Raw genomic sequence first — 71,283 nt, forward strand, 5'->3', positions numbered from 1 at the left:
GACCAGATGTCATGACATGCGTTAGTAGAACTTTAATTATGTTGATAATATATCTGTATTAAAAAATAATGTAAACTAAAAATAACGTCAAGTTTACGTAAAGAAATAATTCGCACCCTTAGTGCAAGTTTGCTTTACGTTTATAGTAATCCAAATAAGAGTGTAATCGGCACTCTGATTGCCGGCTCGAATAAACCAACCAATCAGAGCACTAAACGAATGTTAAGCAAAGGGCACCGATATGATTTTCAAAAAAGTGTAATGTACAAAATACTCCCAAATCAAAACAAGCATCTTTCTAGGAACAATTTATCTTACTTCTTAATATGACAAAATAACGTGACATTGACTGTTCCAGCGGAAGACGGAGGTAACACTCTAGGTGGAATTAACCTCATGGCGGTATGGGTGTGGAGGAACCATAACTTTATAGCTACGCAGCTTGCCAAGGTGAACCCATGCTGGGACGATGAGAGGCTGTTCAACACCGCACGGGACATCAACATCGCTCTCTACCTTCAATTCATTTACTATGAACTGATGCCCGTCTTCTTAGGTAAGCAATGAGTTTTAAAAGGAACTATTTAATACTGTTTCTAAACTAATTAGAAGGTTGGCTTTATGCCTCGGCGATTCCTTTTTTGAATTAATTTGTGTAAATCACAAAAACATTTCGTTCTGGTCAAGTTATGTATACTGTATGAAATTATGTGCTTTTAAACGCACTAGAGAGAATTGTAGTGTCAGGTTATATTTATTTCGTATAGGTATATTGTATCATGTCTAGTGCCATCAAATTGCACCATAATGATATTTACCTTAAGTATACGAACTAGTCTTGAACAATAAATTACAATATTCATTCATTCTCCATTTGAAGCTACACTTGCGAACGAGCATCTAGCTTCACTGACTGACTATTATTTATTTCTTTATTTGTTGACAATTCAAAAGTCATGGTTTAATTTGGAATAAATTATGTGACTTTGACTTTGAACGGAGATAATTGGTTATTTATAAGCATCCACAATTTGTTAATTTGCATATTTTGTTTTCCACACTTATTTGTAGTCATGTCTATACAATTGTCGAATATCAATCGACTTTAAATTGATAAGGAAAAAGCAATATGCACCTCTACCTACCAAAAAGGAGGTTATAAAAGTATTTACGTACATGATGTGATGCCCTGATAAGACTGTATTTTATTAGGTTTTACCATTTACAAATTCTCAGACCAATATCCCTACAAAAATACTTTACCTCAATAACAATCTGTCGAAGGAAAATGGGATAGGTTTTGCAAGGACAAAATAAAAAAGTAAACTTAAAATCAACAAACATGCTCATTAAGAACCATTTGCTTAGCAACCGATTTAATACGCTTGTTATTGAAAATTTTATGTTATGTTATTTTCAATTTAATGGAGAAAGATAACATCATTACTATTCAAAAATGTAAAACATTCGACGTCAACGGGTCAAAAAACTTTGAATAGTCGAAATCACCTGATATTTTATTATGACTTCATATTGATACTGGGCAAATAATTCCATTGCCGAATAAATTATGTCTAATACCTATATAAAGAAAAACGTTTGGGTCATTACATAATCCGAAAGAGTAATCAGTGACTATAATGCATGCACTTAACTTCCAAATTTGACTTAATCCTTGTTATATGTACCTTTAACCCGCCATTGGTGACCTATATGTCTATGAGACCGGGTAATTTAAAAACTAAGAATAATTTTTAAACTGTTTATCGAATTAGGTTGCGATTTCGAGTAGCTGCTTTACTACACGCCCTCTACCATTAGTCCACCCCGCAACAGCAATACGGGCGTTTTATTTTTATGTCCTTTCTATGAAATTTTATCTCTTTTATTTTCTATTTGTATATTTATGTCATTTTGTGTCCTTCCAATGTCAATGTCCTATTTTATATCGTTTCTAATTCAAAATATCTATCTAAAAAAATTCATAATAATAAAAAATAATACATAAACCACAAAATCACGGTGCAGGAGACCAGGGTCACTGACTATGTAAGACAAATACACGTCACCAGTGGCGGGTTAAAGATTATTTAGATACTACTGACTGACGGTGAAGGAAAACATGGTTAGGAAACCTGGGCTTATAATTTCTGATTATAAGTTTTAAATTGCCAACCCGCATTGAGCAAGCGTGGTGATTAATGCTCAAACCTTCTCCGTGTTAGAAGAGGTGTTTGGCCAGCAGTAACCACTCATAGGTTCAAGATGAACTTCTAATTTATTAGGGGATAGCATTACTGCCACATATTTAAAATGATACGCCCATGATTCCAGATAATATTTCAAAAATGAAAAATAAACTACATTGGTGACTCGGAAATCAACTACGTAACTACTTGTAATCAATGGATCGGCAACAAAAGTTAGATAGTAAATATGATTGTTTTTGTTCCAGGCTATGAAAACTTAATTAACGATGGAGTGCTCTCCCCTACTGGTGGCTTCAGAGATGTGTATGATGAGAAGGTTCTGCCCCAAGTATCCTTGGAGTTTCCTTTCGCTTTGAGATGGATGCATACCGTACAAGATGGTTCTTTGAAGTAAGTTGGGACCTTCTAAAGGGACATATTTAAAGTTGACATAATATAATAATATGTTGCGTAACTTATTGCCTTATTAAATAAATATTGTTTATTTATTTCATCAAATCCCTGACCTAATTCTGTTCTATGTTCTACCAAATTTTGTGACCGAGAATTGTATTGTGAACCTGATTGACAAAAAGTAGCCTATGGAATTTTATTTTTATTCTTCTACATAGGAATCTACACTTTGACACGAGCAAATAGTTTCTCTAGAGGACTGACCGATAGACAGACATTTTTGCTTTGACGTTCAAAAGTGCTTTCCCGGTCTATTTAACATAAATAATTAACTTTCACTTTGCCTTGACTTGACTTTTTTGCCTTAATTTTTCTATGGATATGGAGGATTCTAGGGTACTTAATATTTTAAACTGTCTGTAAATAAAACCTATTTGCTATTTTCAGAATGTACGATCTCGAGGGGCATTACTTGAAACAGTTCCCCATTGTAAACCTCACTTTGAGAACTGGGTTCTTTGCCGTTGATGACAACATTGATTACGTCACTCAAGGAAGCTTCAGACAGGGAAGCGCCAAGATTGACTACATTGCTGATCCTGATGTAAGTAGTACCTTTACACTACACTGCATGAGATGGATTCACAGTTTTGTACCGATAGTCATTTTTAGATTTTAGATGCGTCACGCCAGATAGGTAATTATTTAGACTAAACCTTCAATTTCAAACAGATTGACAGACATTTCAATTTTAATATTAAAAAAAATATTCGTACCTTAAGGTTTCAAATAATAAGTGTATTAATTTAGTGTATGTATTAATTTATAGTAAGTAATATTCAATGTACCATTATTATCAAATATCTCGAGACGATAGTACTGTACCTACACCTCTAGGGCCTATAATTTAAATCAATATAAAAATACAATAATAATTAATGTTTTATATTTCAGATAACAGAGCAAGGCTTGGGTCCTCACCAAGGTGTATCAGATTTGATGACTAATGATATGGCCAAGAACAGATACTTTGGATTCCAACCTTACGTCAAGTATAGAGAAGCATGCTTCGGAAAACCAATACGCTCGTTCTACGACCTTGAAGGAATTGTTGACCCTGAGGTATAGAATTCCTAGATTTTTGTTTTATTTATGTTAGAGAGTTAGCCTCTATTTCTTGAAACCAACCAGAGGTTTTGATAATCTTTCAATAAGAGAAATAATTCCTATTAAGTATTGCTATACCTGATATTTACAAGCGTCATTTAATTTTCATCACAGTAGTTACCTAGTATAACTATAATCTTTTTTTTTGCAATCTTACGCCTTTTATCCCCGAAGGGGTAAGTAGCTGTGCACATTGCGGCATGTAATGCCGCATTTGTTTTATAAGTCTCATGTAATAAGGGGTTGGGCCTTTGCCCATATTATACTGAGCACAATTCCAGACTCCGTGCCACTACTGACGATTTTTAAATTTTCGAATAACTGAAAGCAGCCCAACAACGCTTTGCCCGACCGAACCCGAGCCCCTTGTTTGGTAGTCGTACTTGCGAGCACTCGACCAACGAGGTAGTCTAATAATTTGTTTCTTCTATTTCCAGAGAATTGAGATTCTCAGAGATCTTTATGAAAAGGTAGAAGATGTAGATCTTATGGCTGGTATTTGGGTAGAAAGGCCAATTTATGGTGGATATGTTCCTGCGACATTCTACTGCCTGACTATAGACCAGCTGAGGAGGAACATGATAGCTGATAGACATTGGTACGAGAGGCCGAACCGTCCTAAAGCCTTTAATGCATGTAAGTACTTTTACACAAGGTATCCTAAAATCCATTAATGAATTAAACATATTATATTTGGAAAATCTTAAAAAATATATTATTGGATTTAGTCTTCTCTGCATCACCCTTGTACAAGTTTTGAAAATAACATTTAAATAAAAATAAATTAATATTCATGACTCTTGATAGATACCTACTGAATTAATTTTAATTTAGCATTTTATGATTTTTTGTTTTATAGTTTCTTAATGACGAATTCTGAATTCTGGCCCAGAATTCGATTATTATTTTAACGTATATGGCTGGCAAATCTATCAAATTATTGAACCTAATCAAACTGTTTTATTTTTAGTACAACTGGGTGAAATAAGGAAGTATACCATTGCAAGATTCCTGTGTGATGTCGGAGACAAGGTGACAAAGATCCAACCACATGCTTTCTTGAAGGCTGGATTCAAGTAAGTTATTGTTAATTATTTGATTATTTTTTTATGGTTTAAACCAGTAAACGAGCGTACAGATGGTAAGCAATCGCAAACACCAAAGGCGTTACAAGTGCGTTGCCGCCCTTTTGGGAATTATGAATTTAAGGATTGTTGGCCTCTTCGTATTTTGGTGGCTGAAAGGCTATATCTTAGCACGTATTTTACATGTAGTTTGAACAGTCCCCTCCTCACTTTCAAACTACTACAGATTAGTATTACCAAATTAATATTTTTTGTGGTTTTTTTTACAGCAACCAAATGGTCAGTTGTGATAACATACCAGCGATGAACTATGAAGCTTGGAGGGACTTGAATTGTGGAGTGCCAACATATTTCAATCACTATGGCAAAGATATCGCCGAGTGATAGCAACAAGCCTATTATATAAGATTTAGAGGTGATTGACCTATTGAAACAGGCCTCTGGTAGCAATAAAATCAAGATGTTGACTTCAAGTTGATAGTCGATCTGATGAATACATTAAATTAATAAAAAATATTTTGTAATAAGATTATTTTTGTTTTATTTGACATTTATTATACCTTCCTTCTATAAATATCAAAACTGAAAAAAAAAAATACATTTTTGTTCTTAATAAACTCCTACGCATGATAATTTTAAGCAAATTCCATATATAAAAAATCAAGGTTCCACCGAGATTTGAACTCGGATCGCTGGATTCAAAGTCCAGAGTGCTAACCATTACACCATGGAACCGGTTGCTAGGTGATGCGAAATAGCGCTTCCCTTTCACTACAACTTAAGTCAAGTTTGTATCGTGACGTCACTTATCGTTATTGCTCTCACGATTTGACTTACATACATTCAGTAATGTAAACCATCTACATAGTCATGTATTCGGTGCAACAGTTACGTATAGATTAAGAGATATATTCAGTATGAAGATCACCCATATGATTTAAATGAAACTACAAGTAGTACTTCTCCACATAAGCATAATACAACTAAATATTTCAACGCAAACAGAAAGTTACATAAATTAAATTTTCAAACAAAATAAATACTTAAATCAAGTATTCAATTCTATTTAAACTCCATGTACCTTTACCACAGATGAGCTGTAGTGTTTTAAGTTGTCTAGCAATGTTACGGACACGCGGCGCTACTGTTTTAATGCCGTATTTGTAGAGTGTTCAAATTAGCTCATAGAGAATAATGCACTTTTGGGCTTACCTGCGGGGCCTATTCCGCTCATTTTTCGTATATTGTCTGCCTATACGGTATAAGGAAGAAATTGAGGTAAAGAGATTGCCTCGTAACTATCGGTGTAATGATCTCAAGTACGACTATCGAGCTAAAGGACTCGAGTTCGAGCAAATTGTTGTGGAGACAAACTGTTGTGGAGAATTTATAGTAACTTAATAATTGAGTCCAGTTAGTAAAAATAAACTGACCTTTTTAATATGGCAACTTAAAAGTGAACTGTAAGCATACATGTGCGTAGACTCTTCAATAGAAGAACAAACGAAAAGGTTCAAATGTAGACGAAATAAAATTCATAATTATGCATGCAAACTTTAATCACAAATCTAAGATACATAATAGATTAGATAACAACACAAGAAACGTAATATTTACATTATTACAGATAATGTAAAATTGCAGTCCTATGAAAAATAAGGGATATACATAGTTCATCTACCTTACATGATACTAAGATCGTATAAACAAAATCATTAACAGTGAAATATTTAACATAAAGTATAGAATACATTAATAGTTGTGTATATTCAAAGATATCCCCTGTTTTTGCCTGTGTTGCTATTCTCATTTCTAAAGTCATAACAGTTATTACAATGCAACTTAGTCCGTATTACCGCGAAGTTTACCAATAAGTATAGACTTTTCTGTGGTCGTATTAGTCGTCGATGTTTGCAAGGTCGTTATGTCATCTTCCTCACAGAATGAGTCAATTGTTTCAGCATCGGCCGTTTCATCACATGGTGCATTGGTTATTTCTTCAAGTGAGGCCGTTTCAGTACTTTCAGAATCAAGAGCTTCAGACGTAACATCTTCAACTTTTGGTGTTTCACTTGTTGCCTCAAGAGTAGCAGTGTCAAAAGTATTTTCTTCGATAGAAATTGAACTCTCAGTACTAACTGTGGATTCCGTTACATCTTCATTACAATAAGCTTCCAAGCCACTATCGGCTGTTTCATCACAAGGTGCGTGAGCTATTTCATCATGTGAGGCCGACTCAGATGTTTCCAATTGAGGTTCTAACGTAACCACTTCATCCGAAACGGTTTTAACAGTCGTTGCATCAACAGTATTGACTGTAGAATCAGTAATATCTTCATTGCATGTAGTGTCTAAACCAACATTGATAGTTTCATCACACGGTGCACTTGTGATTTCGTCAAGTGTAACTGTCTCAATATCTTCTTCCTCGGAACCTGGACTAGAATTGGTAGGTGAGGAATCTGTTACATCTTCACTACAGAAAGCTTCTACACTGCCATCCACAGTTACATCACAAGGTGCATTAGTAATGTGCTCAAGTGAAACAGACTCAGACGTTGTTGTATCGCCATCTTCAAAAGATACCTCTTCATCAGAAATAGGTGTTGAAGTACTAAGTGAGGAATCTGTAACATCTTCACTACAGAAAGTATCTACACTGCTGTCTACAGTCTCATCACAAGGCGCGTTCGAGATTTCTTCAAGAGAAACAGCCTTAGATGTTGTTGTCTCATTATCTTCGAATGATCCTTCTTCTTCAGAAACGGGAGTTGAAGTACTAAGTGATGATTCCGTGGCATCTTCATTGCAACCGGCGTCTGTACCATCTATAACATCTTCACTACAAAGAGCATCTTCACCGCTGTCGACAGTATCATCACAAGGCGCGTCTGCGATTTCTTCATTAGAAACAGTTTCTTTACAAGATACATCTTCAACCGTAAGAGGAGTTGAAGTACTAGGCGAGGAATCTGTAACATCTTCACTACAGAAAGTATCTACACTGCTGTCCACAGTCTCATCACAAGGTGCGTTTGCGATTTCATCAGAAGAATCGGTAACATCTTCATTACAGAAAGTATCTACACTACTGTCCACAGTCTCATCACAAGGGGCGTTTGAGATTTCATCAGTAGAATCGGTTACATCTTCATTACAGAAAGTATCTACACTGCTGTCCACAGTCTCATCACAAGGTGCGTTTGCGATTTCATCAGAAGAATCGGTAACATCTTCATTACAGAAAGTATCAACATTACTGTCCACAGTCTCATCACAAGGTGCGTTTGCAATTTCTTCAGTAGAATCGGTAACATCCTCATTACAGAAAGTATCTACACTGCCGTCCACAGTCTCATCACAAGGTGCGTTTGCGATTTCATCAGTAGAATCTGTAACATCTTCATTACAGAAAGTATCTACACTGCTGTCCATAGTCTCTTCACAAGGCGCGTTTGCGATTCCTTCAGTAGAATCGGTAACATCTTCGCTACAGAAAGTATCTACACTGCTGTCTATAGTTTCATCACAAGGTGCGTTTGCGATTTCTTCAGTAGAATCTGTACCATCTTCGCTACAACCATGATCCACAATGGAGTCAATTGATTCATCACAAGGTGCGTCAGAAATTTCTTCAAGGACATCTTCGCTGCATCCAGCATCAACAACAACACCGGTAGATTCATCGCAATTAGCATCTATAATACCTTCATGCGTACCTGGATAAGGACTGGACGTTTGAGGCGTTGGTGTTTTCGGTGTTGTAGTTTTCGGAGTTGTTGTTTTCGGAGTAGTTGTTTTCGGGGTTGTAGTTTTCGGAGTGGTTGTTTTCGGTGTTGTAGTTTTCGGAGTAGTTGTTTTCGTGGTTGTTGTTTTGGGAGTTGTAGTTTTCGGAGTTGTAGTTTTCGGAGTTGTTGTTTTCGCAGTAGTTGTTGCTTTCGCAGTTGTTGTTTTAACAGTTGTTGTTTTCGGAGTTGTTGTAACCGGAGTTGTTGTTTTCGAAGTTGTGGTTTTCGTGGTTGTTGTTTTGGGAGTAGTAGTTTTCGGAGTTGTAGTTTTCGTAGTTGTTGTTTTCGGAGTAGTTGTTGTTTTCGCAGTTGTTGTTTTCACAGTTGTTGTTTTCGCAGTTGTTGTTTTCGCAGTTGTTGTTTTCGCGGTTGTTGTTTTCGCAGTTGACGTTTGAATTGTGGACGTTTCATATGTTGTTGTACTAGCCGAAGGGCCTGTAGTAACACTAGGCTTAACAGTGGTTAGGGCAACTAGGCTTTCAGCCTCAGTGGTGGGTAAATCAAAAGCAGGTTCGGTGGTCACTTCGACGACAGACTCAGGCTCAGTAGTAGCAGTAGCCTCAGTGATTTCTGATTCCGTTGCAGCATCAGTGGTGACGTCAGAGACCGACTCAGTGGTAACGACAACAACGCTTTCCGGCTCAGTGGTGGGTGAATCAGAAGCAGGTTCGGTGGTCACTTCGACGACAGACTCAGGCTCAGTAGTAGCAGTAGCCTCAGTGATTTCTGATTCCGTTGCAGCATCAGTGGTGACGTCAGAGACCGACTCAGTGGTAACGACAACAACGCTTTCCGGCTCAGTGGTGGGTGAATCAGAAGCAGGTTCGGTGGTCACTTCGACGACAGACTCAGGCTCAGTAGTAGCAGTAGCCTCAGTGATTTCTGATTCCGTTGCAGCATCAGTGGTGACGTCAGAGACCGACTCAGTGGTAACGACAACAACGCTTTCCGGCTCAGTGGTGGGTGAATCAGAAGCAGGTTCGGTGGTCACTTCGACGACAGACTCAGACTCAGTAGTAGCAGTAGCCTCAGTGATTTCTGATTCCGTTGCAGCATCAGTGGTGACGTCAGAGACCGACTCAGTGGTAACGACAACAACGCTTTCCGGCTCAGTGGTGGGTGAATCAGAAGCAGGTTCGGTGGTCACTTCGACGACAGACTCAGGCTCAGTAGTAGCAGTAGCCTCAGTGATTTCTGATTCCGTTGCAGCATCAGTGGTGACGTCAGAGACCGACTCAGTGGTAACGACAACAACGCTTTCCGGCTCAGTGGTGGGTGAATCAGAAGCAGGTTCGGTGGTCACTTCGACGACAGACTCAGGCTCAGTAGTAGCAGTAGCCTCAGTGATTTCTGATTCCGTTGCAGCATCAGTGGTGACGTCAGAGACCGACTCAGTGGTAACGACAACAACGCTTTCCGGCTCAGTGGTGGGTGAATCAGAAGCAGGTTCGGTGGTCACTTCGACGACAGACTCAGGCTCAGTAGTAGCAGTAGCCTCAGTGATTTCTGATTCCGTTGCAGCATCAGTGGTGACGTCAGAGACCGACTCAGTGGTAACGACAACAACGCTTTCCGGCTCAGTGGTGGGTGAATCAGAAGCAGGTTCGGTGGTCACTTCGACGACAGACTCAGGCTCAGTAGTAGCAGTAGCCTCAGTGATTTCTGATTCCGTTGCAGCATCAGTGGTGACGTCAGAGACCGACTCAGTGGTAACGACAACAACGCTTTCCGGCTCAGTGGTGGGTGAATCAGAAGCAGGTTCGGTGGTCACTTCGACGACAGACTCAGGCTCAGTAGTAGCAGTAGCCTCAGTGATTTCTGATTCCGTTGCAGCATCAGTGGTGACGTCAGAGACCGACTCAGTGGTAACGACAACAACGCTTTCCGGCTCAGTGGTGGGTGAATCAGAAGCAGGTTCGGTGGTCACTTCGACGACAGACTCAGACTCAGTAGTAGCAGTAGCCTCAGTGATTTCTGATTCCGTTGCAGCATCAGTGGTGACGTCAGAGACCGACTCAGTGGTAACGACAACAACGCTTTCCGGCTCAGTGGTGGGTGAATCAGAAGCAGGTTCGGTGGTCACTTCGACGACAGACTCAGACTCAGTAGTAGCAGTAGCCTCAGTGATTTCTGATTCCGTTGCAGCATCAGTGGTGACGTCAGAGACCGACTCAGTGGTAACGACAACAACGCTTTCCGGCTCAGTGGTGGGTGAATCAGAAGCAGGTTCGGTGGTCACTTCGACGACAGACTCAGACTCAGTAGTAGCAGTAGCCTCAGTGATTTCTGATTCCGTTGCAGCATCAGTGGTGACGTCAGAGACCGACTCAGTGGTAACGACAACAACGCTTTCCGGCTCAGTGGTGGGTGAATCAGAAGCAGGTTCGGTGGTCACTTCGACGACAGACTCAGGCTCAGTAGTAGCAGTAGCCTCAGTGATTTCTGATTCCGTTGCAGCATCAGTGGTGACGTCAGAGACCGACTCAGTGGTAACGACAACAACGCTTTCCGGCTCAGTGGTGGGTGAATCAGAAGCAGGTTCGGTGGTCACTTCGACGACAGACTCAGACTCAGTAGTAGCAGTAGCCTCAGTGATTTCTGATTCCGTTGCAGCATCAGTGGTGACGTCAGAGACCGACTCAGTGGTAACGACAACAACGCTTTCCGGCTCAGTGGTGGGTGAATCAGAAGCAGGTTCGGTGGTCACTTCGACGACAGACTCAGGCTCAGTAGTAGCAGTAGCCTCAGTGATTTCTGATTCCGTTGCAGCATCAGTGGTGACGTCAGAGACCGACTCAGTGGTAACGACAACAACGCTTTCCGGCTCAGTGGTGGGTGAATCAGAAGCAGGTTCGGTGGTCACTTCGACGACAGACTCAGGCTCAGTAGTAGCAGTAGCCTCAGTGATTTCTGATTCCGTTGCAGCATCAGTGGTGACGTCAGAGACCGACTCAGTGGTAACGACAACAACGCTTTCCGGCTCAGTGGTGGGTGAATCAGAAGCAGGTTCGGTGGTCACTTCGACGACAGACTCAGGCTCAGTAGTAGCAGTAGCCTCAGTGATTTCTGATTCCGTTGCAGCATCAGTGGTGACGTCAGAGACCGACTCAGTGGTAACGACAACAACGCTTTCCGGCTCAGTGGTGGGTGAATCAGAAGCAGGTTCGGTGGTCACTTCGACGACAGACTCAGGCTCAGTAGTAGCAGTAGCCTCAGTGATTTCTGATTCCGTTGCAGCATCAGTGGTGACGTCAGAGACCGACTCAGTGGTAACGACAACAACGCTTTCCGGCTCAGTGGTGGGTGAATCAGAAGCAGGTTCGGTGGTCACTTCGACGACAGACTCAGGCTCAGTAGTAGCAGTAGCCTCAGTGATTTCTGATTCCGTTGCAGCATCAGTGGTGACGTCAGAGACCGACTCAGTGGTAACGACAACAACGCTTTCCGGCTCAGTGGTGGGTGAATCAGAAGCAGGTTCGGTGGTCACTTCGACGACAGACTCAGGCTCAGTAGTAGCAGTAGCCTCAGTGATTTCTGATTCCGTTGCAGCATCAGTGGTGACGTCAGAGACCGACTCAGTGGTAACGACAACAACGCTTTCCGGCTCAGTGGTGGGTGAATCAGAAGCAGGTTCGGTGGTCACTTCGACGACAGACTCAGGCTCAGTAGTAGCAGTAGCCTCAGTGATTTCTGATTCCGTTGCAGCATCAGTGGTGACGTCAGAGACCGACTCAGTGGTAACGACAACAACGCTTTCCGGCTCAGTGGTGGGTGAATCAGAAGCAGGTTCGGTGGTCACTTCGACGACAGACTCAGGCTCAGTAGTAGCAGTAGCCTCAGTGATTTCTGATTCCGTTGCAGCATCAGTGGTGACGTCAGAGACCGACTCAGTGGTAACGACAACAACGCTTTCCGGCTCAGTGGTGGGTGAATCAGAAGCAGGTTCGGTGGTCACTTCGACGACAGACTCAGGCTCAGTAGTAGCAGTAGCCTCAGTGATTTCTGATTCCGTTGCAGCATCAGTGGTGACGTCAGAGACCGACTCAGTGGTAACGACAACAACGCTTTCCGGCTCAGTGGTGGGTGAATCAGAAGCAGGTTCGGTGGTCACTTCGACGACAGACTCAGGCTCAGTAGTAGCAGTAGCCTCAGTGATTTCTGATTCCGTTGCAGCATCAGTGGTGACGTCAGAGACCGACTCAGTGGTAACGACAACAACGCTTTCCGGCTCAGTGGTGGGTGAATCAGAAGCAGGTTCGGTGGTCACTTCGACGACAGACTCAGGCTCAGTAGTAGCAGTAGCCTCAGTGATTTCTGATTCCGTTGCAGCATCAGTGGTGACGTCAGAGACCGACTCAGTGGTAACGACAACAACGCTTTCCGGCTCAGTGGTGGGTGAATCAGAAGCAGGTTCGGTGGTCACTTCGACGACAGACTCAGGCTCAGTAGTAGCAGTAGCCTCAGTGATTTCTGATTCCGTTGCAGCATCAGTGGTGACGTCAGAGACCGACTCAGTGGTAACGACAACAACGCTTTCCGGCTCAGTGGTGGGTGAATCAGAAGCAGGTTCGGTGGTCACTTCGACGACAGACTCAGGCTCAGTAGTAGCAGTAGCCTCAGTGATTTCTGATTCCGTTGCAGCATCAGTGGTGACGTCAGAGACCGACTCAGTGGTAACGACAACAACGCTTTCCGGCTCAGTGGTGGGTGAATCAGAAGCAGGTTCGGTGGTCACTTCGACGACAGACTCAGGCTCAGTAGTAGCAGTAGCCTCAGTGATTTCTGATTCCGTTGCAGCATCAGTGGTGACGTCAGAGACCGACTCAGTGGTAACGACAACAACGCTTTCCGGCTCAGTGGTGGGTGAATCAGAAGCAGGTTCGGTGGTCACTTCGACGACAGACTCAGGCTCAGTAGTAGCAGTAGCCTCAGTGATTTCTGATTCCGTTGCAGCATCAGTGGTGACGTCAGAGACCGACTCAGTGGTAACGACAACAACGCTTTCCGGCTCAGTGGTGGGTGAATCAGAAGCAGGTTCGGTGGTCACTTCGACGACAGACTCAGACTCAGTAGTAGCAGTAGCCTCAGTGATTTCTGATTCCGTTGCAGCATCAGTGGTGACGTCAGAGACCGACTCAGTGGTAACGACAACAACGCTTTCCGGCTCAGTGGTGGGTGAATCAGAAGCAGGTTCGGTGGTCACTTCGACGACAGACTCAGACTCAGTAGTAGCAGTAGCCTCAGTGATTTCTGATTCCGTTGCAGCATCAGTGGTGACGTCAGAGACCGACTCAGTGGTAACGACAACAACGCTTTCCGGCTCAGTGGTGGGTGAATCAGAAGCAGGTTCGGTGGTCACTTCGACGACAGACTCAGGCTCAGTAGTAGCAGTAGCCTCAGTGATTTCTGATTCCGTTGCAGCATCAGTGGTGACGTCAGAGACCGACTCAGTGGTAACGACAACAACGCTTTCCGGCTCAGTGGTGGGTGAATCAGAAGCAGGTTCGGTGGTCACTTCGACGACAGACTCAGGCTCAGTAGTAGCAGTAGCCTCAGTGATTTCTGATTCCGTTGCAGCATCAGTGGTGACGTCAGAGACCGACTCAGTGGTAACGACAACAACGCTTTCCGGCTCAGTGGTGGGTGAATCAGAAGCAGGTTCGGTGGTCACTTCGACGACAGACTCAGGCTCAGTAGTAGCAGTAGCCTCAGTGATTTCTGATTCCGTTGCAGCATCAGTGGTGACGTCAGAGACCGACTCAGTGGTAACGACAACAACGCTTTCCGGCTCAGTGGTGGGTGAATCAGAAGCAGGTTCGGTGGTCACTTCGACGACAGACTCAGGCTCAGTAGTAGCAGTAGCCTCAGTGATTTCTGATTCCGTTGCAGCATCAGTGGTGACGTCAGAGACCGACTCAGTGGTAACGACAACAACGCTTTCCGGCTCAGTGGTGGGTGAATCAGAAGCAGGTTCGGTGGTCACTTCGACGACAGACTCAGGCTCAGTAGTAGCAGTAGCCTCAGTGATTTCTGATTCCGTTGCAGCATCAGTGGTGACGTCAGAGACCGACTCAGTGGTAACGACAACAACGCTTTCCGGCTCAGTGGTGGGTGAATCAGAAGCAGGTTCGGTGGTCACTTCGACGACAGACTCAGACTCAGTAGTAGCAGTAGCCTCAGTGATTTCTGATTCCGTTGCAGCATCAGTGGTGACGTCAGAGACCGACTCAGTGGTAACGACAACAACGCTTTCCGGCTCAGTGGTGGGTGAATCAGAAGCAGGTTCGGTGGTCACTTCGACGACAGACTCAGGCTCAGTAGTAGCAGTAGCCTCAGTGATTTCTGATTCCGTTGCAGCATCAGTGGTGACGTCAGAGACCGACTCAGTGGTAACGACAACAACGCTTTCCGGCTCAGTGGTGGGTGAATCAGAAGCAGGTTCGGTGGTCACTTCGACGACAGACTCAGACTCAGTAGTAGCAGTAGCCTCAGTGATTTCTGATTCCGTTGCAGCATCAGTGGTGACGTCAGAGACCGACTCAGTGGTAACGACAACAACGCTTTCCGGCTCAGTGGTGGGTGAATCAGAAGCAGGTTCGGTGGTCACTTCGACGACAGACTCAGGCTCAGTAGTAGCAGTAGCCTCAGTGATTTCTGATTCCGTTGCAGCATCAGTGGTGACGTCAGAGACCGACTCAGTGGTAACGACAACAACGCTTTCCGGCTCAGTGGTGGGTGAATCAGAAGCAGGTTCGGTGGTCACTTCGACGACAGACTCAGGCTCAGTAGTAGCAGTAGCCTCAGTGATTTCTGATTCCGTTGCAGCATCAGTGGTGACGTCAGAGACCGACTCAGTGGTAACGACAACAACGCTTTCCGGCTCAGTGGTGGGTGAATCAGAAGCAGGTTCGGTGGTCACTTCGACGACAGACTCAGGCTCAGTAGTAGCAGTAGCCTCAGTGATTTCTGATTCCGTTGCAGCATCAGTGGTGACGTCAGAGACCGACTCAGTGGTAACGACAACAACGCTTTCCGGCTCAGTGGTGGGTGAATCAGAAGCAGGTTCGGTGGTCACTTCGACGACAGACTCAGACTCAGTAGTAGCAGTAGCCTCAGTGATTTCTGATTCCGTTGCAGCATCAGTGGTGACGTCAGAGACCGACTCAGTGGTAACGACAACAACGCTTTCCGGCTCAGTGGTGGGTGAATCAGAAGCAGGTTCGGTGGTCACTTCGACGACAGACTCAGGCTCAGTAGTAGCAGTAGCCTCAGTGATTTCTGATTCCGTTGCAGCATCAGTGGTGACGTCAGAGACCGACTCAGTGGTAACGACAACAACGCTTTCCGGCTCAGTGGTGGGTGAATCAGAAGCAGGTTCGGTGGTCACTTCGACGACAGACTCAGGCTCAGTAGTAGCAGTAGCCTCAGTGATTTCTGATTCCGTTGCAGCATCAGTGGTGACGTCAGAGACCGACTCAGTGGTAACGACAACAACGCTTTCCGGCTCAGTGGTGGGTGAATCAGAAGCAGGTTCGGTGGTCACTTCGACGACAGACTCAGGCTCAGTAGTAGCAGTAGCCTCAGTGATTTCTGATTCCGTTGCAGCATCAGTGGTGACGTCAGAGACCGACTCAGTGGTAACGACAACAACGCTTTCCGGCTCAGTGGTGGGTGAATCAGAAGCAGGTTCGGTGGTCACTTCGACGACAGACTCAGGCTCAGTAGTAGCAGTAGCCTCAGTGATTTCTGATTCCGTTGCAGCATCAGTGGTGACGTCAGAGACCGACTCAGTGGTAACGACAACAACGCTTTCCGGCTCAGTGGTGGGTGAATCAGAAGCAGGTTCGGTGGTCACTTCGACGACAGACTCAGGCTCAGTAGTAGCAGTAGCCTCAGTGATTTCTGATTCCGTTGCAGCATCAGTGGTGACGTCAGAGACCGACTCAGTGGTAACGACAACAACGCTTTCCGGCTCAGTGGTGGGTGAATCAGAAGCAGGTTCGGTGGTCACTTCGACGACAGACTCAGGCTCAGTAGTAGCAGTAGCCTCAGTGATTTCTGATTCCGTTGCAGCATCAGTGGTGACGTCAGAGACCGACTCAGTGGTAACGACAACAACGCTTTCCGGCTCAGTGGTGGGTGAATCAGAAGCAGGTTCGGTGGTCACTTCGACGACAGACTCAGGCTCAGTAGTAGCAGTAGCCTCAGTGATTTCTGATTCCGTTGCAGCATCAGTGGTGACGTCAGAGACCGACTCAGTGGTAACGACAACAACGCTTTCCGGCTCAGTGGTGGGTGAATCAGAAGCAGGTTCGGTGGTCACTTCGACGACAGACTCAGGCTCAGTAGTAGCAGTAGCCTCAGTGATTTCTGATTCCGTTGCAGCATCAGTGGTGACGTCAGAGACCGACTCAGTGGTAACGACAACAACGCTTTCCGGCTCAGTGGTGGGTGAATCAGAAGCAGGTTCGGTGGTCACTTCGACGACAGACTCAGGCTCAGTAGTAGCAGTAGCCTCAGTGATTTCTGATTCCGTTGCAGCATCAGTGGTGACGTCAGAGACCGACTCAGTGGTAACGACAACAACGCTTTCCGGCTCAGTGGTGGGTGAATCAGAAGCAGGTTCGGTGGTCACTTCGACGACAGACTCAGGCTCAGTAGTAGCAGTAGCCTCAGTGATTTCTGATTCCGTTGCAGCATCAGTGGTGACGTCAGAGACCGACTCAGTGGTAACGACAACAACGCTTTCCGGCTCAGTGGTGGGTGAATCAGAAGCAGGTTCGGTGGTCACTTCGACGACAGACTCAGGCTCAGTAGTAGCAGTAGCCTCAGTGATTTCTGATTCCGTTGCAGCATCAGTGGTGACGTCAGAGACCGACTCAGTGGTAACGACAACAACGCTTTCCGGCTCAGTGGTGGGTGAATCAGAAGCAGGTTCGGTGGTCACTTCGACGACAGACTCAGGCTCAGTAGTAGCAGTAGCCTCAGTGATTTCTGATTCCGTTGCAGCATCAGTGGTGACGTCAGAGACCGACTCAGTGGTAACGACAACAACGCTTTCCGGCTCAGTGGTGGGTGAATCAGAAGCAGGTTCGGTGGTCACTTCGACGACAGACTCAGGCTCAGTAGTAGCAGTAGCCTCAGTGATTTCTGATTCCGTTGCAGCATCAGTGGTGACGTCAGAGACCGACTCAGTGGTAACGACAACAACGCTTTCCGGCTCAGTGGTGGGTGAATCAGAAGCAGGTTCGGTGGTCACTTCGACGACAGACTCAGGCTCAGTAGTAGCAGTAGCCTCAGTGATTTCTGATTCCGTTGCAGCATCAGTGGTGACGTCAGAGACCGACTCAGTGGTAACGACAACAACGCTTTCCGGCTCAGTGGTGGGTGAATCAGAAGCAGGTTCGGTGGTCACTTCGACGACAGACTCAGGCTCAGTAGTAGCAGTAGCCTCAGTGATTTCTGATTCCGTTGCAGCATCAGTGGTGACGTCAGAGACCGACTCAGTGGTAACGACAACAACGCTTTCCGGCTCAGTGGTGGGTGAATCAGAAGCAGGTTCGGTGGTCACTTCGACGACAGACTCAGGCTCAGTAGTAGCAGTAGCCTCAGTGATTTCTGATTCCGTTGCAGCATCAGTGGTGACGTCAGAGACCGACTCAGTGGTAACGACAACAACGCTTTCCGGCTCAGTGGTGGGTGAATCAGAAGCAGGTTCGGTGGTCACTTCGACGACAGACTCAGGCTCAGTAGTAGCAGTAGCCTCAGTGATTTCTGATTCCGTTGCAGCATCAGTGGTGACGTCAGAGACCGACTCAGTGGTAACGACAACAACGCTTTCCGGCTCAGTGGTGGGTGAATCAGAAGCAGGTTCGGTGGTCACTTCGACGACAGACTCAGGCTCAGTAGTAGCAGTAGCCTCAGTGATTTCTGATTCCGTTGCAGCATCAGTGGTGACGTCAGAGACCGACTCAGTGGTAACGACAACAACGCTTTCCGGCTCAGTGGTGGGTGAATCAGAAGCAGGTTCGGTGGTCACTTCGACGACAGACTCAGGCTCAGTAGTAGCAGTAGCCTCAGTGATTTCTGATTCCGTTGCAGCATCAGTGGTGACGTCAGAGACCGACTCAGTGGTAACGACAACAACGCTTTCCGGCTCAGTGGTGGGTGAATCAGAAGCAGGTTCGGTGGTCACTTCGACGACAGACTCAGGCTCAGTAGTAGCAGTAGCCTCAGTGATTTCTGATTCCGTTGCAGCATCAGTGGTGACGTCAGAGACCGACTCAGTGGTAACGACAACAACGCTTTCCGGCTCAGTGGTGGGTGAATCAGAAGCAGGTTCGGTGGTCACTTCGACGACAGACTCAGGCTCAGTAGTAGCAGTAGCCTCAGTGATTTCTGATTCCGTTGCAGCATCAGTGGTGACGTCAGAGACCGACTCAGTGGTAACGACAACAACGCTTTCCGGCTCAGTGGTGGGTGAATCAGAAGCAGGTTCGGTGGTCACTTCGACGACAGACTCAGACTCAGACTCAGTAGTAGCAGTAGCCTCAGTGATTTCTGATTCCGTTGCAGCATCAGTGGTGACGTCAGAGACCGACTCAGTGGTAACGACAACAACGCTTTCCGGCTCAGTGGTGGGTGAATCAGAAGCAGGTTCGGTGGTCACTTCGACGACAGACTCAGGCTCAGTAGTAGCAGTAGCCTCAGTGATTTCTGATTCCGTTGCAGCATCAGTGGTGACGTCAGAGACCGACTCAGTGGTAACGACAACAACGCTTTCCGGCTCAGTGGTGGGTGAATCAGAAGCAGGTTCGGTGGTCACTTCGACGACAGACTCAGGCTCAGTAGTAGCAGTAGCCTCAGTGATTTCTGATTCCGTTGCAGCATCAGTGGTGACGTCAGAGACCGACTCAGTGGTAACGACAACAACGCTTTCCGGCTCAGTGGTGGGTGAATCAGAAGCAGGTTCGGTGGTCACTTCGACGACAGACTCAGGCTCAGTAGTAGCAGTAGCCTCAGTGATTTCTGATTCCGTTGCAGCATCAGTGGTGACGTCAGAGACCGACTCAGTGGTAACGACAACAACGCTTTCCGGCTCAGTGGTGGGTGAATCAGAAGCAGGTTCGGTGGTCACTTCGACGACAGACTCAGGCTCAGTAGTAGCAGTAGCCTCAGTGATTTCTGATTCCGTTGCAGCATCAGTGGTGACGTCAGAGACCGACTCAGTGGTAACGACAACAACGCTTTCCGGCTCAGTGGTGGGTGAATCAGAAGCAGGTTCGGTGGTCACTTCGACGACAGACTCAGGCTCAGTAGTAGCAGTAGCCTCAGTGATTTCTGATTCCGTTGCAGCATCAGTGGTGACGTCAGAGACCGACTCAGTGGTAACGACAACAACGCTTTCCGGCTCAGTGGTGGGTGAATCAGAAGCAGGTTCGGTGGTCACTTCGACGACAGACTCAGGCTCAGTAGTAGCAGTAGCCTCAGTGATTTCTGATTCCGTTGCAGCATCAGTGGTGACGTCAGAGACCGACTCAGTGGTAACGACAACAACGCTTTCCGGCTCAGTGGTGGGTGAATCAGAAGCAGGTTCGGTGGTCACTTCGACGACAGACTCAGGCTCAGTAGTAGCAGTAGCCTCAGTGATTTCTGATTCCGTTGCAGCATCAGTGGTGACGTCAGAGACCGACTCAGTGGTAACGACAACAACGCTTTCCGGCTCAGTGGTGGGTGAATCAGAAGCAGGTTCGGTGGTCACTTCGACGACAGACTCAGGCTCAGTAGTAGCAGTAGCCTCAGTGATTTCTGATTCCGTTGCAGCATCAGTGGTGACGTCAGAGACCGACTCAGTGGTAACGACAACAACGCTTTCCGGCTCAGTGGTGGGTGAATCAGAAGCAGGTTCGGTGGTCACTTCGACGACAGACTCAGACTCAGTAGTAGCAGTAGCCTCAGTGATTTCTGATTCCGTTGCAGCATCAGTGGTGACGTCAGAGACCGACTCAGTGGTAACGACAACAACGCTTTCCGGCTCAGTGGTGGGTGAATCAGAAGCAGGTTCGGTGGTCACTTCGACGACAGACTCAGGCTCAGTAGTAGCAGTAGCCTCAGTGATTTCTGATTCCGTTGCAGCATCAGTGGTGACGTCAGAGACCGACTCAGTGGTAACGACAACAACGCTTTCCGGCTCAGTGGTGGGTGAATCAGAAGCAGGTTCGGTGGTCACTTCGACGACAGACTCAGGCTCAGTAGTAGCAGTAGCCTCAGTGATTTCTGATTCCGTTGCAGCATCAGTGGTGACGTCAGAGACCGACTCAGTGGTAACGACAACAACGCTTTCCGGCTCAGTGGTGGGTGAATCAGAAGCAGGTTCGGTGGTCACTTCGACGACAGACTCAGGCTCAGTAGTAGCAGTAGCCTCAGTGATTTCTGATTCCGTTGCAGCATCAGTGGTGACGTCAGAGACCGACTCAGTGGTAACGACAACAACGCTTTCCGGCTCAGTGGTGGGTGAATCAGAAGCAGGTTCGGTGGTCACTTCGACGACAGACTCAGACTCAGTAGTAGCAGTAGCCTCAGTGATTTCTGATTCCGTTGCAGCATCAGTGGTGACGTCAGAGACCGACTCAGTGGTAACGACAACAACGCTTTCCGGCTCAGTGGTGGGTGAATCAGAAGCAGGTTCGGTGGTCACTTCGACGACAGACTCAGGCTCAGTAGTAGCAGTAGCCTCAGTGATTTCTGATTCCGTTGCAGCATCAGTGGTGACGTCAGAGACCGACTCAGTGGTAACGACAACAACGCTTTCCGGCTCAGTGGTGGGTGAATCAGAAGCAGGTTCGGTGGTCACTTCGACGACAGACTCAGGCTCAGTAGTAGCAGTAGCCTCAGTGATTTCTGATTCCGTTGCAGCATCAGTGGTGACGTCAGAGACCGACTCAGTGGTAACGACAACAACGCTTTCCGGCTCAGTGGTGGGTGAATCAGAAGCAGGTTCGGTGGTCACTTCGACGACAGACTCAGGCTCAGTAGTAGCAGTAGCCTCAGTGATTTCTGATTCCGTTGCAGCATCAGTGGTGACGTCAGAGACCGACTCAGTGGTAACGACAACAACGCTTTCCGGCTCAGTGGTGGGTGAATCAGAAGCAGGTTCGGTGGTCACTTCGACGACAGACTCAGGCTCAGTAGTAGCAGTAGCCTCAGTGATTTCTGATTCCGTTGCAGCATCAGTGGTGACGTCAGAGACCGACTCAGTGGTAACGACAACAACGCTTTCCGGCTCAGTGGTGGGTGAATCAGAAGCAGGTTCGGTGGTCACTTCGACGACAGACTCAGACTCAGTAGTAGCAGTAGCCTCAGTGATTTCTGATTCCGTTGCAGCATCAGTGGTGACGTCAGAGACCGACTCAGTGGTAACGACAACAACGCTTTCCGGCTCAGTGGTGGGTGAATCAGAAGCAGGTTCGGTGGTCACTTCGACGACAGACTCAGGCTCAGTAGTAGCAGTAGCCTCAGTGATTTCTGATTCCGTTGCAGCATCAGTGGTGACGTCAGAGACCGACTCAGTGGTAACGACAACAACGCTTTCCGGCTCAGTGGTGGGTGAATCAGAAGCAGGTTCGGTGGTCACTTCGACGACAGACTCAGGCTCAGTAGTAGCAGTAGCCTCAGTGATTTCTGATTCCGTTGCAGCATCAGTGGTGACGTCAGAGACCGACTCAGTGGTAACGACAACAACGCTTTCCGGCTCAGTGGTGGGTGAATCAGAAGCAGGTTCGGTGGTCACTTCGACGACAGACTCAGGCTCAGTAGTAGCAGTAGCCTCAGTGATTTCTGATTCCGTTGCAGCATCAGTGGTGACGTCAGAGACCGACTCAGTGGTAACGACAACAACGCTTTCCGGCTCAGTGGTGGGTGAATCAGAAGCAGGTTCGGTGGTCACTTCGACGACAGACTCAGACTCAGTAGTAGCAGTAGCCTCAGTGATTTCTGATTCCGTTGCAGCATCAGTGGTGACGTCAGAGACCGACTCAGTGGTAACGACAACAACGCTTTCCGGCTCAGTGGTGGGTGAATCAGAAGCAGGTTCGGTGGTCACTTCGACGACAGACTCAGGCTCAGTAGTAGCAGTAGCCTCAGTGATTTCTGATTCCGTTGCAGCATCAGTGGTGACGTCAGAGACCGACTCAGTGGTAACGACAACAACGCTTTCCGGCTCAGTGGTGGGTGAATCAGAAGCAGGTTCGGTGGTCACTTCGACGACAGACTCAGGCTCAGTAGTAGCAGTAGCCTCAGTGATTTCTGATTCCGTTGCAGCATCAGTGGTGACGTCAGAGACCGACTCAGTGGTAACGACAACAACGCTTTCCGGCTCAGTGGTGGGTGAATCAGAAGCAGGTTCGGTGGTCACTTCGACGACAGACTCAGGCTCAGTAGTAGCAGTAGCCTCAGTGATTTCTGATTCCGTTGCAGCATCAGTGGTGACGTCAGAGACCGACTCAGTGGTAACGACAACAACGCTTTCCGGCTCAGTGGTGGGTGAATCAGAAGCAGGTTCGGTGGTCACTTCGACGACAGACTCAGGCTCAGTAGTAGCAGTAGCCTCAGTGATTTCTGATTCCGTTGCAGCATCAGTGGTGACGTCAGAGACCGACTCAGTGGTAACGACAACAACGCTTTCCGGCTCAGTGGTGGGTGAATCAGAAGCAGGTTCGGTGGTCACTTCGACGACAGACTCAGGCTCAGTAGTAGCAGTAGCCTCAGTGATTTCTGATTCCGTTGCAGCATCAGTGGTGACGTCAGAGACCGACTCAGTGGTAACGACAACAACGCTTTCCGGCTCAGTGGTGGGTGAATCAGAAGCAGGTTCGGTGGTCACTTCGACGACAGACTCAGACTCAGTAGTAGCAGTAGCCTCAGTGATTTCTGATTCCGTTGCAGCATCAGTGGTGACGTCAGAGACCGACTCAGTGGTAACGACAACAACGCTTTCCGGCTCAGTGGTGGGTGAATCAGAAGCAGGTTCGGTGGTCACTTCGACGACAGACTCAGGCTCAGTAGTAGCAGTAGCCTCAGTGATTTCTGATTCCGTTGCAGCATCAGTGGTGACGTCAGAGACCGACTCAGTGGTAACGACAACAACGCTTTCCGGCTCAGTGGTGGGTGAATCAGAAGCAGGTTCGGTGGTCACTTCGACGACAGACTCAGGCTCAGTAGTAGCAGTAGCCTCAGTGATTTCTGATTCCGTTGCAGCATCAGTGGTGACGTCAGAGACCGACTCAGTGGTAACGACAACAACGCTTTCCGGCTCAGTGGTGGGTGAATCAGAAGCAGGTTCGGTGGTCACTTCGACGACAGACTCAGGCTCAGTAGTAGCAGTAGCCTCAGTGATTTCTGATTCCGTTGCAGCATCAGTGGTGACGTCAGAGACCGACTCAGTGGTAACGACAACAACGCTTTCCGGCTCAGTGGTGGGTGAATCAGAAGCAGGTTCGGTGGTCACTTCGACGACAGACTCAGGCTCAGTAGTAGCAGTAGCCTCAGTGATTTCTGATTCCGTTGCAGCATCAGTGGTGACGTCAGAGACCGACTCAGTGGTAACGACAACAACGCTTTCCGGCTCAGTGGTGGGTGAATCAGAAGCAGGTTCGGTGGTCACTTCGACGACAGACTCAGGCTCAGTAGTAGCAGTAGCCTCAGTGATTTCTGATTCCGTTGCAGCATCAGTGGTGACGTCAGAGACCGACTCAGTGGTAACGACAACAACGCTTTCCGGCTCAGTGGTGGGTGAATCAGAAGCAGGTTCGGTGGTCACTTCGACGACAGACTCAGGCTCAGTAGTAGCAGTAGCCTCAGTGATTTCTGATTCCGTTGCAGCATCAGTGGTGACGTCAGAGACCGACTCAGTGGTAACGACAACAACGCTTTCCGGCTCAGTGGTGGGTGAATCAGAAGCAGGTTCGGTGGTCACTTCGACGACAGACTCAGGCTCAGTAGTAGCAGTAGCCTCAGTGATTTCTGATTCCGTTGCAGCATCAGTGGTGACGTCAGAGACCGACTCAGTGGTAACGACAACAACGCTTTCCGGCTCAGTGGTGGGTGAATCAGAAGCAGGTTCGGTGGTCACTTCGACGACAGACTCAGGCTCAGTAGTAGCAGTAGCCTCAGTGATTTCTGATTCCGTTGCAGCATCAGTGGTGACGTCAGAGACCGACTCAGTGGTAACGACAACAACGCTTTCCGGCTCAGTGGTGGGTGAATCAGAAGCAGGTTCGGTGGTCACTTCGACGACAGACTCAGACTCAGTAGTAGCAGTAGCCTCAGTGATTTCTGATTCCGTTGCAGCATCAGTGGTGACGTCAGAGACCGACTCAGTGGTAACGACAACAACGCTTTCCGGCTCAGTGGTGGGTGAATCAGAAGCAGGTTCGGTGGTCACTTCGACGACAGACTCAGGCTCAGTAGTAGCAGTAGCCTCAGTGATTTCTGATTCCGTTGCAGCATCAGTGGTGACGTCAGAGACCGACTCAGTGGTAACGACAACAACGCTTTCCGGCTCAGTGGTGGGTGAATCAGAAGCAGGTTCGGTGGTCACTTCGACGACAGACTCAGGCTCAGTAGTAGCAGTAGCCTCAGTGATTTCTGATTCCGTTGCAGCATCAGTGGTGACGTCAGAGACCGACTCAGTGGTAACGACAACAACGCTTTCCGGCTCAGTGGTGGGTGAATCAGAAGCAGGTTCGGTGGTCACTTCGACGACAGACTCAGGCTCAGTAGTAGCAGTAGCCTCAGTGATTTCTGATTCCGTTGCAGCATCAGTGGTGACGTCAGAGACCGACTCAGTGGTAACGACAACAACGCTTTCCGGCTCAGTGGTGGGTGAATCAGAAGCAGGTTCGGTGGTCACTTCGACGACAGACTCAGGCTCAGTAGTAGCAGTAGCCTCAGTGATTTCTGATTCCGTTGCAGCATCAGTGGTGACGTCAGAGACCGACTCAGTGGTAACGACAACAACGCTTTCCGGCTCAGTGGTGGGTGAATCAGAAGCAGGTTCGGTGGTCACTTCGACGACAGACTCAGGCTCAGTAGTAGCAGTAGCCTCAGTGATTTCTGATTCCGTTGCAGCATCAGTGGTGACGTCAGAGACCGACTCAGTGGTAACGACAACAACGCTTTCCGGCTCAGTGGTGGGTGAATCAGAAGCAGGTTCGGTGGTCACTTCGACGACAGACTCAGGCTCAGTAGTAGCAGTAGCCTCAGTGATTTCTGATTCCGTTGCAGCATCAGTGGTGACGTCAGAGACCGACTCAGTGGTAACGACAACAACGCTTTCCGGCTCAGTGGTGGGTGAATCAGAAGCAGGTTCGGTGGTCACTTCGACGACAGACTCAGGCTCAGTAGTAGCAGTAGCCTCAGTGATTTCTGATTCCGTTGCAGCATCAGTGGTGACGTCAGAGACCGACTCAGTGGTAACGACAACAACGCTTTCCGGCTCAGTGGTGGGTGAATCAGAAGCAGGTTCGGTGGTCACTTCGACGACAGACTCAGGCTCAGTAGTAGCAGTAGCCTCAGTGATTTCTGATTCCGTTGCAGCATCAGTGGTGACGTCAGAGACCGACTCAGTGGTAACGACAACAACGCTTTCCGGCTCAGTGGTGGGTGAATCAGAAGCAGGTTCGGTGGTCACTTCGACGACAGACTCAGGCTCAGTAGTAGCAGTAGCCTCAGTGATTTCTGATTCCGTTGCAGCATCAGTGGTGACGTCAGAGACCGACTCAGTGGTAACGACAACAACGCTTTCCGGCTCAGTGGTGGGTGAATCAGAAGCAGGTTCGGTGGTCACTTCGACGACAGACTCAGGCTCAGTAGTAGCAGTAGCCTCAGTGATTTCTGATTCCGTTGCAGCATCAGTGGTGACGTCAGAGACCGACTCAGTGGTAACGACAACAACGCTTTCCGGCTCAGTGGTGGGTGAATCAGAAGCAGGTTCGGTGGTCACTTCGACGACAGACTCAGGCTCAGTAGTAGCAGTAGCCTCAGTGATTTCTGATTCCGTTGCAGCATCAGTGGTGACGTCAGAGACCGACTCAGTGGTAACGACAACAACGCTTTCCGGCTCAGTGGTGGGTGAATCAGAAGCAGGTTCGGTGGTCACTTCGACGACAGACTCAGGCTCAGTAGTAGCAGTAGCCTCAGTGATTTCTGATTCCGTTGCAGCATCAGTGGTGACGTCAGAGACCGACTCAGTGGTAACGACAACAACGCTTTCCGGCTCAGTGGTGGGTGAATCAGAAGCAGGTTCGGTGGTCACTTCGACGACAGACTCAGGCTCAGTAGTAGCAGTAGCCTCAGTGATTTCTGATTCCGTTGCAGCATCAGTGGTGACGTCAGAGACCGACTCAGTGGTAACGACAACAACGCTTTCCGGCTCAGTGGTGGGTGAATCAGAAGCAGGTTCGGTGGTCACTTCGACGACAGACTCAGGCTCAGTAGTAGCAGTAGCCTCAGTGATTTCTGATTCCGTTGCAGCATCAGTGGTGACGTCAGAGACCGACTCAGTGGTAACGACAACAACGCTTTCCGGCTCAGTGGTGGGTGAATCAGAAGCAGGTTCGGTGGTCACTTCGACGACAGACTCAGGCTCAGTAGTAGCAGTAGCCTCAGTGATTTCTGATTCCGTTGCAGCATCAGTGGTGACGTCAGAGACCGACTCAGTGGTAACGACAACAACGCTTTCCGGCTCAGTGGTGGGTGAATCAGAAGCAGGTTCGGTGGTCACTTCGACGACAGACTCAGGCTCAGTAGTAGCAGTAGCCTCAGTGATTTCTGATTCCGTTGCAGCATCAGTGGTGACGTCAGAGACCGACTCAGTGGTAACGACAACAACGCTTTCCGGCTCAGTGGTGGGTGAATCAGAAGCAGGTTCGGTGGTCACTTCGACGACAGACTCAGGCTCAGTAGTAGCAGTAGCCTCAGTGATTTCTGATTCCGTTGCAGCATCAGTGGTGACGTCAGAGACCGACTCAGTGGTAACGACAACAACGCTTTCCGGCTCAGTGGTGGGTGAATCAGAAGCAGGTTCGGTGGTCACTTCGACGACAGACTCAGGCTCAGTAGTAGCAGTAGCCTCAGTGATTTCTGATTCCGTTGCAGCATCAGTGGTGACGTCAGAGACCGACTCAGTGGTAACGACAACAACGCTTTCCGGCTCAGTGGTGGGTGAATCAGAAGCAGGTTCGGTGGTCACTTCGACGACAGACTCAGGCTCAGTAGTAGCAGTAGCCTCAGTGATTTCTGATTCCGTTGCAGCATCAGTGGTGACGTCAGAGACCGACTCAGTGGTAACGACAACAACGCTTTCCGGCTCAGTGGTGGGTGAATCAGAAGCAGGTTCGGTGGTCACTTCGACGACAGACTCAGGCTCAGTAGTAGCAGTAGCCTCAGTGATTTCTGATTCCGTTGCAGCATCAGTGGTGACGTCAGAGACCGACTCAGTGGTAACGACAACAACGCTTTCCGGCTCAGTGGTGGGTGAATCAGAAGCAGGTTCGGTGGTCACTTCGACGACAGACTCAGGCTCAGTAGTAGCAGTAGCCTCAGTGATTTCTGATTCCGTTGCAGCATCAGTGGTGACGTCAGAGACCGACTCAGTGGTAACGACAACAACGCTTTCCGGCTCAGTGGTGGGTGAATCAGAAGCAGGTTCGGTGGTCACTTCGACGACAGACTCAGGCTCAGTAGTAGCAGTAGCCTCAGTGATTTCTGATTCCGTTGCAGCATCAGTGGTGACGTCAGAGACCGACTCAGTGGTAACGACAACAACGCTTTCCGGCTCAGTGGTGGGTGAATCAGAAGCAGGTTCGGTGGTCACTTCGACGACAGACTCAGGCTCAGTAGTAGCAGTAGCCTCAGTGATTTCTGATTCCGTTGCAGCATCAGTGGTGACGTCAGAGACCGACTCAGTGGTAACGACAACAACGCTTTCCGGCTCAGTGGTGGGTGAATCAGAAGCAGGTTCGGTGGTCACTTCGACGACAGACTCAGGCTCAGTAGTAGCAGTAGCCTCAGTGATTTCTGATTCCGTTGCAGCATCAGTGGTGACGTCAGAGACCGACTCAGTGGTAACGACAACAACGCTTTCCGGCTCAGTGGTGGGTGAATCAGAAGCAGGTTCGGTGGTCACTTCGACGACAGACTCAGGCTCAGTAGTAGCAGTAGCCTCAGTGATTTCTGATTCCGTTGCAGCATCAGTGGTGACGTCAGAGACCGACTCAGTGGTAACGACAACAACGCTTTCCGGCTCAGTGGTGGGTGAATCAGAAGCAGGTTCGGTGGTCACTTCGACGACAGACTCAGACTCAGTAGCTGTAGCCTCAGTGATTTCTGATTCCGTTGCAGCATCAGTGGTGACGTCAGAGACCGACTCAGTGGTAACGACAACAACGCTTTCCGGCTCAGTGGTGGGTGAATCAGAAGCAGGTTCGGTGGTCACTTCGACGACAGACTCAGACTCAGTAGTAGCAGTAGCCTCAGTGATTTCTGATTCCGTTGCAGCATCAGTGGTGACGTCAGAGACCGACTCAGTGGTAACGACAACAACGCTTTCCGGCTCAGTGGTGGGTGAATCAGAAGCAGGTTCGGTGGTCACTTCGACGACAGACTCAGGCTCAGTAGTAGCAGTAGCCTCAGTGATTTCTGATTCCGTTGCAGCATCAGTGGTGACGTCAGAGACCGACTCAGTGGTAACGACAACAACGCTTTCCGGCTCAGTGGTGGGTGAATCAGAAGCAGGTTCGGTGGTCACTTCGACGACAGACTCAGACTCAGTAGTAGCAGTAGCCTCAGTGATTTCTGATTCCGTTGCAGCATCAGTGGTGACGTCAGAGACCGACTCAGTGGTAACGACAACAACGCTTTCCGGCTCAGTGGTGGGTGAATCAGAAGCAGGTTCGGTGGTCACTTCGACGACAGACTCAGGCTCAGTAGTAGCAGTAGCCTCAGTGATTTCTGATTCCGTTGCAGCATCAGTGGTGACGTCAGAGACCGACTCAGTGGTAACGACAACAACGCTTTCCGGCTCAGTGGTGGGTGAATCAGAAGCAGGTTCGGTGGTCACTTCGACGACAGACTCAGGCTCAGTAGTAGCAGTAGCCTCAGTGATTTCTGATTCCGTTGCAGCATCAGTGGTGACGTCAGAGACCGACTCAGTGGTAACGACAACAACGCTTTCCGGCTCAGTGGTGGGTGAATCAGAAGCAGGTTCGGTGGTCACTTCGACGACAGACTCAGGCTCAGTAGTAGCAGTAGCCTCAGTGATTTCTGATTCCGTTGCAGCATCAGTGGTGACGTCAGAGACCGACTCAGTGGTAACGACAACAACGCTTTCCGGCTCAGTGGTGGGTGAATCAGAAGCAGGTTCGGTGGTCACTTCGACGACAGACTCAGGCTCAGTAGTAGCAGTAGCCTCAGTGATTTCTGATTCCGTTGCAGCATCAGTGGTGACGTCAGAGACCGACTCAGTGGTAACGACAACAACGCTTTCCGGCTCAGTGGTGGGTGAATCAGAAGCAGGTTCGGTGGTCACTTCGACGACAGACTCAGGCTCAGTAGTAGCAGTAGCCTCAGTGATTTCTGATTCCGTTGCAGCATCAGTGGTGACGTCAGAGACCGACTCAGTGGTAACGACAACAACGCTTTCCGGCTCAGTGGTGGGTGAATCAGAAGCAGGTTCGGTGGTCACTTCGACGACAGACTCAGGCTCAGTAGTAGCAGTAGCCTCAGTGATTTCTGATTCCGTTGCAGCATCAGTGGTGACGTCAGAGACCGACTCAGTGGTAACGACAACAACGCTTTCCGGCTCAGTGGTGGGTGAATCAGAAGCAGGTTCGGTGGTCACTTCGACGACAGACTCAGGCTCAGTAGTAGCAGTAGCCTCAGTGATTTCTGATTCCGTTGCAGCATCAGTGGTGACGTCAGAGACCGACTCAGTGGTAACGACAACAACGCTTTCCGGCTCAGTGGTGGGTGAATCAGAAGCAGGTTCGGTGGTCACTTCGACGACAGACTCAGGCTCAGTAGTAGCAGTAGCCTCAGTGATTTCTGATTCCGTTGCAGCATCAGTGGTGACGTCAGAGACCGACTCAGTGGTAACGACAACAACGCTTTCCGGCTCAGTGGTGGGTGAATCAGAAGCAGGTTCGGTGGTCACTTCGACGACAGACTCAGGCTCAGTAGTAGCAGTAGCCTCAGTGATTTCTGATTCCGTTGCAGCATCAGTGGTGACGTCAGAGACCGACTCAGTGGTAACGACAACAACGCTTTCCGGCTCAGTGGTGGGTGAATCAGAAGCAGGTTCGGTGGTCACTTCGACGACAGACTCAGGCTCAGTAGTAGCAGTAGCCTCAGTGATTTCTGATTCCGTTGCAGCATCAGTGGTGACGTCAGAGACCGACTCAGTGGTAACGACAACAACGCTTTCCGGCTCAGTGGTGGGTGAATCAGAAGCAGGTTCGGTGGTCACTTCGACGACAGACTCAGGCTCAGTAGTAGCAGTAGCCTCAGTGATTTCTGATTCCGTTGCAGCATCAGTGGTGACGTCAGAGACCGACTCAGTGGTAACGACAACAACGCTTTCCGGCTCAGTGGTGGGTGAATCAGAAGCAGGTTCGGTGGTCACTTCGACGACAGACTCAGGCTCAGTAGTAGCAGTAGCCTCAGTGATTTCTGATTCCGTTGCAGCATCAGTGGTGACGTCAGAGACCGACTCAGTGGTAACGACAACAACGCTTTCCGGCTCAGTGGTGGGTGAATCAGAAGCAGGTTCGGTGGTCACTTCGACGACAGACTCAGACTCAGTAGTAGCAGTAGCCTCAGTGATTTCTGATTCCGTTGCAGCATCAGTGGTGACGTCAGAGACCGACTCAGTGGTAACGACAACAACGCTTTCCGGCTCAGTGGTGGGTGAATCAGAAGCAGGTTCGGTGGTCACTTCGACGACAGACTCAGGCTCAGTAGTAGCAGTAGCCTCAGTGATTTCTGATTCCGTTGCAGCATCAGTGGTGACGTCAGAGACCGACTCAGTGGTAACGACAACAACGCTTTCCGGCTCAGTGGTGGGTGAATCAGAAGCAGGTTCGGTGGTCACTTCGACGACAGACTCAGGCTCAGTAGTAGCAGTAGCCTCAGTGATTTCTGATTCCGTTGCAGCATCAGTGGTGACGTCAGAGACCGACTCAGTGGTAACGACAACAACGCTTTCCGGCTCAGTGGTGGGTGAATCAGAAGCAGGTTCGGTGGTCACTTCGACGACAGACTCAGGCTCAGTAGTAGCAGTAGCCTCAGTGATTTCTGATTCCGTTGCAGCATCAGTGGTGACGTCAGAGACCGACTCAGTGGTAACGACAACAACGCTTTCCGGCTCAGTGGTGGGTGAATCAGAAGCAGGTTCGGTGGTCACTTCGACGACAGACTCAGGCTCAGTAGTAGCAGTAGCCTCAGTGATTTCTGATTCCGTTGCAGCATCAGTGGTGACGTCAGAGACCGACTCAGTGGTAACGACAACAACGCTTTCCGGCTCAGTGGTGGGTGAATCAGAAGCAGGTTCGGTGGTCACTTCGACGACAGACTCAGGCTCAGTAGTAGCAGTAGCCTCAGTGATTTCTGATTCCGTTGCAGCATCAGTGGTGACGTCAGAGACCGACTCAGTGGTAACGACAACAACGCTTTCCGGCTCAGTGGTGGGTGAATCAGAAGCAGGTTCGGTGGTCACTTCGACGACAGACTCAGGCTCAGTAGTAGCAGTAGCCTCAGTGATTTCTGATTCCGTTGCAGCATCAGTGGTGACGTCAGAGACCGACTCAGTGGTAACGACAACAACGCTTTCCGGCTCAGTGGTGGGTGAATCAGAAGCAGGTTCGGTGGTCACTTCGACGACAGACTCAGGCTCAGTAGTAGCAGTAGCCTCAGTGATTTCTGATTCCGTTGCAGCATCAGTGGTGACGTCAGAGACCGACTCAGTGGTAACGACAACAACGCTTTCCGGCTCAGTGGTGGGTGAATCAGAAGCAGGTTCGGTGGTCACTTCGACGACAGACTCAGGCTCAGTAGTAGCAGTAGCCTCAGTGATTTCTGATTCCGTTGCAGCATCAGTGGTGACGTCAGAGACCGACTCAGTGGTAACGACAACAACGCTTTCCGGCTCAGTGGTGGGTGAATCAGAAGCAGGTTCGGTGGTCACTTCGACGACAGACTCAGGCTCAGTAGTAGCAGTAGCCTCAGTGATTTCTGATTCCGTTGCAGCATCAGTGGTGACGTCAGAGACCGACTCAGTGGTAACGACAACAACGCTTTCCGGCTCAGTGGTGGGTGAATCAGAAGCAGGTTCGGTGGTCACTTCGACGACAGACTCAGTTGTTGCAATGTTGATATTATCGTAACATGAATTATCAATCCACAACGTGAAATCGATATTTTTGATTTCTGAACAAGTTACAATTTGATTGCTGAAATTAAAATATATATTTTGTTAGAAATTCCCTTTTTTTACATCGTTTAATATACTGTTATGTATGTAATATGTAAATACTGGTGTATGTTTATCGGAATGCAGATCTACGCGATACATTATGTGTTTTTTATTGCACCGTACACATCGACAGGGAAGAGGTTTAATTACAAATTTTGTACTTAATTGTTATATAAAAGTTCTTAAAGGAGTGGCATGAGAAGAACTTAATTGATTTATTAAGTGACTCACATCCACTTTATTTTTCTAGTAATGGTTAAGACACACGAGTCTTTGAATATGTATAATTATATGAGGAGCTTCTAAGTTTTATCCAGACATCGTTAATAGTAACCAGTAAGTGTTTCGTCTTGATGGTTTGGTAATGTAATAATGACTATTTTTTTAGCACTAACTTGATCAGTGACTAAAAATTTGATTTATTTTCTAATTTAGTAACAGTTCGCCCTTTGATTTTTCCCTGAAATCCGTTTGTGCGTTCTGGTATTATAGCGTCAGGAAGAGAAACCCGACTTATTTTTATATCATAGAATGAAGAAAATCTTACTTACTTTGAATTGATGTTCAGAAAAGCGTTTCGCTGAATTTCTTTGACACCTTCTCCAACACTACAAAGTAATAAGGCAGCTGATGCTTTTCTTATCTCCTGCAGTTGTCCTAAAATACACAATAACTTACTCAAAGTTAAAATCAAAGTACTTATTTAGATGCATTCACGTAAAGACTCTTTGAAATAGATATACAATGCAACGCACACCAACACCAAAATGAATTATTCAGCCTTCGGTTCGTCAGTGAAACTCATTCCAAATTGTAGATACCAATGTAGAAGAATAAGCAAGAAACTCTATCGTTACTTTTCCTAAATACATATGCTTTGTTGCTACAAATTTTATTCTCGAAGAAAATAAACACCACATGTATAAGGTAAAGTTTTAAAATAACTTACCGTAAGTAAAAGCATGTGGTCGATTTGGTCTTTCATACCAATGTCTATCAGCTTGTATAGTCTTGAGTATATGATCGTTCATCAAGCAAGCCTGTGTTGGTGGAAGGTGTCCTCCTTTCATTACCTTTTCGTTCCAAATTCCCACCAAAAGTTCTATGTCCGCAACGTTCTCGTAATGGTGCATCAGTTTTATTACATTCTGGAAATTAACAAAGACTTTTTATTTATTTATTTTATCGTTGATAAGTCTGCGTTTGGCCATCAACCCGCTTTCTGCCAGAACGGTGAAGCGAAGATGTAGGCACAGACTTAGAAATAACCTATTTACTGTGACCCTGAAAAGACCCGGGACGTATTTCACAAGAAAAATAGAAGCAGATTGTTCCATTCCCTGGCTGCACGGTATAGGAACGTGGACGTTTTTACGTTGCACGAAAGGACATTATGAAGTTACATTATACATGATCCTATTCTTACCTCAGTGTCCATATAATCATGCAAGTCGTTAAAATTTGTAATATTTCTTCCAGTGCAGTAGTATACGTAGTGTATATATGGGGCTATACCTAAAGTACGACCCATATCTAACTCACTGGTCACAAAATCTTCACCTCCATCTAAACTGCTGGCCATCAAGTATGCAGTCTGCAAAGAAATAAGGGTTCGTGATTGAAAATGTTGTGTTGTTCATAAGCAACTGTCATTTCAACTTAAGTAAATACAGTCTTGACTCGACTATGTTTACAATTTCTATGGTAAACATAGTTCGTTAATAATTTTATTTTATGCAATGTCACGCATTTTATTCCCGTAGGGGTAGGCAGAGATGCACATTACGGCACGTAATGCCGTAATAATTTTATTTTATTACATAAAATCTTTATTCATCTTATTTTTCGAAATGAACGCGACGCATTTCCATCTCCTTTTTATAAACATATTTATTTATTGCCATTTATTAACAGATATGCTACACAAAACCAATTATAGGTTTCCACGGTTAGCTAAGCTAAGACTTGTCAAGATTTTTGCTCGTGTTGTGCCCAGACCGGGAACAAGAACCAGTGGATCACACAATGAACTCTTCCATGCAGGAGTTGGACATGAGACATGTTGCACTATAGTAAGTCACTAAGCCGCTACATTAAACGTAGTAAGAAACTACTTACATACACCTGAATAAACATTACCATAGAATTAACACAGGCTTCTTAAAATGGAACTTATACGAACCTCTTTGTCGAAACTATGATCGATCTTTCTTGATGGTTGCCTGAACTGTCCTTGGATCAAATATTCTCTATTGTTATCCTCATTCAAGAACTTCTTTAGCGATTTAATTTTCAACATGTTGACCTCATCAACATAATCGCCATCCTTGTCGTACATTCTGTGGGGTGAGAGAGAAAAACATTGAGAAATAGCACCGTGTGTAATATGTTTGTAAATATCATAAGACGCAGAAACTGCAACAAGCACCGTCCGATAAATTTTCCATGATCACCGTTATTCCAAAGTCTCCTTCCAATTTTCGAAAATTCAAATGCTTAATAATACTTCATAATAATTAATAATAGTTCAGCCCAAGAATCGAACTTGAAACCACCTTTTTTATGGAATAGGTAGCAAAAGGGAATTGGTGGCAAAAGAGCAGATGGATCACCTAATGGTAAGCGACCAGCGCCGCCTATGAATGCCCGTAATACCAGAGGACTCACAGATGCGGTGCCGGCCTTTTAAAAAGGAGTACGCTCTTTTCTTGAAGGTTTGAAAGCTTTCCCCTTGCTCAAGTATAGTCACGCTTGTGGCCATTTGACCAACGACGTAATAGATGATTAAGTATGTGTCTAAGAAACATCCACACTCTTAAAAGTGATAAACAAAACCGACTCAACCATTTGGTACCAGAACCATGTAATAAGTTAAAAGTGGTTAAACAACTTACCTCAGTGAGAAGTAAATGTTAAAAACTCAGTTTACTTACTCAGCGTTAACATCTAGAGTGCTTAAGAACCAGCTAGAAATATAGAGAAACTCTAAAGAAACTGTCGGGTATTTAGTTTCGTCATAAATATCCCTGAATCCAGTGTTATTTGCTAATATCCCAACGTTGATTAGATGTTCACGTCCTAGAAATAAAAAAAACGTTTATAAGAAGTAAGAAGAAAGAATCACTTAAAAGTGTAAGGCTCCGTATTGAAAATCATTGAAAAATTACGTTTTGTATTCTTTTAATCTGTACTTTACAGTGATATATACTTAAGGTAGTGAGTTCAACTGTATGTTCGTTTCAATGCAACGTGTTAATCTTTAAAAATACAGACTAATTATAATGAGGGCTAGTATTAAATTTGGATGCTTTAAAAGGTGCTCCAAGATTGCCACTAATATGATTCATCCAACGTGCAGCTAGATAATAAAATCCCATTGACCGTTCCAATAATGGGGTGACTATTTTTTATATGTACGAGCCAACTTATGCAACCACTCCCAGAATATGGGAGGTTATATTGTGAAATTTTAATAATGGCTACTAGTCCCCGATTCCCCAACAACCCTTAAATTCCTAACCACCAAACGGCCGGCAACGCACTTGTAACGCCTCTGGTGTTTTAAGTGTCCATGGGCGGCAGCGATTGCTTACCATCAGGTCTGCTCGTTTACCGGCGCGTTCTATAAAAAAAGTAATGCATTAAGAAATTTACCTTCGAATAACTCTAACCATTCATACAAGAAAGTTTGTAGGAAAAAAGCAATGTTAATTTCTCTTGCTTCTCTGAACAGCCTCTCATCATTCCAGCATGGATTGAGGCAAGCTAGATTGCCAGCAATGTAGTTGTGGTGCTTCACAAACCAAATCCTCATTAATCTTAGAGGCAGGTTTGGAACTGGAAGAATACAAGTTATTTTGTTATGAATGAATATGTAGTTAGATTAAATCAACTTCTATTATTTTATGTGAATTACTACGTCACCTGATTCAAAGTCGTCGTCAAAGTCAGTCAGTTAAATCATTTATTCCAATTAAACCATATACTTAGGTATTTATGATTAATTATCAACTGATTTATTGGTCATATTGTAATAGTTAAAATAAGGTTATAGTCCAATCACATTCTTTAATATACATTGTGATTTCAAAAGCTAGCTATTAAAAACTCAATCACACTTTTTCTTTTACAGAAATTGAAGACGAAACATTATCATAATTTTCTACCTACTATTGCAACAATAACCCAACAAAATACTAGAATAAAAGTAAAAAATCTATCCACTTACAATGCTCATATCGCCTATATTCGCATTCGTCATTCAATGACGAGTCCGTTTCGTTTTTATCATCGATATCTAATAGTTCTCCTTCTTCATATGATCGAATTTCTTCGTCGCCATTGTTCCCAGGATTGTAAATCTCTGACAAGTCGAACACATTCGTCCCGTCCACGACCTACGAACATAATAATTAATTAAGTTATTTAGAAAAAATATACTCATGTACCTATGTGTAAAATTGCCGAGTTCTGATGGCAAAACAGAATACATTTTGCCTAAATACACTTTACCCATACTTGTGGACGCAACCCACGCATAGGAGGACTGCATATTATATAATAGAGACTGCAGCAGTGTTTTCTGATAAACCTGATCCTTTTATGTTGTGATCTTCAAACCGCTTTTTCTTCTTGAGAAGATTATGGTAGAAGGAGCCTCTCGTTCAGCAATGGATATAGTTAAATTGAAATATTTGATGAATTTCTTAGTACTCACCGGTGTCAGAGTTGAATCATTGGTGCACCCAAGTTCTTGGTAACTTATCAAAGTATTATTACCCGGGTACCAACCTGAAAATATTTTAAATATGAATTAAACGGCCTCACGGCCTCACCGAAAACCGACGTTGAAACAACGCTTATTTGTGTGCCAAGGGCTTCCCAATCTTCCCAACCCCCAATTCCCCAACAACCTTTAAATTCCTAACCCCCAAAAGGCTGGCAACGCACTTGTAAAGCCTCTGGTGTTTCAAGTGTCCATGGGCGGCGGCGATTACTTAATTTCAGGTTATACGTCTGCTCGCTTTCGTGTTCCATAAAAAAAGGAAATAAAATAAAGTAAATTAAAAAAAAACTAGAACTCACGTGAATTATTCAAAGCTCCGACATCCCAAAACATGAACATTCCGAAACTTGTCATGAGTTGAGTGAAATTGCAGTCATTGCGTTTGTATCCAGACAATATGATTTGTCCAATATCCCTCGATACTGGCAAACTATTGCCTGATACTGCTCTTCTTGGTTTGTAGCCTGAAACAAAATTTTATCATTGATTAGCTCAGAATTACCTGACTTACCTGCGTACTCAGAGTTATTTAATGGTTACTTAATCCAGTCCTTAGTATTTTTTTTCAGAACTAGTTGCGGAAGGAATAGTTTAAGTAATCATTAAATGTCCCTGAGTTAGGTCTACTGCTGTTAATTGGAAGAAAACTTTTAGGTGACACTGACAACTATGTTTCAGAAGAGATCTCCACTTGATTATCGTTCTATAAAATGTGCTTAGCTATAAATATCTTACCATTATCGAAGACTGGAAGCACAATCCTTATGGGTGGCGCCAAAGAAATTCCTTTCGCTGGTCTATTAATATTATTGCACGAGCCATCGACTCGCCTTAACTCTTCTGTATCGCAAGATGTAATATTGACTGTGCATATTCTGGAAAACGCATCAAAGATAATTACTTTTTTGTAGTTTCAGAACTCACAATTTGTCACATTTCACTTTTAACGGGTTAAAATGCAAGTTCACGCCTTTTATCCCTGAAGGAGTAGACAGAAGTGCGCATTGTGGCGAGTTAAAAGTAAACCATCAACATATGAGGTATTTTATTAAATAAATTGTACGATCTAGAAAAGCCATAACTTTTTATTATTATTAGTTTATACTCTAGATATATTTAAATTGGTTCAATTCGTGCTATCTGCAACTAATTATAAAACGTGGCAGTTTTGAAGATGGCGTCTGTTTACATAAGAGAGCATGACGCACGTATCAAGTGCTGAATTTAATAATTTCTGTCTAGTTTCACTATTGCGTACAAATTATGTTCTGCCTAAGCTGAAATGATGATCAGGGCATCAGTGCACTTCAACGTTTAACATCAATACTTATGTATCAGTGTGCGGGGTTTAAAAAAACCTAACCAATCTTAACCTCATGGTGTACTTAAAGTCAATTTTATTATCTTATTGCGATTCAAAAGAATGCAAACTACCATTTTCAATTTTAGTGGTATTTCTGAACTGCGAGCGGTTTAAAACTGATGATACCATAATTATGTGAACGATTAAATTACATGAAGTAACAATTTATAGGCGATTTATTATTATTTTATCCGATAACTTTTAAAAACTCTAAATAGGTCAAATGCTAAGACGATTTTGTGTAGAACTCTTAACAGTTTTTTTCCAAAATCATCTTTTGAAACCTTTGACAAACATCTGCAACAGCATAACCACTAGCACTTTTTAAATACCTATTAGTTTCACGATCTGTTATCATTATAAATATATCGATTTCGTAACGCTTAATCTAATCATTCACATGGCATAGGTTTCTAAGCTTAGTAGCGCACTCATAGAAAAACAAAAGCATTATTAAAACTGCCCTAAACTAGTACATAAAAGAATTAACACAGGTACGTACTCCGTAAGATTAGCATCTTGATAAGTGGAAAGCTGTTCATCCGAGAGGGTTTCTCCAGTGAAGATGTCATACACTGCCGCCCCACTCAAATTAGCACAGAAGTACAAAAAGAAGAGACCCGTCACCAACATCTGGTTTTTGGATTTCCTTTATAATACACTTGCGGCCAGCAAAAGCGCTTGTATAATTTCCATACGTCTTTTATAACTTATATGGCTGGTAACAATTGCAGACATATTTATATTTTAAGATGCAAGTCAACATACGTCATTTTAACCCCATTTTTGCAGCTGGTTGGTATCTTGTGCCCGTATTATTTTAGTGACAGAATGTTTTTTTGTTTCATTTAAGTTGTACTTTTATTTCTTTGCTTTGTTTAAATTATTGTTATTAAGTTAGTTTATTAAATAATTGATGACAAATATTATGTGATTTCTTAATGTGTGCAGGTGTTTTAAACTTTGAATAACTACAAAAGTCTCTGTATGTAAACAAACTGACAAGAGATAATATAAATATTATCTCTTTTAATAAAACGTATTAAAATTAAGGTCATGAATTTTTCCTTGAAATAATCCCATGAAATAACCTTGAATTATTTTTTTCTTACATCATAAGTGTTTGATTATTCCTCGTTTCATTTTAAATATTACATCATCTTTCCAAAATAAAAACAAAATATTTTCCCTAAAGTTAAGTTTTACGAAATTAATTTATACTTTTACGGGTCAAATATAACAAAGGATTTATCTTTTTCAGGTTATACTTGTATTATACCCAAATAGATACATAGGTACATACTTGATCAGAAAATTAAAAATTACAGTATTTTGTTATAGGGTTATTATCTTCACCTTCCTAGCTTAGTACACTGAACATGGTTTACTTAAGGAAAAATTAAATAAAAATACATAAAACAGCTGAATACTATTAGGGGTCCACCTAATTTCAAAATGAAATGAAAACCCTTGCACTTTCATCTTATTTTCAGAATAAAATATGTAATTTATTACTTACGTAACTTCTGGAATATAAAAAAAAAAAAACAAAATCTGGAGAACACTAGAAAATACAGGACACCCGATCTTCAGTCAGAGGGCTCAGTATAATTCTGTTTTACGTTTAACGAGATCGAAACATGACCGCGTTCTGATTTGCCGGCTCCAACGAACCAACCAATCTTAGAGGTGCCTAGAGACTTGGACTGGGACTGGGTCGTTTTGTACTTTTTTCACGTTAGTTTTTTGTGAAGTCATGGTTGGTGTCGTCACTCCGATCAAGCTAGTAATTACCATGTATTCTAGCAAGCTATCCCATGCCAGAAAGGAATTTGATTCTGCGACGAAGCGTTTACCTGTTCTCTAACTCAAATGTTTTTTTTTCTAGGAAATAATAATGATAAGTTAGTAAGAACCCATTTAAGCAGCTGACGGCCAACCTTCATGAATGAAGTGGCACCACAATAAGAAGAAGAAGTTGGTAAATTGTAAATCCGTAATTGGCTGTAAGATTAGTTTGTAGACGTTATGTGTACGAGTAATCTTAGAGAGCTGTGGATTTCGTGACAAATATAAATAAATGAACAAAAAAAAAAATTAAGGCAATCTTCACGTTCATCCCCAAGGTGGACAGACGAACTAATTAAGGTCGCAGAGAGCCGCTGGATGCAGATCATTTCCAACCGGCCTATCTGGAAGTCATTGGGGGAGGCCTATGTTCAGCAGTGGACGTCTTAAGGCTAATAATAATATGAGACTTTTCTTTTTATTTTCCCCTAATAACATTTTCTGATTTATTTCGATGCGGGATCCAAGACAGTTATTCATGTCCCTGGGACACGCCGGACTTCAGTGTTCCGGTATTTTTAATGGTTGTATCTACTGTAGAGCCTTAAAGGAGTTGCAGCGGTGTGGGAGGATGTGGCGAGATTGTCCCATTAAAAAAAATATAATTCTTCTTGTCATTTACTTGACTTTGATATTCTATTATGTGCAGAATCTTCATAGAGTGCATCACTTACTCTTGACTCCTTCTTCCTTAACCAGAACATTTGTAGGAGCTGTTTACTTATAAAAGTGAGACGTGTATTTAAACAATGTAATTGAACAGCTGTATCAATATAATAATGCACGTAATAATTTCTTATTAATGTTCCTATCATTTTATCCGCACGTGGCGTGAAATATTCTTGTTTATTATTTTTAAGAGATGTTACTTCTAATGTTACTTTGATTAGATGGTCTCTTTACTGTCCCTCTTCTTATTTAGTATTTCGGTCTTATTCAAGTTTAATGTGCAAAATAATATTATAACTTTCAATCAGCTGTGTAGGATAAAGAGTAGTCCCGCTCGTGTCTAAAACGTGACTGTAATGGGAATTCGCTTCCGATTGAGCAAGAGTCTTACTTTTATGTTTAATCATGCTGTATTGACTTCAGAAATTTTAAAACATAAAGAAAATAGTCACCTAGCTAGCTTGTTAGTCACAGTTTTTGCAATTACTGCGATTATTGCCAAAGATTTAGTATTGTTTGCCATATTTGCATCCATGTCTCGGGCATAACTACAGTGCTATCTTTACACGTTCACCATATCCGAAGCTGCGGACTACCTAATTGATTTCCCGGGACTCCGGCTCGAAAAGCAGAAGTAGAAACGGAGTGGTTTTTAGCCACTAAGAGTCTTACACTCCCTCTCGCATTGCCCAGGACGGGAGAAGGCATTGGATGATTTCCTCCCTCAAAAAAACATGTACATATGTATATAGAATGCACACTGTTGTACTGACACAATACCTACATACCTTTTGCGCAGTTAGTTTTTCGAGGTAGTCTGCTGTATTGTAATCAAAATCGTCTTAAAGGTATTGGACGGGTAGAAAAACAATGTTTACGAGGGACATCTGTTAAGTAAAATTGTTTACACTCAATTGTTTTTTCCTAGATATCGTTGGTAGTCTCAATAATTATGATGCAATATGGTTGCAATGTAGGTACTCAATTTTACACTATATATTTCATAGACAACCATCTAGAAACAACGCCTGCGTTGTGTTTCCTTGTGTGAGTGAGGTTACCGTAGGCTCCCTTTCCAATCCTTGATTCCCTAACAACCCTTAAAATCATAACCCCTAAAAGGCCGGCAACGCACTTTTAACGTCACTGGTATTTCGGGTCCGTCTGCTTATTTACCGACTTATATCATAAAAAAGTTAGTAATACCTTTTTAATTTTGATTTTATCTTTTAGAGCAAAGAAACAGTTTCAGGCTTAACGATAAAAATAGTCCCTATCTTCTTTCTATTGATTCATTGTTTTCTTTTTATAATAACATCGAAGTTTGAGATTGTAAGTACCTACACTTCTTTACCTTCCAATCCGTTTGTTTTATACATAACGAAAATAATTATTCAAATTCTTGTGCGTGAAACGGTACATTTATTTTAAAATAATCGTGCTCACATTATAAAAATTATTCATGTTAATAATTATAATTATCATTTTCTAGGAGAGGCACCTGTGAGCATATTTACTTATACGTCAGTGTAAATAAAAAAGCATTGTGAAATGAATATCGAGTTTTTTATAGTTCAAGTCCTGATCAATATATTTTGAATACATAGACGTTTAATTTAAATAGTATAAATTAACTGTAGAATCCGAAATATACATATTCGCCAAATAACAAGAGTTACAGGCATGGCTCTCAAATGCGAGCTGAAGTGGCAATGGGCAGGCCACGTCGCTCGAAGGACTGATGGCCGCTGGGCCAGGAAGGTGACCGAGTGGCGACCGCGGACCGGTAGACGTAACGTGAGCAGACCTCCCACTAGGTGGACCGACGACATCGTCAGAGTGGCGGGGAGCCAGTGGATGCAGGTAGCGGCTTGTCGTTCTACGTGGAGGACCAAGGGGGAGGCCTTTGTTCAGCAGTGGACGTCTCTCGGCTGATGATGGTAAACTTTAGAATCGCCACTCCGGTATGACCAAGCGTGGTAAATGCGTCACTCTTTATACGAGTAATATCATCATATTTCGGTCATGGACTATAAGAGTTATGAGTTGACCAGTAAAGTTCCAGAATAATGGCATCTGACATTTACATAAATAATAATATGTATAACCTTGTAAAAAGATGGATAGACCAAAATAATATGTATTATAATACAGTTTTTCAAAAACAAGAAATTGATCTTGTTTGCCTCAGCTTATTGATATTGACTTTAAGTAAATATCCTCACAGGTGCTCCTCATAGAAAATGGTAATTTTAATTATTGTTACTGTGACCGCTTCGTTGATCTCTTAGTTATAATAGTAACGGCAGAAAACGAGACCTCTGGGTATATTCCCAAACTGGGCATAGATTTTATAATGCCAATAGAAGTAATGACATAACTGGTGATCCTTGAAAACAATTAGTTATACCATTTTATTTGCAAATAAGCTTAGGCTTATTTAACAAAGGTAACAGTTATCAAGACTTGTGGAAGTCAGCATAATGGCGATGAGGCGGGTCCGAATGAAATTCATTTGCATGTTTCTAATTCTTATGAAAGAATGACGTACGTGGTACGATTGTATTAAGACAAATAAAAAGTATTGAATCCAAAAATATCACTTAGAAATACGGACCTCAAGATTTCAAATTCAGTAGTTACCTTGACAAGTAATACTATATACGTTATTTAAAAGTTGTTCAAGATAAAACAAGCACAGAAAATACATTTAATATCAATTGTTATTCATTACACACATTTGAAATAAACACTACTAATTAGGGCGGAGGAAATTCCAGTTCTCGCTACAACTGTTGTCCTTCCATGCTGTTATATGCATGTCTGGGATGAGGTCACAGCTCACTAAGTCATTTCTGTAAAGAAATAAAAATACAAATTAAATTACTTATTTCAATTTGACTACAAAATTCACTTCACGAAGGGAAATTATTTGTTTGGTTTTTGGCCACTCTATCTAAAGCCTTACTAAGTTCCCATCATACAATACATACAATAAATTATGATGTGTTTACAGGTACCTACATACTACGTTCTGATTATAATATTGGTAATACGAAATACATTAGAAGGAAAGGAGAAACAAAATTCAATTAGGTATTTACTATTAACGTATCCGAATACATTCACAATTTACCTCTAGATTCACTTTTTCTTCTTCTATTTCTTTGAAAGTTATTTCCGAAGGTTTGCTACTACTATAATAAATGTGTAATAACACACATTAGTGTAATATACTCACCCAGGTCCAATTCTCTGGAAAGCTCTCGGCTGTATTTGCGTCACAGTGTCACCGACGTCACACAAGAATCTCGCTACCGTCATCTTCCTTATTTCTTGCAGTTGTTCTGCAAATAACAAACCTATTGACATCGTTCCTTGGACGAAATTGTTTGTATCCTTATCCATTTCATTGTCCCCTTTTATATTTCATTCTGTATATTTATTGCATTTTAAAATATTATGATCAAAATCAATTGCTACAATATTTTTATTGATTTAATGATTTTATCCATTTATACATTACTACATATATTAGCCACTTTTCCCTGTAATTGTCTGTCTTTCCAGACGCACGTAAGAAGTAGATAATTTGGAAATTAAGGAAACTTAACAAAATAATATGAAAATTCTTACCAAAAGTAAACGCATGTGGTCTGTTAGGTCTTTCATACCAATGCCTGTCAGATTTTATAGTTCGTAGCAACTGTTCAGCGAGTATGGAGTAAAATATACGAGGTACGTAGCCGCCAGGTATCGGCTTCTCTACCCACATAGCTGCTAGAAGATCTATATCTTCTACAGAGTCATAGATATTTGATAACTTCTCCAAAGCCTGTAAGGAACAAAATATTGTGAAATATTGATATTTAATTTCCATTCCGGGGCGCAAAATGTTTGCATAGCTGTAGGTTGTGGACGTGTTATAGCTTGTGTCCTTTATTTTCTTCATGTCTTTTTTCTGACCAAAATTTATTTGGTAAAGTAAATTAGTCTTTTTCTTATTTCAATGTACCATTTGAATTAACATCGTTTTAATTATTCATTTCAGTCATCGGGATTTAGTATAGATGAGCTTAATGGCACCTCTAGATTCTAAATAGGTATTATAAGAACGTCCTCCTTTTTGAAACACGCACTTATTACTCCTCTAGTATTGCTGGTGTCCATTGGTTGTCGCTATTATACACCGTCAGATGAATCGTCTGCTCATTTCCTCCCTATCCCTTAAATAATAAGGTCCATATACTTACCTCTGGTTGAAAGAAATCAGCTAAGTCTTCAAAGCCAGTAATTTCCTTTCCATAGAAGTGCTCTATGTATTTGATGTAAGGTTGCATAAACATGAGACGATTTTTCGCCAAGTCATTTGAAAATACATCTTGTGACGGTTGAGCGTATCCTACAACTCTTTCGGCCATCTAGAAACCATACATTATATTAAGAAAATAATTATAATTTTGCTGGCACCAGAAGAGTGTTGTGTGGGAGATCCCTAATAATGGATTTTAATGAACCTGAATAAACAAAATATTACAAACGGAACATTAAAAGTTGGTAAAGCGCATGTAATGCCCTAAGTATTGCAAGCGTTCATAGGCCATGGTAATCACTTACCATCAGGTGGGCCGTTTGCTTTCTTGTTATCGTCGTAGTATAAAAAAGAAATAACATGAAAATGACTCGGTAGAACATACTATCAAGGTAACCATTTTCGAAGAACCTGACCACTATTCAACAAACTTTTTCTAAATAGAAAAGTAAAAATCTTACATCAGGATCGACAATATTGTCTCCAGCCTTAGCGCTAGGTTGTCTAAACGCTCCTTGAGTTAAGTAATCCATGTTATTGTCTACTGCTAGGAAACCTGTTCTTACTGTAAGATCGACCACGGGCACCTGTTTCACGTATTCACCTTGAGGATTATACATCCTGTAATGGAATGAAGATTTAATGAATCAGTTCTGAGGTAAAGGAGTGTAAAATATTTTTTTAAATAATAGCGTATCAAATTGTTTTCTTGGATTCGTTTTAACATACACTCAATTTTATACACCTCACATACATGCACAATTACTCTTAACGTAAATGGGTAATAGGATTATATAGCTATTAGATAATACTTTTCTCAATGCATATGGTTTAAACGGTATTGAAAGGAGAGCGCGTTCAGCGCTGTGATTGGTTGGTTTATTTGAGCCGGCCAATCAGAGCGTCGAACGCTCTTGTTTCGATTACTTTAAACATAAAGCAAACTCGTACTAAAGGTACTGACAGTAATAAGTAGTCACAGGCTTTTTTTATGATTTCAAACTTTCTTCTACATTTTCCTTCTACATACTTACTTAAAAGTTCCTTCTTGCATAGTATGTGCCCACCGCAGAGCTAATGGGAGCTCCATTGACATCTGTGGTATGATTGCTTCATTGTAGATATCTCTGAACCCATTGTAAACTATCACGCCATCTTTAATGAGATTTTCATATCCTGGAACAAGTTAGAATGGTAATATAACAAGTTTAATTTGTTTTATAAAGTTAAGGTTATATATAATTAATAAAAATGTACGGTATGTAAAGCAACGAATCTAAAAAAAGACCTTCTTTATGAAATGAATTTTAATTATTTTGAAATTACACTTATACTTATCACCATCACCAACAGCTGGATGACCTCACTGCAGCTGGATAAAGGCGTCCCACTTAGTCAACTCACCTGCCATCAAAGGTAACAGCTCATATAAGAAGATTTGCATTTCAATAGCAATGTTGATGTCTCTTGCAGTGTAGAATAGTTTCTCATCATCCCAACAAGGGTTTAGTTTGGCCAATCTATTTGCTATATAGTTATGATTTCTCCAAAACCAAACAGCCATCATATTGATCGTAATTATTGAGTTAACTTCGACAGACGCTGAAAGAAACACACAAAATGAGCTGAAACGTCTTGAAAAATGTATTATAATACAGTTGCTAAACTACAGATATTGTAGTATAGTAAACTATAACATTGAAAGTTAGAGCTACTCATAAAACCAATTTTGGTACTTCCTATTCCAGTTTGCATATATTTTTTAACTACAATGTCTGCGGAAATGTTATAAGTCAAACTCATGGTAGAGGTACAGTCTTCAAATCGACTAAAGGACAAGAACATTTTATTTTAGAGTTACACAAAATTAAAAATATGGGTATAAAAGAATAGGAAACTAACGTGTCTTATGGCATCTCGTTTCTTTCGGTTTGCGGTTCAAGATACAGGTTTCATTAATATCTCGTGGTGGCCATACCCTGCCGTCCTCCACTTCATACTTCAACATGCCACCTTCAAATTTTCTTCCCTCTAGAGCTTTATCCAAAGAGTTTCCATACACAATGGACATGTCAAATAAAGGCGTGGCAGTCTGTATCTGTTGAAGAAGATTAATATGAGTAAACCTAGAAAAATATAGAATTCTTATGAGACTAGAATATTTTGTTGAATATTTATTTGTTACCAAAAACAAAATTACCAAATGCTTCTTAAGTTCTTAATTTGGAAACCAGTAGTTGGAAACGAGAACGCCGTTGGCTCTCTGATTGGCCAGCTCGAATAAACCAACCTATCAGAGCGCCGAACGCACTCTCGTTTCGATTACTTTAAACATAAAGCAAACTCGTATTAAGGGTACAGAATTTAAACAATAAATCATAACAAAATGTCACGAAATAATGTGCGATTTAAAAAAATATTGCAACATACCCGCTCAGGAGGTGTATTTTTCTGACGACAACCAAAATCTTGGAACGTCAACGGTCTCGTTAGATTCAAGCATCGGATGCCAGAGTAGCGATGGACTGGGTCATCACGTGGCACTTCTATAGGAGCGCACATGGGATCGTCTTTGCCTTTGGGAGTACAGCAGTATGGTTTCCACGCTACGTAGTTCACTGAAATGGTATGCTTAGTCTTATTGTTTAGCTTTTAGTGCATAAAGACTTCTTGAACTCATTAGAAATAACAAAAATATATGTAAAAACAAACTCAAGTAGCTAGTAACAGTGCGACACTAACTGCGTCGTGTGGCATGTAATGCTACTCATAAATATGAACCTCTAGAATGGCTTGAAAATAGTCGAGTACATCATCAATCAAACCCCAAAACTATGAACTATTTTGAACTATATTTAGTTTTAAATCGTTTTTAAATATATTATTACTAAAAACAATTACAAATCTTTACTACAACATCCACAACGGGAGAAGCGCGGTAATTAAAAAAAACATAGACATAATATAGGACATACCTGTATCATGTGCGTTAGAGACGTCAGATGAGATGAAGATTAAGTAAGTTGATGCCAGTACTGTAAATACTTGGTCTGACACCTGACCGTCTGACAACAAAGTCGTGCGCAGTTTCCTTACAAGAGGTAATTTACCAGTCTTCGATTTTCTTGGTTTATAATCTGAAAAAAAAAATATGATAATTTCGATATTTCTAAGTACGCATTATACTGTATGCGTTATTCTAGCCACATTTTAAGTTTTATTATCTCGACATCAGGAAAATATCGTCACGCCTTTTATTTCCGGAGGGGTAGGTAGAGGTGCACATTATGGCACGTAATGCCACTGTACAATGTACACCCATATTTCACAATTTATTTTGTAAGTCCTATAGGTGGTGTGTTAAGAACTAGTGAGAAATTTTCAAAAATCCGAAAGATTCGAAAAAATTAGACACGTCTTGAAAATTAATTAGTTTTATTTTACCTTTGTCGTAAGAAGGCGGTAGGATCCGATTAAGTGGTGTATGAGTTGCCCCTCTGAGCGGATTTCGAAGATTATTGCACGACCCATCAAGTCGTCTCCATTCGTTGGGATCACAGGGTGCAATTTCATTCATGCACCAGCTACAATAAAAACATATTTTTCCTGATTTTATGTTAAAGTTTAAACTTACTTTAATTACTTTCCCACTTCAAATAATCTCTATCACCTGTCTTTACCTAAACGAAAGTCGACCCAAGTTGTGCCCCTATTACGGCGCGTCGCGTTCCGCGCGAACCTCAAAGAGCCATCCGACCACCACAGATGGGGTTCAGTAGGGTTGACGCCTAACCCAGAGCTGCGGACTCCCTAGCGGATTTACCGGGGCTCCGGTTCGAAAAGCAGGAATAGGAACAGGGTGTTTTTTTAGAGAGAGAGAGAGAGAAAAAAACTTACAATGTTGTGTTATCTTTGATACGTTGCGCAACTTCATCCTTGCTTAAGGTAGTTCCAGTAAATGAGTCATACGCGATCCCGTTTGAGAAACTGAACACATTGCTGACATAGAAACATATCAGCACCAAGTACATGTTTGCTTATGTGAGAATAAATTTTGATTTAAACAACATTCCACAAAAAACATTCCCTTATATACTTAGGTAGGTACCTAATTCGTTCATTCGTTCAAAATTTGGCTATTGTTATGTAAATATCTTATTTATCGCTTGTCTTAAGGTAAACTAAATTGTGTCATAAAGCCATAATCTTTAACTTCATTTTAGATAAGCAAGATACTGTGTTCACGGGCTATTAAGGGAGGCATTTTACAATAGGAATTGAGTATTTTTCGTAGGTTAAAATATTATTCTCACAATTATTTGAATTACAAATTAAGACAATATAATGTAGGCATTTTTTTATTGGTCAATTTAAGTGTAAAATATTTTAACTATTAACTACACTTTAAATTTTTAGTCATACTATAGTAGTTACTATGTACAGTGGTATGTAAACCGCTACATTGGTCACTGGTGACCGACACTTATCGGAGGATTTACATTCAACAGTTTTCTTTCGGCAGTTAATGCTTTAAATCGACATCTCTATCTTAAAAAATATTTGGATCAAACTAGCATATATAGGAACACAACATTTGTTAAACAATAGACCTTGAGAATATTTTTTATATATATTAATTATTAGAGATACGAGTATTATAATTTTAATTACATACAATTATGTTAAATTACGTGGGAGAAGTAATATTAATAAGGCTATGTACTTAAACGAAATCTACAAGTTGCTGTGAGGTGCCCCATGGTGACGGACGGAGCTAATATTTAATTTATTGGAATCGCCAAACCAGGAAAGTATAAATGATAATTGTTGTTATTTTTGATATTTATTTATTAGGCTTAATTTTCCTTGCCAAGATATATTTTTTATGCAACGTCACGCCTTTTGTCCCCGAAGGGGTAGGCAGAAGTGCACAATACAGCACGTAATGCCGCTATACAATATATACCTACTTTTCACCATTTGTGTTATAAGTCCCATGTAATGGGGGTGAGCCTATTGCCATGTACTGGGCACAATTTCAGACTCAGAGCTACCATTGAGAAATTATCTAAAAACTGAAACAGCCTAGTAATACTATTGTAACTTTCGTGAGATATACTAAATTAATTACTATGTTATCGGCTTACTCACGTAATTGTTTAACGAGGAACTCGACTAGTTTCAAGCCATGCCATTGACTCATATTCATGAGCAGCATTCGGCGACACACGACGCGGCGATTGTCGCGCTGCTACTGATTCTAAGTGAGTAAGCCGATAACATAGTAATTAAACCCAGTAATACTTTGGCCGACACAGGAACCTGAGACTCTTTGCCCGGCACTCACCCCTGCGACTACTCAACAAACCAGGCAGCAGTGTATAAAAATACTAAGCTTAAAACAACGCAATATGTTACTCTGAATTCTAACTTTTAGTATCTGCTAGCTAGCAGGGAGTCTCGACCGACCCTGGGAACAAGAACTCTAAGCTCCGAGGTCCATGATAGATACCCCATGAGCACGACAGGCACAAACCCCAGGTTATCTTTGTGGTGGTAATTTGCCGTTCCCAACCCAGTTCAAGTTCTCACCACCAAAGCAACCAAGTGTCTCTTCAGCCAGTCAGGATTGGAAGCTTAGTAATTAGTCTAGTATTTATTAAAACGAGATAAAACAAAAATAAAAAATACGCATGTAATTGTTTTTAACATTATTTATTGAGCAGACTCTTGTTAAAACTCTAATTGAACGTGAGATTATTGTGGGTGTGGGTGTGGGTGAGTGGGTCGGTGGAAATGGCTGCTGTGCCTACAACTGTTGTCCTTCCATGCTGATATATCCATGTCTGGGATGAGGTCACAGCTCACTAGTTCATTGCTGTAAATTGAAATAAAAGTAACGTGAATTTCAAAATAACATTATAAAAAAATATTGTATGTTCAAAGATTTAGTAGACTATTTTAGAAAAAAAAAAGATTTTACCAGAACAACTTTAATTTACTTTCTTTCCAAATTCTTTCAACCCTTGGTACAATATTATAGGTTAATTAAGTATAAGAGGAGATGCGAATTCAACAGGGAAGATAATAAATAGAGAAAACATTTTGACAGAAATGTTTTTTGAAAAGCCTATATTCAATGGCATGAAAAATAATTATAACGGAGAGCCAGCAGACGAAAAGAAAGAGGACAAAGAATGGGACGTGTTAAAATATAATTATTCTGATAAAGCATTATTGCGTTATGGTTGACTAACAGCCAAAAAACTTAAGTATGAGCACTAGTATAGCCACACACAATTTTCGATATTAATTTAATAAAATTTTATAAACAATTTTCACGAAGACCTTGACCATTATCAAAGTTCCTCGTCACAAAATTACAATTCACAAACAATGAATAACTGACCTTAGTACCTAGGTATACAGTTATAAATAAAATGAGATAAGTATCCAATCTGCAAAATTTTCTGACAGGTACTGAACACAAAATCCTTCAAAATGGTACCTTACCAAGATCGTTTCGTATCCTTTGATAAAATCAGAAAATGATTTGAAAACAACACAACAATACGGTGCCGTTTTTTAAGATGACCTTATGCATTCAATGATAGTAATGCACACAGTGCAGTGTGTGAAACTAAATCATAAATCATTTTATATAATACATGACCTACTCTGTCTAAAACGTCACTAAGTTCATCATACTTAATGCGTTTATTATTTGTAAGTACTAGCTTGCCACAATTGCAATATAAGGATCAGAAACGACATATAATTTTAAAATTTTCATTTATACTAACTCACCCAAATGTGGATGTTTTACATTTAGATTCACATCTTTTACTCCCTTTTTTGGGAATGGGTATAGACTATAGGGTAGAAGTTTTTCCTTGCGATAATTAAAGTATTAAATATAACTTATCTCTGTCACCACTATTTAATATTTGCTATCTTATACTCACCCGGGCCCAATTCTCTGGAAAGCTCTCGGCTGTATTTGCGTCACAGTGTCACCGACGTCACACATAAACCTCGCTACCGTCATCTTTCTTATTTCTTGCAGTTGTGCTGCAAATGAAAAAAAAATATGACAAGATTCCTGCATCGATGATGAATGATTTTCGAATTTCGATTAATAAATATGATTACTTCGTTGAAATGAATTCGATACATGCATACATTATATTCCTATCCATTCGATATTTCGTACTATTTATTGCATTTTTTAAATACTGGTTATTATTGAAATTCTCTGCTTATTGATTATTTTTATTAATTATCTCAATTCGAATACCTATAAAAATTATTTTATTATCTTTCTTTATTAATGGAAATTGAACAAACATATCAAAATACTTACCAGCAGTAAACGCATGTGGTCTGTTAGGTCTCTCATACCAATGCCTGTCAGATTTCATAGTATGTAGCAACTGTTCAGCGAGTATGGAGTAAAATATACGAGGTACGTAACCGCCAGGTATCGGCTTCTCTACCCACATAGCTGCTAGAAGATCTATATCTTCTACAGACTCATAGATATCCGATAGTTTTTCCAAAGTCTGTAAGAAATGTACATTGCCATGAATTTTAACTCTAAAAGTATGAGCTGTTTACTTAGGTGTGGCGGAAGAGGTATTGTCCATCGGTTTCTTTACATCTCCTTGTCTCTGACCAAAATTAATATGATGAGCACATAATCTTGTGTCTTCATCTTGTTTTTCATTAATGGTGGTGTTTATTCTGTTGACGTGCCTTATATTAATAAATAAATAAATAAAATAAATAAATGACGATGTATATCTTCGTTGTTTAATAGTAGATATAGTCATAGGTTCCATATATCTCATATTATAGGTCTCACTACTGAGTTACTGAAAACCTTCAGATGATGAATAGACGCTAACCTTCAAAATTGTGAATCTGTATACTTGCCTCTGGTTCGAAGAAATCAGCTAAGTCTTTGAAACTATTGATTTTCCTTCCATAGAAGTGTTCTATGTATTTGATGTAAGGTTGCATAAACATGAGACGATTTTTCGCCAAGTCATTTGAGAACACATCTTGTGACGGTTGAATGTGTCCTAGGACTCTGTCAGCCATCTGTAAACCATACGTCATGTTATAGTAAAGATACCAATTTAGTAAGACTTGAAGTTATAGAATAAACTTAATAAAAAACTAAAATATGATTTGAAAAATCGGTACTGCAATGACAGAACGTATAATAATTTTAACCAAAGCGAAACTGAATTGTGAACTAATAATTAAGATGTACAGCTTGAACAAGCTGTAATCTAATATCATGGAATAAAATAGAATTTGGTTTATGTAGTGTTAACTTAAAATAAGATACACGACGTTTGTTCCGACACCTGCCGACACGCAAAACTATAGCTTCTTAGTAACGCAAACCGCCGTAGATAATTATTAATTAAGTGACAATAATTTATCAGGCGCCGAAAATAAACGTCATGCGAATAGCCCTGTAGTTTTTCAAAAATGATCCTAGCTTAAACCACCTAAAACAATCGCTATCATTTAATACCGAAAACTTTAGAGAGAGGCACTGCTACAATCATATAAGAATAACTATTTCCTAAAGAAACACAAATAGCAATATAACATATTTTTCTTTATAATGAAATACTGTAAAACTTACATCAGGATCGACAAGACTGTCTCCAACTTTAGCACTAGGTTGTCTAAATGCTCCTTGAGTCAAGTAATCAAGGTTATTGTCCACTCCCAAGTAACCTGTTCTTATTGTTAGTTCGACTAAGGGTACCTTTTTCACGTAATCACCATGGGGATTGTACATCCTAAAATTGAAATAGATAAAGAATAAACTGACACTGAATAATAGTCTTAAATATATTGTCTTACAAACGTTGCCCCACATTAGGATTTTCTTGTGTGAAAAACCGTCAAATGCGTTGTTCAAACATACCACCAGTTCACTGATTGCCTGAGGCAGCCCGTCCTGCCTCAGGCGTGGTGGTTGATTGACTGACTGAAACCACTTTGTACCTACTCCTGCTTTGTGCCGGGGCTTCGGTACAAACATGGTGGCCTATCTGCAACCCTTACAACAGGGCAATACTTTTTTTTTAATTAAAGCCCCACACTAGGATTTTCTCCTGTGTCGTGTGTGCAAGTTCACATACACATGACACCCAGACCCAGAAAATCAATTTATGGATCACACAAAGAGTTGCTCCGTGCGGGAATCGAACTCGCTACCCGTTGCGCGGCAGCCAGTTGTCCAGCCACCGCACCAACCGTGCATTCATACTCCTTTTGGGATTCTGGTAGGCCCCCTTTGTAGTGGTACGACAGCACTTAGGGTATAGTATTCTTGTGTCTAGTCTGTAAGTGGGGGTGATGGTGATGCAAAACACTTGGTTCAAATCCCAGGTTTTCTTCATACTTACTTCAAAGTCCCTTCTTGCATAGTATGTGCCCACCGCAGAGCTAATGGGAATTCCATTGCCATTTGTGGTATGATTGCTTCATTGTAGATATCTCTGAAGCCGTTGTAAACTATTACGCCATCCCTAATGAGATTTCTATATCCTGAAACAGATTAAAGTGGTCTATTACAGCCAAAAACTATCAAAAACTTGTTTGACCCTGTGATTGGCATTGGAATTTAGTTACATTTGATTAATAATAGGTATGAATAGATTAAAATTTGCAAATTATTTTACATCAGTGACCTTGTGTCATGTGAACGATATTGCAACGTCATATTTTTAGTCCTGTAGGATTTTATCTCTCCCAGTGTAGAAACATTTTTAGTTTCCACTAATCTTATTTCGCTGTGCGGAGTGCGAACAAGCACTTGATCACATTAAACCAATCGATTATATAAATTACTTTCGTATGGAAACAGGACCTACAACACGTGTAACAGTTTATCTTCCAGCAAACTGCGTCTAATGTAGGTACAGTCAGTTGGAAAGACCTTCAAAACATCGATTTATTATCAAAACGAAACTCACCTGCCATCAAAGGTAACAGTTCATACAAGAATATTTGCATTTCAATAGCAATGTTGATGTCTCTTGCAGTGTAGAATAGTTTCTCATCATCCCAACATGGGTTTAGCTTGGCCAGTCTAGTTGCTATATGGTTGTGAAGTCTCCAAAACCAAACAGACATCATGTTGATCGTAATTAGAGTGTTCACTTCATCTGACGCTAAAAACAAAACACAAAAATTTTAGTTACAACGTTTCTAAAACTAATATTAATTTGAATAATTTTCATATTTTTTTAATCATAGATTGAGGAAAATCGTTTGTTCGTTGTTTTTTTACTTAGTCTCCAGTCCAGCAGTTGTATGCTTAGGTCTGGTTCTAGTCGGGAGGCAGCTCGCGTCCTTCAATCGCTAAAATCATTATAAGTAAAGGTAACTCACGTGTTTTATGACATCTTGATTCTTTCGGCTTTTGGTTCATAAAACAGACAGCTTCATTAGGATCACGAGGTGGCCATACTCTGCCGTCCTCCACCTCATTCTTCAACAAGCCACCTTCGAATTTTCTTCCCTCTAGAGCTTTATCCAAAGAGTTTCCATACACAGTGGACATGTCAAATAAGGGCGTGGCTGTTTGTATCTGTTAATAAAAATAAATATGTATTTGCAACCTACCTAATCTCAAAATATTGATATTACATATTTCTAAATTTTTGTCGAATATTTGGTCTAATAAGTAAATGATAAATTACGTTTACTTTTGCAAATGTGCAAAGTAACACTTTTACAATCATACCAATCTTTAAATTACTAAAGTTTTTCGTTTGCGCTGGCGCTGCAGAACAAGACAGCTGCAGGTACGGCATTTTTATCGGAAGGTGCCCGGCATGCGGGGCGGCACGTGATTCGCACTTCGCTTGCTTAGCAATCATCGATGACGACAACGGCTGCGACAAAACTGCTGACGCGAAACTTACTGCCGATGCATTCATCGCAGCTTCGCGACGCGTGTATACGTACATTGCACCCGATGATAGTGACCCACTTACTGTTACCGTATTGCGTAAATCACTAAATGTTTCAACAAAAATAAATACAATAATCCATAGCAAAAATCTTTTATGCATACCCGCTCAGGAGGTGTATTTTTCTGACGACAACCAAAATCTTGGAACGTCAACGGTCTCGTTAGATTCAAGCATCGGATGCCAGAGTAGCGATGGACTGGGTCATCACGTGGCACTTCTATAGGAGCGCACATGGGATCGTCCTTGCCTTTAGGAGTACAGCAGTGTGGTTTCCACATAATGTAGTTCACTGAAATGGTTTATTAGGAATCAGGATATTTTGACATATTTCCCATTTTTTTTTTTATAACGTCACGCCTTTAATCCCCGAAGGGGTAGGCAGAGGTGCACATTATGGCACATAATGCCACTGTGTACACCCACTTTTCACAATTTATGTTGTAAGTCCCATGCAATAGGTGGTAAGCCTATTGCCATATACCGGGCACATTTCCAAACTCCGTACTACGACTGAGAAATTTTCGAAAAACCGAAAAAAGACCATTACTAACTTGTCCGACCCGGGAATCGAACCTGAGACCCCCTGCCCGGCAGTCGCACTTGCAACCATTCGGCCAACGAGGTAGTCATTTTCCAAAATAAGTGTCAAAATAATAATAAGTTATGCTTACAGCGATTGTAATATGAACCCTAAATGGGTAAACTGAATGTCTTGAAAAAAACGATTCAATTTATTTAGGACTAACCTGTGTCATGAAGATTGGAGATATCAGTCGCGATGAAGATTAAGTAATGAGATGCCAGAACAGAAAATACTTGGTCTGGCGCTTGACCCTCTGACAGTAAAGTCGTGCGCAGTTTCCTTACAAGCGGCAATAATTTACCACTTTTAGATTTTCTTGGCTCATAATCTGAAATAATTGATACAGTTATTTGTTACTGGACTATTCAAAACATAGGCATTTTTATTCGTATCTTGTATGCTTGCCACAAATTAAAAGTTTATTTTACTCTTTCATTTCCATTTAATTTTAATTCTTTATATCTTACTTTCGTCATAAGAAGGTGGTAGAATCCGCCTTGTAGGTGTATGGGTTACGCCTCTGATGGGATTTCGAAGATTATTGCACGACCCATCAAGTCTTCTCCATTCGTTGGGATCACAAGGCGCAATATCAACCATGCACCAGCTAAAATAAAAAATATAACAACTTAACTTTTTTATTTATACACAATAATAAAAATATCTTTTATATATTATCTACAATACATTATCTTCAAGCAGTAACATTGCATATCAAAATTGAACCGATTTAAGCCCGATGGGGTCTCTGGATATCCGAATGTTGTAGAATGGGATACAGTATCTTTGGAAGTGCGGAAGGTATAGTGCATCATATTGGGTAACCAACTGTTTCAACCCTCACTGTTGAGAGATGCGCATGGAACATAATCGGAGTGCAAATAGATTGGCCAAGCTAAACCGATCTTAGCTGAAACGCGATCACAGTCACTCTTTAAAGAAAATATTGATTTTTTTATGGTAAAAGCCGGTAAAAGGGCAGCCCGATCACCTGATGGTAAGCAATCGTTGCCTTCCGTGGTCACTCGAAACACCAGAGGCGTTATAAGTATGCGTTGCCGGCCTTTTGAGGGGTTTAGAAATTTAAGGGTTGTTGGGATTGGGAAGAGGAGTAATGTGTTAAAAATATGACTTACAATGTATTATTATCCCTGATATGCTGTGCAACTTCATCCTTGCTTATAGGAGTCCCATTGAATGAATCATACGCAATACCGTATGAGAAACTCAGTACGTTGCTTAAACACAAAAACATAAGCACAATCATGTTTCCTTGTACGAATATGACTTTTAACTTAAACTATATTCCGCAACCACATTTCCTTATATACTTAATACACGGTTATTCGTTCAAACTGTGGCTATTGTTACATGGGAAACGTCTGATTTATAGCTCGTCGTAAGGTTAACTAAACTGTATCGTAATGCATTAACCTTTGACTTCATATTTGATAAGCAAGATTCGGTGTTCGCGTTTTTATAAAATACACCCACTAGGTGGAATTTATGATGACTTGAGTGTTGTTCGATGGGCAAAAATCCTATGTAAGATTCTTGGAAATCATGATCCAAATAATTATGTATATCGATTTAAGTGTTTACTTTAATCGTTTTTGTCACTTATGACTATAGGTATAAGAACTCATAATAATATCGCCTAAATTGTGTCGTTAGTAAAGTAGTAAATAAGTGATAATTAATGTGCGTTAAGATTGTTTTAATATTTAATGGGATGTACATTACATTGAATACATTATCAATACTTACATATATCTACTTATGTCTAATCTTTAATGGAAAAGTCATCCAATGTCTCTGCCCGCCTTCGGTGAGGCGTGAGGGTGATTCAGACTCTTACTGACTAAAAACCGTTCTTACTCCTATTCCAAGCCGGTTTAACAAAACTAACCGCAACAGCGGCAATTAAACCATTACACAGCATTTTTTGTGTTTTTTTAATTGATATTATTGTTTTGCCTAAAAAGGTCATTCATCTTTTTAATCACAAGAAACTGTATGTTTTGTTGATGTTTTAAAAATGATTAATTGTATATTTAGAACTTTTTGCAAATCAGTAATGAGTGGATTACATCACATACATACTTAACTATATGTAACAAATCAAATCAAAAACTAGCTTAGAGTGCTTTTCCACCAGAGATGTTAGCACATCTCTGGTGAAAAAGCACTCTAAGTTACTCTAAGTTAGTATGCTACGTTGCTAGATGCTACGTTGCTAGATAGAGATGTGCTATGCTATGCGTTTGATTTCCACCAATCATATTCATTGGTACACATAGCTTAGCACTGGTGGAAACGGGTTTAACTAAGATATGTTTTTTATATGGAAAGATGCGTGCTATGGTTATGTACTATGGATGGTTTCCCTACTATCATTACATCGCATACTCGAGCTGCGCATCTTCCTCGTGCAACTTCCTAAAATATTACGGCGGACAAATTTAAAGTAAGTTATGGAAATCTCGTCAGTTTTCTGCGTCAAAATGGTGTTTGTAATATTTGCACGATATTGCGTTTCTAGCAGCTATATGCCGGTTATTACCTCCTCTCGTGATTTCCTCAAGAGCTTTACAGAAACACAATATTTAGGATATTGTTTCTAGAATATTCTTTACAATTCGCGCTGTGTATGCAGAACGAAAAAGGAATAGGTACAGCTATCTAATGATAAATATAAAATAAATCTTGTATTTATATCCAGTCATTTGGTTATAAAAAGGGGGTTAACTGGAATGTTTTCTGGGAGTTTTGAAAACTTGGTGAATTTAAATTTGGGGCACTTTTCGAATTTCAACTTTGCCACCTCGTACAACCGCCGCTTCGCCGCCATATTGAAAAAATGGCGCCTAAAAACGGTTTTTTATTAATATCTCCGTCCGACGCATTTTACGAAAAAATATTTATCTACAAAATTAAACTAGATATTTCCTACAATTTATGCATTGATAACTTTTTCATAAAATCAATAGTTTTTGGCGTGAGCGCCGCAAAGTATTATTAGTCCAGTCAAATTAGGATTTCACCTATTTGAGATAGCTGTAATTTAGTATATACTTGTATATTGACAGCCCGCTTGTATCAAAACCGAATATGGAATAGGGGTAAGCAACTATTAATTTTAAGATCCAAAGGTAAAAAAGTTTCTTTGCGCTTTTTTGGAAATATTATTTCCTGTGGGTTTTTGGTAGTTGCATTTAATACTTATATTGTAGAATACAGAATAAGTCTACAACTTTTGTCTCAAGTTTTTTTTATCTATGCACTTCCGAGATAGAGGGCGAAAGAGCGCGGTCACTGCACCTCTTGGTAAAAAAAATTTTTTCGTCTAACCTATCCGTGATGGTTGTCTATGGATAGGCCATTAAAAATACGTCATGGTTCCTAAAACCATTTTTCGTCAAAATCAATTGTTTGAAAGATAGACACTTCCAAAGTGGAAAAATGAGGTCTATCGAATGTGTCCTGCCCTCTAACTTTTAAAATAAGTGAGTAAGAAAACTAAAAAAAATATATGCTGTAGATTTTAATGGAAACTTTCAAAGAAAATTGGTTTGAACGAGATATCATCATTAGTTTTTAAGAATTGATACATTTAAAAAAGCACATTGTTTGTACACGTGGTGGTGCAGATGAATAAAATAATACTTTGCGGCGCTCGTACGCCAAAAACTATTGATTTTATGAAAAAGTTATCAATACATAAATTGTAGGAAATTTTTTCTAGTTTAATTTTGTAAATAAATATTTTTTCGTAAAATGCGTCGGAACGGAGATATTAATAAAAAACCGTTTACAAACAATGTGTGTTGTACAAACAGGGGAGTTTCGGTAGATTCCTGTTTCTGATGTTATGTATGTTATGTTATATGTTCCACTGTGTCCTCCGGGCGGTATTCGCAGTGATGACACCCGGGTGTTTCCTCCCGCCCAACAAAAACAGGATCCTACCGAAACTCCTGTGTCCGGTAAGCACCTGCGTCAAGGCGGTAGGTGAGGACGCCATAGCGCCTCTCTAGCCACTCCTCAAACAGGGGACTTACCTCTGCAATGACAGCGAGCCCAGCCCTCGGTTGCGACAGTCGTTGCTGCACAACACACATTGTTTGTACATACGTGGTGGTGCAGATGAATAATACTTTGCGGCGCTCGTACGCCAAAAACTATTGATTTTATGAAAAAGTTATCAATACATAAATTATAGGAAATTTTTTCTAGTTTAATTTTGTAGATAAATATTTTTTCGTAAAATGCGTCGGAACGGAGATATTAATAAAAAACCATTTTTAGCCGCCTTTTTTCAATATGGTAAACAAGAAAAGTTGTACGAGGTGGCAAAGTTGAAATTCGAAAAGAGCATACCCAAATCTATAAATCCACCAATTTTCAAAACTCCCGGAAAACTTTCCAGGTAAAACTACCAAATGACTGGACTATTATATAAATATACTAAATTAACATATAAAACAATGCAATTCGGTAACGATAAAAACTAAACAATAACATCTAGTTTTTACTCTTGATTTTAAACCAAGTTTAACATAAAATTTAACCAAATTTTTCTAGTAACAAACTAAATTATCTCATTAAACCTTTTGTAGTTTGCGCACATAATTTAATATACGGACTTTTATAGATAAGCTAGCTAAGTTTAGATGGAAACAAAGGATAGTTTAAATTAATTGCACTTGTGTGCAAAAAAGCTGTTTTGATCCATCGTAACTTTAAATATTCTCTTTACTCTTATAATGTACGAATTTATATTGTGACAGGTTATGGTTTAATGAAAAAATACACCAAAAAACTTTGGGAAGTTTGTTAAAAAATTTACTACTGCTTGTAATATCTAAGTCAAAAAGCTTACTGCACCTGTCGATCAATCGTCAGGTCATCGATTGATGGTAGAAAGGATTAGTCGACGTCCATCGTCAGTTTCTACCAGAAAAATAGATCGAATGTCGATCGATGCCAATGGTAGAATAGATAAGTCAACGTCTATCGACAGTTTCTACCAGACCAATTGACGATTTACTGGCGAACGATCGATAGTTGACCGGTATTTGTCGTTCAATTTAAAGTTACCACACAAAACGATCGATGCCATCGATCGACTGGGGTGATAACACCCTAACGTTATAGCGTTTGATATACTGAATAAACCATCTTAAAAAAAGTTTAAAACTATTCCTGGGACCCAGGTTATAAACCCGTCGAGATGATACTGCCGTACTCAGAAACTATTCCTCAGCAACAAATTTGTTCCGACAACAATAGCTAAGGGCTGAGTTAAGTAACTACCTACTGAACGACTCTGAGCACTGCGGTTAGTCATGCAAATTACGCGAGGGTTTAAATAGTTAGCGGTGTAGAAAAACAGTTATCATTAATCTACAAGTTAGGTACAACCCTAGCTGTCCTTTGCAGTGCAGTCCCTTGGCCAACCCGAGTGACGCAAACAGTTAATTACTGTAACAAACTGATGACGTCGACACGTGTACCTCGTTATGTTCACACTGTGAGTTTGACCGGTGCGCTGTGGTGCTAGTTACGAGCGATAGCGGTGTGAAGTGAAGCTGCGGACAAAGTAACAGGTTACCGGGGCTCCGGCTCAAAGCAGGAAAAGGAACGGGGTGGTTTTTAGTCAGTAAGAGTCTGATACTCCCTCCCGCCTCAATCAATTCGGGAGAAGTCACAGGTGTGGTGATTTTCCTCCCACAAAAAAAAGCGGTATTATGTGATATTGTAGTCAACTTTTTTGGCCACATTAAGGTTTAACGTTAATGCCCAGTATCGCGGTAATTATTGCAATATTTTTTACCGCATTAAAGAGGTTGGCTACACTTCAACCGTCATCACGTTCCCTGTTGGCGTTTCATGAATGCAAATTTATGTAACTTTGACCATTTGCAAATTGTCCCGTTATGCTAACTACGGTTATCGTCTATTATGGCGATAATTAATGGCATTTCCCGTTAATGTGGCCCAAACATCAGAAATAAACAACTATGAGTATTATATTGCGGTATATTTTTTTAAACAGAATAAACCGTTTATTCTATTGCTTGTTAAGTTAGTTTTTAAGTTTATTAGATAAATCTTTTTTTCTTTCTCTTTCTTTCTTTCTATTGTATTAAACTCTTCACCGGTTAGATTAAATTAGAACTTCAGTTCTTTAATTTGTCTGTGAATGTTACTACATAATTATTTCCTAAAATAATAAATCGCTCATATCTTGTAGAATACGCCCATTTAAATTCTACTAATCGATCGTATGAAGTTGGTCTAATTGGCGAAAACTTTGGAACGACTGCTTTCAAATTAATTGTTATAAACTAATATTGATTGGATTGCACAGTTGACGCGGTTTCGAAAGTTAATCAGGCGATTTTTAAAGTAGTTTTAGTTTAGCGGTTTCATTTATGTGCATTTCTAAATCTAGTAGAATAGTAAAAACACTAAATGCACTAAATAACGGCGTGACATCACGGCCTCGCAGAAAACTGTTTTGAAACATGCGTATGCTGAATTTCGCCGAGCAAGTGGGGTTGAAGGGGGCCCTCATAATTTTTGTACCAAAGATTTAATTTTCGAAAATTGACTTATACAGGGTGTAACAAAATACCCATATACATCAAGAAGCACTGAAGAATACAGGTTGAATAGAATCTCTACAAAAAGTTTCACCTTAAAATACGACAAAAAAAATTGGTATCAAATACTTGGTGTCGCATGGTTCTTGATTTTAAAATCATACAAACGTGTCACAACACTACAGGGGTCATGCGCTAATATTACGAAACATTTCTTCTGTTAATCTGATCGCCTAGTACCTGTCTACCTAATTTTGATTCGCATGGCGGCGGTATTGGAAATATTCATAACTTCGATCCAAGAAAATATGAGTTTAAAAAACCCTTCCCGTATCGTTTGTTATGTTATCGAGAAACCGTGCACTTGATATTATACCCCCTTTTTGTTACATCTTGTATATGAAATAACTATAAAATAAGATTCCCTAGTAATCTTACTTAATCCTTTGTATGCTGGAACGTACATCTACGCGAGAAACTATGTGTCGCATATACATAATTGATGATATGTATGATTATTACTCAATAACATCAAAACGACTGAAAACTGAAGGGTTCGAGATGAAATTAGGGACAGAGGTAGATTATAGTTTGGCTTTGGAATAACACGTAAGCTAATTTTTAGCTCACGAAAATGCGGGGAAACCAGCTCGCAGATAATATGTAATATAAAACAATTCATTACCTACACATAAATCAAAATGCCTGCCTATGACTATCGATATAAAAACGCATCGGTTTCTGTTCAGAGACCGACGTCTGTCATGTACCAGTAACACGTCAATTAGGCGCCCCCTAGTGATTATTATTCACACACGGACGACCCCAACATCTGGTACTAATGATGGTGACACGTGACCCCAAGGGATGTTCCACATTTTTACTGTTGCCTGCCAAAAAAATTGATCCTGATTTAATATTGGTGCATGTGAATTTGTTTTTAATTGACTGTGAATAAGGAAATGACGAAATCGTCTAATCGTTATCGTCATTTCTGCCAACTGATGTACAATAAAAGTAATATTAAGTATTTACTAAATCAATATCAAGTTATCATTTTTACTAAGTAGTCATTGTAGATTTTTTTATAGATTATACCTTCTTCTTTAAGGGAAGGTAATAGTTACTTGTAGATTGAAAATGGTGGACATTCATTAGTATATTAAGGTTCGTTTATATACCTCTTAATAATACTGAATACCTTTTTTTAGCTTAAAAATAATGTTTGGTTAAAAACAATAATTAATAAAGAAATTATTCAGGAAAATTATAACAGCATTTTAATAAACCACATTATAATAATCATTTTATTACTAACACATTACTCCTGCGATTTAAATAAACTACTTACTAATATAAATAAAAATCACTTGGTAAAATATTTCCCTGTAGTTAGTAAAATATGAAATGCCGTGACTGAACGCGTGACCGCCAGGAAAACGATAATTATCTCGTTCAATCTGCCGCTACCGTTTACCAAAATAAAATGGCCACTGCATAGCAGATAGCCCATACAATTTTGTTCCCTTCACTGATAATACGCAGGTCAAACAGAATTGGACTTTTGTATCCCGATTGCATAGATACAGGTAGTTTGAAAATAAGATAATAAATTGAATTAATTTTAATTTATAGGGAATTGATTTTTTTACTCAATCCAAAATCATTCTTTATACAATAGTTGCGACCCATGTCCATAATATTCCTAAATAACCTACATCATTATGGCTCTTCTGTGGTCAAGAAACATGGAGCTGATTCCACAGAATTTAAAACTTGATTAATTTAATTAGGTACGTGTGGTCTGTGGATAAGTACTACTTGTAGTTTCATTTAAGTCATATGAGTGATCTCCATGCTGTATATGGTGTACCAAAGTTCAGGTAAAATAGTATAACATTGTTTTCTTTTCGAGATCCAACTGAAAATTTTTAATATAAAATGTACAACCACCTGTATACTGTCAGTTCTGCAACATGGCTACGGCGCGCGCTGTCAAACGCACGCCAAAATTTTTACATCGCTTCACTTGGTATTTATTATCTGTAGCTGTTATATTTTCGTCGGGAGTACTATGTATGAAAATTGGTTTTATTAGTCAAATAGTTAATTATTTTTTACTGTATTAATAGCTTTTACAACATTTTAAATTATATTTTTTCAGTAATTTTACCTTAGATAATTTTATACACACACACAACGTTACACTTTTTATCCCCAAAGGGGTACGCAGAGGTGTACATTACGACATGTAATGTAAACCCACTTTTCACCATTTGTGTTATAAGTCCCATGTAATAGGGGGTGACCCTATTGCCATATACCGGACACAGTTCCAGACTCCGTGCTACTACTGAGATATTTCGAAAAATTGAAAAAAGCTCAGCAATACCCGACCAAAGAATTAAACCTGAGACCCCTCGTCCGGCAGCCGCACTTCGAACCACTCCACCAACGAAGCAGACCAATTATAATTCTGTTAGGTTTCGAAATTATATTAAAGAACCATAGTATTATTTTTAGTCGGGTATCGATTTTGTGATATGTTAACACTGGTCACATGACCATCGGTATTTTCGAAAAATGTCAGTTGGTGATTTTCGACGGTCAACTCGGCCTATTTGCTCGCGGGCAGCATCGAAGACGGACGTGTTGTATATTGTACCAAGGTAAATAATTATAATCTATTCCAATCAATCTGAGTTTTATTACATTTCAGAAGTGGGATCTACCTGCTTACTGTTAATATTTTCTTAATAATAGTCTTATAATATACTAACTGCTTGTTTAGAATCTTGATTAATAAGCTGATAGAAATAACCTCACCGATATAAATTCGGAATACCCACCGCTTATTTTATTACAGTTTATCAGCAAAAGCTAGTTTCTTGTTTTAGTAAAGTCGAATAGTTACATGTCTACGTTTACAAGTTCCAGAACAACGATGCCACGTGCAAGTGAAACCTCTACGCGCCGGTGTTTGAGAACGCCTACCCGCGAAGAAGTAGAACGGAGTGTGGAGTCCAGTAGGAGAAGTCGCAGCCGCACGCGCCGCGACGAAAACGAGCACCGCAGCCGCAGTCACGTGCGCACCCCGGAACACGAGCACAGGCGTGACAGCGCCCGACGACTGGAAGCCGAGTTGGATCACCAGCGTGCCAGACTACGTGTGTTGGAAAGCCAACTGAGCCGGGAGCGCAGCATGCGGCAACAGTCTACCCGTCGATCTGATGTCCAGCATCGAGCGACGAGCGGCGAGAGGTCGCGTGTTGGAGATCGAAGTTTACCTCGAGAACGCAGCCCCACACCGCGGAGTAAAAGGTCAGACAGTCCAATTCTTACTTCTAAGGATATTATGAAGTTTATTAACTCAATTAGTAATATGAAATCTCAATCCCAGCCGCAAACAATGGCATCTCCAATGTCAAGTGCCAGTAATATTAATCACAAAAATATCCTACCCGATTTTGACCCTTCTTCCAAGAGTCAGCGCATAGACATTTGGCTCAAAAAGGTCAACGAGTGTGCCACTGTTTACGGGTGGGATGAAAGAACTATCATCCACTTTGCTATGCAAAAACTACAAGGATTGGCCAAAACGTGGTATGAAAGTTTGAACTCCATCCTATTTAGTTGGGATGAGTGGCAAGGCAAGTTGTTGAGTGCTTTTCCGTTTGAACAAAATTATGGCCAATCCTTGGAAGACATGATTAGGAGAAAGAGCAAATTTAGTGAACCCCTTGAAGTGTATTATTATGAAAAACTGGCTCTCCTGAACCGATGCGATATCGAAGGCAAGCGTGCAGTGGAATGCATTATCCATGGTTTGAGCGACAAGACAATGAAGTCTAGCGCCAATGCGTTACGTTGTACTCAACCTGACCAGCTATTACAATTTGTTATGAGCAATAAGGACCCCTCACAATCTTTAGATCGCAGCAATTTTAAAGGTCAATATGCTTCTACGTCAGAGTCTTTAACCAATAAAAGCTCATTCAGTCGAACGTCTAAAGTTAATAACAACAATTCTCACTATGAACTGTTTTGTTTCAACTGCAAGGAGAAAGGACATCCCTATCTGAAGTGCCCTAAACCGTTGATCCAATGTGCGAAATGCCGTAGGGTTGGTCACAAAACCGAAAATTGCGCTATCAACCTTGGAAACAATAACAAGACTGATAACGTTCAGAAAACAATGTGCATTTTAACATCGTCGCCAAATTCAAAGTTCTTGAAAGATTGTATAATAAATGATATACCGGTGAAATCCTTTGTAGACTTGGGTAGCGAAGTCACGCTTCTTACTCACTCTTTAGCTGCCACCTTAAATCTAAAATACAATAGCCCGCCCTTGCCTTTGAGAGGATTTGGTAATGACATAGTGCACTCCTCGGGAGGTGTGGATGTAGAGTTGAGTGTAGATGGTGTGAGAGGACGCGTGAGGTGTCAGGTAGTCGATGATAGTTTTCTTGACTTACCCTTGTTGATAGGACAGTCGTTCACAGAACAACCCCATGTTATTGTTTACAAAAATGCGCTGGAACTGAAGTTCCTTAACGACAATTATGAGTTTGAATTTCCCAGACTTGATTTCGATGACAATAAACCTGTCACTATAATAGTCCCTTTCGATGTTGACATTTACGGCCCCGCCTTAGTTAAGGCTCACGTAGATACCGTCACAAATGGAGATATTTTGGTAAGTGGTAAGGTTATCGGGAAACCGAATCAACAATTTAGTATTAATGGAGGGGTATATCGAGTTACAAACAGTTTATTTTACATATACATAACACCATTATCAGAGTTTTGCCAATTGCGAGGGGGGCTTACCATAGGACGAGCTACCAAGATCCAGATAGTTAGACAAATATTAAGCACATCAATGAATGCGCCTGTGGACGAAACCAGTACTATTGACGAGAGTCAAGTGAAAATAGGCAGTACGGTCAATGAATCACAGCGGCGACAGTTGATGAGCTTACTCTCTAAGTACAAACATTGTTTTGCCTCAAGTCTGAAGGAATTAGGATGCACGACCATAGCTGAGATGAAAATCGAACTAAATAGTAAACGTCCGGTTGTTTACCGCCCCTATAGATTAGCGCATAAGGAACGCGGACAAGTGAGAGAGATGATAGGTGAGATGTTAGAGTCCGGTATAATAAGGGAATCGGTCTCGGATTTTGCGAGCCCTATTATATTAGTACGTAAAAAGGATGGTGGACAGAGATTGTGTGTTGACTATAGGCTTTTAAATTCCATTACGGTCAAAGAGCGATACCCGATGCCGATTATAGAGGATGAGATTGCTCGTCTTTCCGGCCAGGGTTACTTCATAACTTTGGACCTTTTTTCAGGGTACTACCAGGTCCCTATTTCTGAATGTTCCAAATCGTTTACTTCGTTTGTAACCCCGGATGGCCAATATGAATTTAATCGTATGCCATTCGGGTTGGCAAATGCACCAGCTGTTTTTCAGCGCATGATGAATAGAGTTCTAGGGTCTGCTAGGTTTACCGAGGCTATGGTCTACATCGATGATGTCTTAATCTACGGGAAAAGTGTGGAAGAATGTTTGGAACGGTTTGAGAGAGTGATACAGCTAATAGAGAAGGCAAATTTATCCCTTAACTTAGCGAAGTGCGAATTTCTCCAGGATAAAATTAATTATTTAGGATACGAAATAAGCACCGCTGGTGTTCGGCCCGGTGATAAGAAAGTCCAGTCTGTCGTAGATTTTCCTTGCCCCACTAATGCACATTCGGTTCGCCAATTTCTCGGATTAGTAGGGTACTTCAGAAAATTCATCAGAAATTTCGCGTCCGTCGCACACCCTTTGAATAAATTACTTAGAAAGGGTGTTGAATGGGTCTGGTCCGAGGATCAGGACGAGGCTTTTAGGGCACTTAAAGGTACCCTAGTCGACAGACCGATTCTGGCGATTTATGATTCAGCTGCAGATACAGAATTGCACACCGACGCAAGCAGAATAGGAATAGGTGGGATATTACTTCAGCGTACAGGCACTTCTGACCCTTTCAGGCCTGTAGCATTTTACAGTAGGCAAACTTCTCCGGAAGAGAAAAATTTCCACGCCTTTGAGCTTGAGACACTGGCAGTGGTATGTTCTCTTAAGAAATTTCGGGTTTACCTATTAGGCCAAAACTTTAAGATAGTTACAGACTGTAGCGCCTTGCGTTCAACGTTCTCAAAACGTGATATGATCCCACGTATAGCTCGTTGGTGGCTACTGTTACAGGAATTTCAATGTACAGTAGAATACCGAGCTGGTACCAAAATGGCACATGTAGATGCCCTGTCGCGGAATCCGGGCAATTTGATTGGTGACACAGACGAGTTTGAGCAATATCCATGTGTTATGCAGATTAGTAGCGATGACTGGCTTCATACATTGCAGATAGGAGATTCGGAACTCCGACGAACACGGGATATACTTACTAGCGATATAGACGCTGACAGTTTAAAACATATAAAAGAAAACTTTTTGATTAAGGACAATAGATTGTATAAATGTTTGAATGGCGATAAAAATAATTTACGCTGGGTAGTACCAAAGGGTGCAAGGTGGCAACTTTGCCGCATGAACCACGATGATATCGGGCATTTTGGTGTAGAAAAGACATTAGAACGCATTAAGAAAACTTATTGGTTCCCCAAGATGTCTCGTTTCATTAAGAAGTATGTTCAGGCATGTCTCGAATGCGCCTACTCAAAGAAAACTACAGTTGCTGAGGGCCATCTGCACCCCATCACAAAAGTAGAAGTGCCTTTCCATACGCTCCATGTTGACCACCTTGGACCCTTTGTTCGTTCGAAATCCGGGAATTCCTACTTATTAGTGATAGTGGACGCCTTTACCAAATTTGTTTTTGTTAAACCGGTGCGAAACACTAAAACACAAACAGCCGTTAA

The 71,283-nt window shown here is 41.9% G+C and overlaps 5 protein-coding genes and 1 non-coding gene across 6 annotated transcripts in view; 1 reads left to right on the forward strand and 5 right to left on the reverse strand.

The window, feature by feature from the left end:
* Positions 1-5,384, forward strand: part of LOC118261998 (peroxidase) — a 9,660-nt gene extending 4,276 nt beyond the window's left edge. Inside the window, exons 5-12 of the mRNA XM_035573081.2 lie at positions 1-20; positions 359-556; positions 2,456-2,600; positions 3,051-3,207; positions 3,558-3,725; positions 4,208-4,406; positions 4,741-4,846; positions 5,125-5,384. The exon at positions 1-20 is cut by the window's left edge and continues 185 nt beyond it. Coding sequence (XP_035428974.2) covers positions 1-20; positions 359-556; positions 2,456-2,600; positions 3,051-3,207; positions 3,558-3,725; positions 4,208-4,406; positions 4,741-4,846; positions 5,125-5,239 — 1,108 coding nt within the window. The 3' untranslated portion in view covers positions 5,240-5,384. The remainder of the gene's footprint in view (positions 21-358; positions 557-2,455; positions 2,601-3,050; positions 3,208-3,557; positions 3,726-4,207; positions 4,407-4,740; positions 4,847-5,124) is intronic.
* A 134-nt stretch (positions 5,385-5,518) lies between these two features.
* On the reverse strand, positions 5,519-5,590 carry Trnaq-uug (transfer RNA glutamine (anticodon UUG)). Its single transcript has one exon. It is a non-coding gene; the product is annotated as a tRNA-Gln (tRNA).
* Positions 5,591-6,697: 1,107 nt separating this feature from the next.
* Positions 6,698-9,382, reverse strand: LOC118280533 (uncharacterized; the record flags this gene model as incomplete). The annotated part of the gene is made up of 1 exon (XM_050701478.1): positions 6,698-9,382. A coding segment is annotated over one exon (2,685 nt), but the record flags the coding sequence as incomplete, so codon positions are not given.
* A 28,861-nt stretch (positions 9,383-38,243) lies between these two features.
* Positions 38,244-40,006, reverse strand: LOC118280597 (peroxidase skpo-1-like). The gene is made up of 3 exons (XM_050701479.1): positions 39,821-40,006; positions 38,691-38,830; positions 38,244-38,419 (listed from the first exon to the last, which is right to left on the reverse strand). Exons 1-3 carry the CDS (start codon positions 39,949-39,951, stop codon positions 38,244-38,246), a joined length of 447 nt encoding a protein of 148 aa, XP_050557436.1. The 5' UTR covers positions 39,952-40,006.
* Positions 40,007-44,530: 4,524 nt separating this feature from the next.
* LOC118280600 (peroxidase-like) lies at positions 44,531-50,192 on the reverse strand. The gene is made up of 12 exons (XM_050701179.1): positions 50,045-50,192; positions 49,592-49,731; positions 49,123-49,284; positions 48,578-48,765; positions 48,050-48,245; positions 47,552-47,749; positions 47,182-47,323; positions 46,609-46,768; positions 46,089-46,256; positions 45,472-45,670; positions 45,077-45,182; positions 44,531-44,690 (listed from the first exon to the last, which is right to left on the reverse strand). Exons 1-12 carry the CDS (start codon positions 50,176-50,178, stop codon positions 44,591-44,593), a joined length of 1,893 nt encoding a protein of 630 aa, XP_050557136.1. The 5' UTR covers positions 50,179-50,192; the 3' UTR covers positions 44,531-44,590.
* A 1,651-nt stretch (positions 50,193-51,843) lies between these two features.
* On the reverse strand, positions 51,844-59,166 carry LOC126911925 (peroxidase-like). The gene is made up of 12 exons (XM_050701178.1): positions 58,876-59,166; positions 58,207-58,346; positions 57,903-58,067; positions 57,258-57,445; positions 56,570-56,768; positions 56,152-56,349; positions 55,582-55,723; positions 54,810-54,969; positions 54,083-54,250; positions 53,511-53,709; positions 53,113-53,218; positions 51,844-52,025 (listed from the first exon to the last, which is right to left on the reverse strand). Exons 1-12 carry the CDS (start codon positions 59,004-59,006, stop codon positions 51,905-51,907), a joined length of 1,917 nt encoding a protein of 638 aa, XP_050557135.1. The 5' UTR covers positions 59,007-59,166; the 3' UTR covers positions 51,844-51,904.
* Between the last annotated feature and the right edge of the window lie 12,117 nt (positions 59,167-71,283).

Source organism: Spodoptera frugiperda, chromosome 20, assembly GCF_023101765.2.
Source record: "Spodoptera frugiperda isolate SF20-4 chromosome 20, AGI-APGP_CSIRO_Sfru_2.0, whole genome shotgun sequence".
In the NCBI taxonomy this organism is placed as follows: domain Eukaryota; kingdom Metazoa; phylum Arthropoda; class Insecta; order Lepidoptera; family Noctuidae; genus Spodoptera; species Spodoptera frugiperda.

Excerpts from the sequence above, each read along its gene's own strand:
- LOC118280597 (XM_050701479.1), bottom strand. The coding sequence starts at position 39,951 with ATGTTGGTGACGGGTCTCTTCTTTTTGTACTTCTGTGCTAATTTGAGT. Across the intron at positions 38,831-39,820 it reads CAAGATGCTAATCTTACGGA|AATATGCACAGTCAATATTA; the intron begins GTACGTACCTGT and ends TGCGTTTTCCAG. Across the intron at positions 38,420-38,690 it reads GCTTCCAGTCTTCGATAATG|GCTACAAACCAAGAAGAGCA; the intron begins GTAAGATATTTA and ends ATTTTGTTTCAG.
- LOC118280600 (XM_050701179.1), bottom strand. The coding sequence starts at position 50,178 with ATGTACTTGGTGCTGATATGTTTCTATGTCAGCAATGTGTTCAGTTTC. Across the intron at positions 49,732-50,044 it reads ATCAAAGATAACACAACATT|CTGGTGCATGAATGAAATTG; the intron begins GTAAGTTTTTTT and ends TTTTTATTGTAG. Across the intron at positions 46,257-46,608 it reads ACAATATTGTCGATCCTGAT|ATGGCCGAAAGAGTTGTAGG; the intron begins GTAAGATTTTTA and ends TATGGTTTCTAG.
- LOC126911925 (XM_050701178.1), bottom strand. The coding sequence starts at position 59,006 with ATGATTGTGCTTATGTTTTTGTGTTTAAGCAACGTACTGAGTTTCTCA. Across the intron at positions 55,724-56,151 it reads ACTGTTACCTTTGATGGCAG|GATATAGAAATCTCATTAGG; the intron begins GTGAGTTTCGTT and ends AATCTGTTTCAG. Across the intron at positions 54,251-54,809 it reads ACAGTCTTGTCGATCCTGAT|ATGGCTGACAGAGTCCTAGG; the intron begins GTAAGTTTTACA and ends TATGGTTTACAG.